The sequence below is a fragment of the Pediculus humanus genome, genomic scaffold, assembly GCF_000006295.1.
Source record: "Pediculus humanus corporis 1103172107737 genomic scaffold, whole genome shotgun sequence".
In the NCBI taxonomy this organism is placed as follows: Eukaryota; Metazoa; Arthropoda; class Insecta; order Psocodea; family Pediculidae; genus Pediculus; species Pediculus humanus.
The window spans coordinates 530,957-603,045 of NW_002987340.1; the positions used below are offsets into that span (position 1 = coordinate 530,957).

At 28.0% G+C, this 72,089-nt stretch overlaps 5 protein-coding genes across 5 annotated transcripts in view; 2 read left to right on the top strand and 3 right to left on the bottom strand.

The window, feature by feature from the left end:
• Positions 1–1,334, bottom strand: part of Phum_PHUM333300 (lozenge, putative) — a gene marked incomplete at both ends in the record, with an annotated part of 3,785 nt that extends 2,451 nt beyond the window's left edge. The window contains one exon of the mRNA XM_002427576.1: positions 989–1,334. Within this exon, the coding sequence (XP_002427621.1) occupies positions 989–1,334 (346 nt within the window). The remainder of the gene's footprint in view (positions 1–988) is intronic.
• Positions 1,335–13,156: 11,822 nt separating this feature from the next.
• Phum_PHUM333310 (runt, putative) lies at positions 13,157–19,626 on the bottom strand (the record flags this gene model as incomplete). Its single annotated transcript, XM_002427577.1, has 4 exons — positions 13,157–13,755; positions 14,653–14,826; positions 18,257–18,370; positions 19,290–19,626. 4 exons carry the CDS (start codon positions 19,624–19,626, stop codon positions 13,157–13,159), a joined length of 1,224 nt encoding a protein of 407 aa, XP_002427622.1.
• Positions 19,627–30,637: 11,011 nt separating this feature from the next.
• Phum_PHUM333320 (runx1, putative) lies at positions 30,638–33,234 on the top strand (the record flags this gene model as incomplete). The annotated part of the gene is made up of 3 exons (XM_002427578.1): positions 30,638–31,031; positions 32,866–32,979; positions 33,092–33,234. 3 exons carry the CDS (start codon positions 30,638–30,640, stop codon positions 33,232–33,234), a joined length of 651 nt encoding a protein of 216 aa, XP_002427623.1.
• Positions 33,235–35,201: 1,967 nt separating this feature from the next.
• Phum_PHUM333330 (uncharacterized protein) lies at positions 35,202–37,629 on the top strand (the record flags this gene model as incomplete). The annotated part of the gene is made up of 4 exons (XM_002427579.1): positions 35,202–35,232; positions 35,377–35,514; positions 36,733–36,933; positions 37,028–37,629. 4 exons carry the CDS (start codon positions 35,202–35,204, stop codon positions 37,627–37,629), a joined length of 972 nt encoding a protein of 323 aa, XP_002427624.1.
• A 28,786-nt stretch (positions 37,630–66,415) lies between these two features.
• On the bottom strand, positions 66,416–68,549 carry Phum_PHUM333340 (runx1, putative; the record flags this gene model as incomplete). Its single annotated transcript, XM_002427580.1, has 4 exons — positions 66,416–66,477; positions 66,645–66,761; positions 66,847–66,960; positions 68,192–68,549. 4 exons carry the CDS (start codon positions 68,547–68,549, stop codon positions 66,416–66,418), a joined length of 651 nt encoding a protein of 216 aa, XP_002427625.1.
• Positions 68,550–72,089: the final 3,540 nt, after the last annotated feature.

The window sequence follows — 72,089 nt, forward strand, 5'->3', positions numbered from 1 at the left end:
TTAATTGTTTAAATAAATTTACAAAATTTACTTGATAAAATATTTTAATAAATGTTCAGGGGGGAATTTTGGATAAAAAAAATTAATTTTTATTGTAAAAAAAACTTTAAAAAATTTCCTCTCTTATACGGCTTCATTAAAAAAAGAAAATCAACAACCGGAAATGAATGATATAATTTTTGGGAAATAGGTAAAAAAAAAAAAAAAATAACATAAAATGTGAATATTGATATTATCCATTTTTTTTCGTTAAACCCATCATAAAAGATTAAAAGTGATGATGATTTAAATTTTAATAGTTCCAGACGAAAGAAACAAAACGATTCTGGAAGGTATAAGAAGAAAACTGTTCAACCGTAAATTATCCAAAATTTAAAAGCTTTAAAATAGAACGATCACAATTATTATTATTATTTTTCAAATAATATTGGAACCCATTCTTTTTTTTTTTTAAATCAAATATTAAATAACATATTTTTTTTAAAAATATTATTATTATTATATTTAAACATAACGTGTGTGTGACATAGTGACGTGTGCATATTATTATTATTATTATTCCCCAGAAACTTATTCGTTACCGGAAATTGATTGGAAAACGTATCGATATTTAATTTTTAATTAACGAATAAATAAATAAATAAATTACGTCGGAATAATAATTAAATAGTATTATTATGATTTTGGTTGGGTTCGTGTCGTACCTTAAAAACAATCCACAAGATGCATTTTTATTATTATTTTTTTTTTTTTACTGAACAAAAATGGATGGAAGGAATTGATTTTTTTTTTTGTTCTGTACAAAAACTGCAATTTTCTAAAATGGCCTTGTGCATTAAATCGTGACTGCCACGTGATTAGGCTACTCATCGTTTACTTAGTTTTTTCTGGTACGTAATATTAAAAATTGATGTTTAGGAAATAAGTAGTAGCCAAAGAGAGAGAGAGAGAGAGAGAGAGGGGGTGCGTTAGTAAATAAAATATTTACCTCTTCCGCTTCTTCCAACAAATCTCAAATCGTTAAATTTTGCAATTTGATTTTTCATAACCGCCGTACAATTTCTCAGTTCCGCACAACAATTTTCGTCATTTCCGGCTCTCACAGTCACAATTGTACCATCCATAACGTCTCCCAAAGCGACGACTTTAAACGCGATGGGTAATGTCTTATTAGAACGCCAATGGGTGGGCAAAACAGAACACAAAAAATAAGGGCTTCCCGTTCTCACTAATTCTCCCGGATGTTCCGCTTGTATTTCGTGAAGAATTCTTTCTGTCCACCAAAGATCTCCATTTGCGGATGTATTATCACCGCCGGTCTGGTCGGCGGCCATTTTCCGGCGGCGTTTACCAGTGGATATTGACGTTGCTGGTGCCGGCAGATGCATCGAAGGTTTATGTACTTTTGTTTTTCTTATCTCACCCTGTTTTTCCTTTATTTATTTATTTATTTTTTACCTTAATAACTTTTTTTATTTTTATAGAATAATTTTAAATCATTAACATATTATTATTATTATTATTATTCACATTATTTTATAAACTTTTTCCAAGTAATCAATCAAAACCGGAAAACGCGAGTTTTTTTTCTCACACAATTATATTAATAATTATTTGAAAACATATTTTTATAAAATAAATAATAATAATGATTATAATTAAATTGTTTCGTAATCATTTAAATATTTTTGTTGAAATCCTCTTCTATCACACACATGGTTTTTGTTTTTTTGTTCAGTAAAAAAAAGTTACAAAACTTTTTTTTGTACCCGATGAGTAAGTTTGAAATTTGTTCTGAGAAATGAGGGAAATCACGGAAATTATAAAAAATGAGTCCGAAATATAAATTCCGATTTTTTTTTTTTTCCTTTTCCGGTAATTAAAATTTTTTAAAAAAAACGTCACGCGATATGGCGCCAAAACAGTTTCCGATACTCGCACTTTTTACACTCTTATTAATAATATATTTTTTTTCTAACGGTCGCACAAAATTTAAAAAAAAGAAAATGTCCGTCGGGTTAACAAAGTTTTTTTTTTTTTTTTTTTTTTTTACATTCGTATTTAAAATGTATTCAAAAAAATTCTATATAATCAATCACTTTTTTTTTTAATAATCCGATATTTTTATATACGAGACGTAACAAGTGACGATATAATGTTGATGATGATGATGATGATGATGATGACGCGCGCAATACGAAGAAAGATAGACGCGGTCGCCACCGATAACCTCGGAGGGCCACAACCCGCTCTGGCTTCCCACCCGACTCGCGATCAACTACTAATGTCTCAATGAGGAGGAGGCTGGCCTGGCCGTACGTCAGCCGCCGCCGTCGTCGTTCCTCGTCGCGCTGCTTTTTGGTTGTTTTTAAACTATTTCTCTGTGATCATCATCATCATCATCATCATTATTGTTATTTAGGTAAAAGTAAAGCTTTCCCCCTTCTCCCTCCCCTCCCCTTTAAACCATTAATTATTAATATTGTTGAATTTTTCTTTCTTTCTTTTCTCCCCATAATTTAGTAATAAAATTTTTTTTCACGGGAAATTGTTTATTAATAATAATAATTATTATTGTTGTTGTTTTATTTAAATATTATTATTATTATTATTAATTAAATAAATTTTTGTTCATTGAGTAAAAATTTAAAAATCATTTTAAGGTACGTAAAATTTTTTTTTTTGTTAAAAGATTTTGTTTTGTATATAGGTTTGCATTATCATCGTGTACCTGTTATGTTCATTCAGGCGGAGTCAAAGGCGGTACCAAAGGTACAAAACCATTTTCTCACCTGAAACTAGGTTGTTGTAAGAAATAGAAAAACAGACTAGATTTGCGGTTTTCCTACAAGTTGTTGTTTCTTTTTTTCAACCTCAAACGCTGAAATTTTCAATGTTTAAAAAAATGAAAAGAAAAGTGGGGAGAAAGATCAGACAATACTTACCTTACCGAAAAAAAAAATTTAATAATAAAATTTGCAACTGGTTTTTCTTTAATTGTTGTTATGTATTTCCCCTCCCCCCACTTCTATTCCTTGCAAATAAAATTAATAATTAAAATTTTTGTAAAATGTTTTTTTGTTTAAAGTTTAGTTAATAAAAAAAAACCATTTAATATCACATTAACAATTAGTCTTTAAATATTATTATTATTATTATTATTAAAAAAGTAATTATTCAAGTTTCAAACGGCTCATCTGAATTGCAAAATAACTTTTTTATTATCACGTGACCCCATTTTGTTGTTTAAATAAAAAAAAAAAAATTTTCCATTATAAAGCTTATTATAGAGGATTCACCGCAGATCTGCAAAAGCTCTGCAAAAAGGTAATTTCTATCCTGTCATTTTTTTTTTGGGGGGGGGGGAAAGGGGATAGAGGGAGAGGTAGGTTTTCCCTTTCCTGTGGGAACAAAATCGTCTCTCTTGGCGAGGTTTTTACGAGGAAGATTTATTCTCGCGTCAATGGTAAAAACTCATGATTGCAATTTTAACTGGTGCAGTTCGAACGAGCGAAAAAAAAAAAAAAAAAAAAAAATGAAAATGAAATTCATGGAAAGCTTATAAAGCTTTTAGTTTTTTTATTTGAAAAACACGAATTGTCAGGAAGTCAGAATATGACCGCAAAGTTAATGGTATCCGGAATATTAGAGCACAAAATCAAAAACAATAAATCGAAAATCTCTGAACCCATTACCATCGCCATTTTACCTTTTTTTTTTTTTTTTTTAGTTTTATCGCTTTCAATATTATTATTTGACGTTTGATTTTAAAATTTTGATTGGTTTTGTACTAAAATGTTAATTATCATAATTATAATTTAACTATTGATCAATATATTTAAACAATTTTATTTAAATAAAAGTTCAGAAGAAAATAAAATGTTCAGTAGTTAGTTTCAATCTCGACACGGACTTTGCACATAATCAAATCTTTTTTTTACAATTCCAGTTCAATTTTCATTAAAAAAAAAAAATTAGTTCAACGATTAGTCGATCCAATATATTTATTTTAATGTGAAACCTAAACGAGTCGTAAATAAAAAACCTGAAACCTAAAATTCGTATAAGGGATTTTGTCGCTTCTTAGAAATATAAGATCGTAAACCTGGAAAAAACCTTCAAGCACAACATTAATGATTCTCTTGTAAAAAAAAAACAACTTTTTTTTTTTTTTAATCCTTTGTTGTTTGTTGTTGTTGTTGTCTTGATAGACAAACAAAATATAATTGAACAAAAATTTTAACCAAAATAACATTATTATTATTATTATTATTATTATTATTATTATTATTAAAAGAGCACGAACGTTTTATAATTATTTTATTTATTAAAAGTTATCATCACGATTTTGAGATTTGTTTATAATCCTCGTGATAAGCAGTAAAAACAAAAACAAAATAAAAATAATAATAATAATTAAAAACAATTTTCTTTCTTTCTCTATTGGAAAATTTTTCCCCGTAATAATAATAATAATAATAATTTTTCTACTAAACATGAAAAAGTAAAAAACTTAATAATAATAAATGATAAAGGTTTTAAAATAAATCCTGTCAAAGGTTGAAGAAGGCAGAGACACTCAAAAGAAGGCTGGGCAAACTCAGAAGAGTAAATAAAGAACCTATGGGGGGATTACCTTTGATTTTTTACCTTTGTTTATTATATAAAATAAGAAAAACGCAAAACATTTTGTGGTTTTTTTTTTTTTAAATATAAAAGTACAAACGTTTTTTTTTTTTTTTTTTTATATTCAAGATGAATTTTCTTTTTTGTATTTTCCAATTGTGCTTATTATCCTTCTTTTTTCTCCCCCTCTCCTCTCCTTCCTCCCCCTTTTTTTATATACTTTTTACTTACCTGTTATACGTGTCCTATTAATTATTTTCCGGATATTAAAGTAATAAAGGAGTAAATGAATGGGGAGGGGGTAAAGGTTTATTATTTATCTATTAATAATAAAAAAATCAATTACATAAATATACATATATATTAATAAATTTTAAAAATTTACAATAAATAAATAAATAAAAAGCAGAAGAAACGTGAAAATTTCAGGTAAAACAAAATTTTTTTTTTTTAATAAGAAAATTTAGTTTTAATAAAATGTTAATACTTTTTTAATAAGACCGAGTTTTTCCTTTTTAAAAAAAAAAAAAAAATGATGATGATGATGATGATGATGGGAGAAAATGAAAAGGGCAAATTCCCAAGTTGGGACTTTTTAATGAACTTTTAAGCCGATTAACTCAAGTATGGACATGAGTTTGTCCTTTTAATGAAGCCCCTGAAGCCTCTTGTCTCGGGTTTTTTAAACCTTTTTTCGCTCCCGACTCTCTTGACTTTCCTTCCACTGGATTACCTTCCTTATCGTTTTTTCGTTTTTTTTTAAATATTAAATTAAAAAAATTTTTTTTTTCTAAGGTGATTTTTAATTCGTGAAATTTAAAAATTAACAAAAAAAAAATTAATTCCCATAAAAATATCGAACTATATTGATTGATTGATTGGAAAAAAAATTTTATGATCAGCTTATATGACCCGGATGAAAACTGTTTCCGTTACCCTTTTGGCGGGATAATATTTGAATTTTTTTCCATGAGTAAAAAAATTAAGAAAAAATTTATTATAAAATAACCATAAAATTATAAATAATTATTTAATTATCCTCGTGTATAACTTGCTTTTTACTCATTTTGCGGATTCACTCATTGCGGATTTTTCCTTTTGCGGGTTTCCATTCCGAACCCCGATTTCACATGCCCCATATAATTGATGGAGTGAAAAAAAAAAAAAATTATCCGTTCGTGAAATATGTCCAACCAACAATAACAACAACAACAACAACAAAAACGACAACAAAAACAACAACTTTAACCACGTTAAATATCATAGTTATTACTTTTTCCGATAGATGGCAGCACCTCTCTGCGCAGTGACGTGTTTTACTTTATCATTGTTTTCATTGTGTTAGTTTAGTTTGTGACTCAGAGGTGGGAGTGTCGTCACATTTGCACTGATTTGTTTTTTTTTTTTTTTCGTTTAAAATTTAAATGGAAAATAATCACGTGTGATAAGTAAGTACATTTAATCATTTTATTTTATTTTTTTTATTTTTAACTACAATTTATACGGATTTAAATTATTATTATTATTATTATTATTATTACATCCACGTCGATAAATTTTACATTTAAATAAATAATAATGGCCGTTATATAGAGTTTGCATTAAATTTTTTTTTTTTCGTTTCGTATTTAAAAACATATTATCGTATATATAAATAAAAATTTGAGATAAGTTGAATTTATGCAATACCTCCCCCTCCCCCCACTCCACCCTTTATAACTATGATTTATTTATTCGTATTAAAAAAAAAAAAAAAGTTAATTTCCTATTACTTAGAAAAAAAAAAAGAATATAATCGTCATTTTTTTTTTTTAGATGATTTAAAGTAAAAAAAAAAAAGGACGTGGAGGAAAATGTACGCCTTCGTTTTTTTTTTTTTTTTTTTTTTTTTTTTTTGAGTCTGACATTGATCTCGTAGCTTTTTAACCCTTTTAAGGTGTTTTTTTATATATTTCTAACACCTTTTTGATTACCACTTTTGACTTTTACGTTTTTTATATAACGGAAATAACAAAAAGGTTTTTCCTCCGAGTTTTTGTGATTGAAAAAAAATATATATATGCACGTGTTTATATATATATATATATGATGTCAAGTCTTGGAAATTAAAAAAAAAGGGGGGGGTTTAAAAAAAAGGATTATAATATTAAGCTGTTGATTTTATTAAAAAAAAAGAAAGAAATTTTTTTTTTTTTTTGATTTACGTCACGAAAATATTCTTTTTGCAAATATTTTGTTGTTGTTGTCGTTGTTGGTATTTTTTTCTTTTAGTGGAATCTCAAATTATTTTTTTTTATTGTCACACTTTTAAAAATATATATTACGAAAGCCGCAAAAAAAAAGGTTTTGTTATGAATAGAAGGTTTTCTAATATAATAATGGTGATGATGGAAAAGAAAACACAAAAACTTTTTTTTTTTAAATCAAGTCAGTGCCAGCCTTCATTTGTTAAGGGATGTATTTATGATCTATTTATTTCAGGGGGGTGATTTTTACAACATTTCAATCTTCTTTTTATTTAATTTTTTTTTTTGTTTGTTTGTTTGTTATGCGTACATAGTTTTATTTATTTATTTCATTTTTAGATGAGAGAGGTCAATGCCACGAAAATAATATCGTTACCTTGACAAACCTTTTTATACGCGGGTATTTATAAAAAATATAAACAATAAAAACTCATAAAACCTTTAAACAAATTAAAATCTATATCTTTCTTTCTTCCTTTTTTTTTAAATTGACAAAGGAAAAAAGGAAAAAAAAAATTTGGGGCATTAAAACTCGATAACTATGTTTAGGTAACTGGGTAAATTATTATTTTTTTATTTATTTTTAATGTTTAATTTAAATAACGGAATTGGGGGGTGGGGGTGGGGTGGGGCGGGAAAAGGTTTATAAATTCTTTAAATAACGTTAAAAAATTTTTTTTTTTTTGTTAAAAAAACCGTCAAATAATGACAATTATTAAAAATCAACCCACGTTATTCATTGACAAAAAAAAAAAAAAGTTTTGGAAAATTTATGATTTGTACGACCCACTTTCTTCTTGAAAAATCAAAACAAAAACTTAAAAAAATATTTTTTAACCTTTTGTTATTACAATCGAACCTTTCACGTTTCAAAAAAAAAATATTTGAAAATAAATTTTACAAAAAAAAATTTCGTTCGTTTGTTCGTTCGTTCGTCGGTCGGTCGGAAAATAAAAAAAATTTTTTTTTTTTTTTTATTCCCCTGAATAATCAAACGAAATTAATTTTCATTTATTTTCCTTTCGTTGTCCGGTGTGTCCAATTCGATATTTAATTTCCAGTGTAAATAATTATTATTATTATTATTATTGAGGAAAATAAAAAAAAAAAAGGAAGTGAATGGGCCCAAGGGCAGGAAAACGTTACAGAATTTATTTCCTAATTTTCATCTTATTCGATTTTTTTTTTTTTACATTTAATTTATTATCGAATAAAAAAAAAAATTTTTTTAACAAATGCGTCATGTGCGTGCGTTCATGTGTGTGTGTTGAGGGAGGGGTGGTCGATTTGCATTTTTCAAACCCCATAATTCGCCACTGTTTGGCAAAAAAAAAAACCTCTCTCAGCCAAAAAAAAAAAAATTAAAAAGGGGTAAAATATAAAGGGTGGTGGTCAAAGGGAGAAGACAAAAAAATGGTATGAGAGAAAGGCGTGATTCATTTAGGCCGCGAATGCATTACACACATTGTGTTCAACAAGGGGATGCGATGCATTTTCCCTAAATAAAAAAATAAGGGATGAATGTTGACAACGTACAAAATTATTCTCAATCTCGTTTCATATTTTTTTTTTCTGAATTCGGTACTTTTAAAAAAAAAAATTTTAAATTTATATTATTTAATAAAACTCTTGTTTTTACAATTTTTATTTCTGCTTTTGGCTTTTCCCATAAGAAATGATAATTAAAAAAAAAAATTATTTTGTTGTCGACCCTGCGTGTGTGTGTCAGTTTTAAAAAAAAATTTTTTTTTTATTATCCTTTTTTTAAATATTAGTTTCGTTACTGATGACAAAAAAGGGATTTGACAAAAAGGGATGATTGAATTTAGGGGTTGATAAAATCATTCGTATTTGGTTTTAACAAACAAAAGCATAAAATTGGGCATAAATTCCATTCCGTGTTTTTTTTTTTTTTTTTTACATTCGACAAAAAAAAAAAATGAAAATTCAATCGTGAAAACGTTTTATTAAATTTCCCGCCAATATTTAAATAGTTTTAAAAAAAATAAATAACGTGTCACGATAATAAATATTATTTATATATATATATATATATATATATATATATATATATATTATTTAAAAAAAAGAAAATGTTTCGGTTGTTAAATGTTTTCTCCTTCCACGATGCTTTCGGTTAACCGTATCGAGGCTTTGTGGTCCTTCCTTTCTACTAGTTTCTCCTCTTTAAAATGTTCATCACGTGATCGCGGCGTTTATTTTCGGGGGGAGGCGAGGGGAGATACCATGCGATAGGTTGTACCTGTTGTCGTCATACTTTTTTTTTTCTAATAAAAATTTGAATACGTAAAAAAAGAAAAGAAAAATTTATTAAATTAAAAGAAATGTGAGACGGGGGGTGGAGGGAAAACAATTTTATTTCCTTTGACAGGAAAAAAAGGAAAAAGGAAAAAACACGTCACAAATAGAAATTTGAAAATTAAAAGACACACAAACACTGATTTACCTCAATAATATCGATTTAAGGAACCAATTGAAAATCTATTACCCGAAAGAAGTAAAATTTTCCTTTGATTCCCCACCGGGAACAATTTGAGTGGAAGGAAATTTTTAACTTTTACCATTTTAACTTATTTTATTCTTTTTTTTCTTCCTTCTTATCTTTACTGCTTTTCCTTTTCAAAACCGGTCATTTTCCTTTTTTTTCCTTTTTTTTAAATGATATAATTCGAACGTTTAAATAAAAAAAAAATTTTTTTATAAGAAAACTTTTTTCAATTGTTTTTCCAATTTCCTCATTTTTTTTTTTTTTTTTAAGGAAAAAACTTTTTACCAAAAAAATATTTTCTTCGACGCGATTTTATTATTATTATTATTAATAATTTAAAAGAAAAAGAAGGATATGACGTCACGTTTTTCCTCTTCTCCTCGTTTTTATTTTATTTAAATTTTTATTCTTCAATTTTGAATTGAAAAAAAAAAAAAAAAATCTTTTTTTTTTTACTTCAACAAAACCATTTTCCTATTCTCTTTAAAATCATTTTGTTCATCTATCTATCTATCTATCTCTCTATCTATCTATTTCTTTTTTTATCTTGAAAAGGTTGTGATATTTTCCCAAGAGAACAAGATTCAATTTCATATCAATGGTTTTTGAAATGATATCAAGGCGACTGACTTTCTTTCTTTCTTCGGAATGCAAATTTCCATTATTGGGAAATCGTGGTTTGAGTCGTGGAAAAAAGAGACAAAAAAAAAAAAAACGTTAAAAGAGTAAGAGAGAGGGAGAGAGAGAAAGAGAGAGAAAAGTTAATAATTTTTTTTTTTAACGGGGAGCTCTTAAATGCCTGTTTCAGGGAATTTCTTTAAAAAAAAAAAAAAAAACTTTCACCATTTTTCTCCGCAAATAAGATATACCGTGTGACAATTCTATTAACATTAAATGATCTGAGAAAATTTTTCTCTCTCTCTCTTTCTTTTCTTTTCTTTTCTCCGCATAAGAAAAAATAAATTCAATTATCGTTTAAATATAGAAAAGAAAGGAAAGAGAAAGAAAATAAAAAGTTTTTTTTTTTTTTTAAAAATAAAGTTAAATAAAAATACGAGTACGTACTATTGATAACGATAAGAAAAAAATAAATAAATATAAATAAATAAATAATAATAATAATAATAATAATAATGTGAGTGTACAATAAGGGGTTTGCAATTGTAAAGCTGGATTACCCAAAATAAAGGTTTACCATAGTAGAGTTTTTAAGGGTTTCGTATTTTTGGCCAAATGGGGCAGCCGCAGCACGATGGCATTTTTAGAGGGGAATTCCCTGCCTCTTCCTTTTCAACCCTTTTATATGATTTTCTTTAGTGTTTCACCTTTTACTTTATATTTATACCTTTTGTATACCCCCTCCCCTCTCTCTCTTTGTTTAAATGTTTTGTGCGTGTAGAGAAGGACATGAAATTATGTACATAACAAAAAAAAATGTTTTTCTTTTTACTTTATTTACCTTTTTTTATTGTTTTTTTTTAAATTTATAATAATAATGATAATAATAATAGTAATTATTGTTATGAAAAAAACAAGTTTTCGGATTTTTTTTTATCGTTTTTCGGTTCTTTTTTATAGGATTTCTATTTTCTAATGACATAAATTATTATTTATTATAGAATCCGTAGAAAAAAAAAAAAAAAAAAAACAAGTGAAAAAGAGATTGAGGTCATCAAAACAAATCACTTGAAGAAATTAAAAACTATTATTCATTGTTTATGTGACATTTATTGGCAATTCCGATTTTTTTTTCTTTTTTTTTTTTTATTCCAAAGTCAAACCGATTATCGTCTCTCTTTTTCCTTTTTTTCCGACCCAATCGCTATACCACTCCCCCGCCCCCCACTTACTTCTTCACATTCTATATTACACACGCACACGGACACGAATACTACTCGCATTTAAATAATTTTTCGTTTTTTTTTTTTTTTTTTTTTTTATGGAGAAAATAATAATTAAAATAACTGAAAACGATATTTTTTTTTATGTATCCATAAATATTATTTATGTTTAGTATTATTTTCCTTTTTTTCCATGGAAAAAATAGGAAAAATCATTTCGAAAAGATTTTGTGATAAAATTTAATTGATTTAATAGCATTTATTTAAATATTTTATATGATGGTATTTTTTTTTTTTTTTAAATTATTTTCCTTTGTCGTGTTTTTTATTTTACCATTGAATTATACATTTCCCCCCCTCTCTTACCTCGTATTTGACGATGATGAAATATTAAATCATGAGAGAAGAAAAATAAAATAAAATGGTTTTAACTGATTCAAAAAAAAAAAAAAGGTTCCTCCATTAAATATTAATCGAATGAAAAAATTTTCCAGATATAAACCAGATATTATAAAAAAAAAAAAATTCATAAGGTTGTGTGTGTGTGCGTGCGCGGTGTAATTTGTGATGAATACGATGGATGAACATTTTTTTTTCATCCCTCTACCCCCCTTATACCATGTCATCACAAATTTAACCCCTTTAATCCTTTCCCTCCCTTTCTCTCTCTCCGCCATATCATCATTTATTTAAATTTTTTTTTTTGCTTTCTATTAATTTTTAAAAAAAAAATAATAATTTATTTATGGATTGTCGAGTGAATAAAAATACATAAAGTTTATTTATTTATTTATTTATTTTTGGGTTTCCAAAAAAAATTCCGAGTGATTGTTATCGAGCTGGAAAAATAGAAAAAAAAAAAACTGGAGAAAATTTACGTGCCAAAAAAGAAAAATGTTTTTTTTTTTCTCTGCTTCTGGAAATGGGGGGAAATTTTTTTTTTGTTAATTAGTCGACTTGAAAATTTATTTATAGTTTTTTTTTTTAGTTTCCAAAAAAAATATTTTTTGGAAAATAATAAAAAAGGTCATGGAGGGAAAAACAAAAATGACATTTTAAAGAAAACAACAAAAAAAATTTTTTTTGGAAGAAGTCTCCAGTGTCATAAAAATATTTATTTCAAATGACTTTTTGAATAAAAAATAATTTTAATTTGTTTAAATTATTATTATTATCGTAGTCGTAGCTATTGTTTTCTATTTTTGTTTATAAACTGGAAAAGGATCGAGTTCAAAAGGTCGTTTGTTGTTGTTGTCGTAAACATAATTTTTTTGTTTGTTTTCACCTTGAAATTTTTATTTTTTTTTTAAAGTTTAAACGTCCGACATTTTGTTTTTTTTGTTTTGTTTATAAACAATTTAAATATTTTAATCTTTATATAAATATTATATTTTTTTTTTTATTGTTTGTTTACATAAATTTTAAACCGTATGGATTCGATGTTTGATTTCATAATATTTTATTTACGAATACTCGTAATTTTTTTTTTTTTTATTCAAATAATAATAATAATGATGATGATAAATTTTGAAAATAATATTTATTACGTAAACTAAATAATATATATAAACTTTTAAAAACAAATAATATCTAATAAATAATAACTAATTATTTTATTATCATTAGTCTTTTTTCTAATCATAATAATAATAATAATAATAATCACATTTAAAACTACTTTTAGAAGACGTGGAAGAGGGAGGGGGAATTTTAGTTTTTTCTCGCACGTTAAATTTAAAACTAAAAAAAATTTTTTTTTTTTTAGAAAAACCGAAATTCACTGGCTAAAAAAAAAAAGAGTAAAAATCAATGTTTATACATATTTAAATATCACAGGTATTAAAAAAATCAAAGTTTTAAAACAATTTTTACGAGTTTGAAAACTTTTTTTTTTAGTTAAAAGTTTAAAAAAAAAAAAAACGATTTTTTTGTTTTTAATATGGCCGCCAAACCGTTTTTTGGGGTTGCGTTGAAGTTTGAGTCGTGGTGGTGGTGGTGATGGTCGAACAATCGGATATAACAACTGTTTCCTGTTTTTTTTTATTTTCACTCACACTTTTTATCGGCGATGATTTTCTGCAAGTCCGAATAATTCCCGAATCTTTACCACTACTACTATAAGGATGAGATCTAGAATTTGATTTAACTTGTCTGAACGCGGATTTAACAACGTCTATCGTTTCTTCGTTATCACTGTTATCGGAAATTTCACCCGTTGACGTATTGTTACTTTCCGTGGCGTTTTCTTCCGGACTCGGTATCCTTTGTTGATTCCCGGTTGTATTATTATTAGATTCCGGAGATGATGATGATGATGACGATGATATGACGCGAGCTGTTGAATTTCCGTTCGTTCCACTCAATATTGTTTCGTTTAATTTTGGTAATTGAGGGAGCAATAGTTTTTCCATAGATGTCGAATAACCTAAAAAATGAGGTCCTAAATAACTCGTAGGTGTTGGATTGGTTGAATGGGAAAATGTCGCCATTGAAGGTCCCAAATGTATATCCGGTGGAAAGGGAACGGATGATCCTAAAGAAGATGAACTTAACCCTGAAATTAATTTTTATTTATTTATTTAACTATTCATAAACGTTCGGACGAGGGAATTTAAATTTTTTACGTAGGCGTAACGCACAACGCAACGCAAGAGTTGAGAAAAGAAAAAAAAAGTATTTTTGGAAATAAGAGGATTTGCGGCCATCAGACAGAATTGATAAAAAAAAGGATGAACATGTGAATTTTCCGTTTAAAAGATTAAACAACCGAATTCTCAACTAGGGCTTTAACTTAAAAAAAAAAAAAAATTTAAATAATAATAATAATTATTATTTTTTGTATTATTGTCGCAAGTGTGTGTGTGTGTGTTTTAATTAAATGAAGCATAAATAAGGGCATCAAACGTGAGAGAGAAAGAGAGAGAGAGAGAGACTAGCCGACGGTGATGATCGGCAGATGCTAAGTAAAGATTTAAAATTTTGTGTGTGCAATTTTATGGTAGCAAAGACCCGACAATGCTTTCAACAGACCCACGATGAAGTTTTATGATAAAATAAGTCTCCTTTGTTCTTCTTCCCCTCTTTTATATAACAGTCATGGACAACTCAATTTCGTAGTAGTTCCATAATCTTGATTTTGTATTCCGTACGTTAGTTATATTCGAAGGGTGTTTAAAAAGAAACGAAAGAAGAAAAACTATTTTGCAATATTTTAACGTGATGGGGTATTCTTTTTTTGATTCATTTTTACGAATCTGCCAGCTTGCATTCATTCTTCACCGGCCCTCAGATTAGTTAGCTAAAAGGATATTGAATGCACACACGGAGGTCAATAATTGGTATTTTTATCCCTGCCACGTTTTCAATGAAAGAGTAACGAAAGAGACGAAAAGTGTGCGTAAATAGTTCAATAATATGAAAAATTATTTACCTTTTGAAAGTGTCGAACACGGAGGAACTGGAAGTTTACACAATTCTGTATTTGTTGGCCTTCTAAAATATTCTGGCCATGCGTAACTCATGTAAGCAGCATCTAACCATTGTGGTGGTACGACAGCAAAAGGTGCAAAACCTGGATAACCTCCTGCTAAACCGTAACCGAAACCTTTAAAAAAAAAAAAATTTATTTACAACATACGCTCTACTAAAATTCAAAACTACCTTAATAATAATAATAATAATAATAATAAGATTCATTTAATTTTATAAAAATGGTTTGGTAAAAAAAAAAAAAAATTTTATTTATTAACGTTCTCGGGGTTACAAACAGAAAAAATTTTTAACATTTTACCTGTAATTTTTTTTATTTTTTATGTTAGGTGAAGTATAAAAAGTTTTTTTTTTTTTGCCTAATAAAATGAATTTATATATATATAGGTTATGGATGGAAAAAGGGGGTAGCTAGAGGTTTTAAGGGTGAATTTAAAAAAAAAAAAATGAATTGACATCTCAATAACGGCTGTTGCTATTTGAGAAGGGCATTGAGAACAATAAACCAAACATTTTAAAAAGGAACAAAAAAAAAAATTTAATTGTTATATTTTTAAGTGAACGTTAAAGGCCGTTTAAAAATTATTATTATAATTATTATTATTATTATTATTATTATTATTATTATTATTACTATTACTTAAACGTAATTATAATTAATAAATCATTTATTTGTTTAATTAACTAACTAAATATTATTAACGCTCATTTTATTAAATTTTTTATGTAAGAATAAAACGATACAAAAAAAAAAAAAAATTTTCATAGAGTAAAAAAAAGGGGTTGAACGTAGAAAAAGAAAAAAAAAAGTGTCAGAAGAACCGCCCCCTGTGGCAAGTTTGACAACCTCAAAATCTTGTTTGTTACAAAAATAATCGGAAAATTAATAATAAAAAATTTTTTTTTCTTGTTTTGTGTCTTTTCGAAGGTAAACACCGTCGCCATTTTTTTTTTACCGTTAAAAAATAAAAATTAATAAATAATAATGGGTTTGAATAAGGTGAGGGTAATTTAATTTTATACTCAAAGTCTTGTTTTTATAAAATTCGCGCTCATTTGTTTCGAAATTAATAAACATGATGTGATCCGGAAATTGTTTATAAATGAACCGAAGAAGACATTTTTTTTTTTTTTTTTTTTTTATTAGAGATGCTCAAGCATCAGGAGCAGCAGCAGCAGCATCTGAGAAAGGAAAATTCGTTAATGGAACTTTTCATTTTTAGGCTTTTAAAAAAAAATAAAAAATTAAAAAAGCTTTTTACCCAAGCTCATCATCATCATCACCACCACCGCCACCGCCACCACCTTTCTTTTCGTTTTCTCTTTTGGCACAACCTTCGTTCACCTCCCTTCCCTTTTTCCCTACTCCCCTCCTCCGAAAGGGCGAATAAAACTTTTTTTTTTTAAAATAAAATTTAAAAAAAAATTTTTTTTCGTTCGCCATCGTTTCTTTTTTTTTAAAAAAAAAATAAAATTATTTATTTAAATCCCTTCGTGTCATTAGATAGATTCCCTTAGCTCATTCTATAAATTTGGCATTGACCGAAAAAAAAAAAAAACTTTTGAAATTTCCTTTACGCTCAAAAACTCAACGAAACCAGAAAAACCACGGTCGTAAAATGATTTTTAATTGTAGCGCTTTCCTTTGAAGTTTTTTTTTAAATAAGACTTGGTTGTAAAATGAACGCAGAATAAACAAAAATAAAAAAAAAAAAAAATCCAGATCTCAGTTCGCGTTGCTACCATTTTAATGAGTTTTCAAACAAGTAAAAAAAAAAAAAAAGTCTTCAACACAAACAAATGATGAAAAGGTCTCTCTCTCTCTCTCTCTCTTTCTCTCTCTCCTCTTTTACAAAGGAACTCATTCAATCATTCACTATGATGGTAATGATAATAATTATGGTATAAAAAAAAAAAAATGGCGTACGGATCACGAATCATGTTTTTTTTTAGTCTTCAATTACATCATATAATTTATTCCTTTTTATTTAAAAAAAAAAAGTTTAATTTAATAATATATATTTTTTACTGATACATTTATACTAAAAAAATATATTATTATTATTATTATATATTAAAAACGACAGAGAAAAAAATCCAAGATATATTTTTAAAAAAAAATTAACCAAAGTTTTTTACTTATTTATTTTATACATAATTTTATATTCCCTCTAGAATACATTTCTATTAAAAAAAAAAAAAGGATATTCTGGGGGATGAAAAAAAAAAAAAGAAAAATAAAGGGGTGGGTTTATTGAAGAAGGGTTATTTATTTTCCAAGCCAAATCTAAAAGAGTGACCGAAAAGGTTTTTTTTTTTTGCAACAACCTTCTCGCCATCCATCCTTCTTTTTCTTTCTGCCCTTTTGCCTTTTTCCCTTTCTCCTCCTCACCCCCCTTACACACACACACCGGAGCCCCGCCTTACTCCCCAAACATGTGTCGATAAGCGAAGTATCGGTCAAGTTTCAAGCTAAAAAGATTCCCGGGTCAAAATGCGTCAAAGGAATAATTCTCTTCGACAAAGTTCTATAGGCAAAGGGTTAAACGAAACCTCTTTTTTTTTCTCTCTCTCTTTGTGCTGCTGCTCTTCAAACCTTCTTTTTTTTTTTTCATTTTCCGTCGTTTTACTATCATTATCATCATCATCAACCTTTTCTTTCGCGGCGAGAAAAACCTTTTTTCATTTAAAAAAAAAAAATTTACTAAACGAAAGTTTTTTTTTTTTAAAAGATTAAAATTTCGTGAGTAGTTTTTTCTTCATTCTAAAAAAAAAATTTTTTTAATGACGTCACAATATTATTATTATTATTATTATTATTATTATTATTATTATTATTATTATTATTATTATTATTATTATTGTTTTTAATTTTTTATGTGATTAAATGAAATTTTTGCGTTCGTTAAAACAAAAGTTTTTTCTTCGCCGGATTTTTGTGTTCTAAAAGTTTTTTTGTTTTGTTTTCTCGGTGGCGACAGGATATGGCACAACAACAACAACAAACAAACAACAAACAACAAAAACTATATATATAGACATCTTTTACCGATAAACCCCCTTTGAAAGGTTTTTTTGTCTTTTGTGTGTGTGTGTGTGTGTGACTCTAAAAGTGAGGCTAATTACCGGTCATGTGTGAAGTTACCATGACGACAAGCAATTAAGGCAAAGCGGTTCGGCTACTTTACATATTCCTTTCCTTATCAAAGCACTTCTGATTACATCTTTCTCTACTTTACAAACTTTTAATCTTGTTTATCTTGATCCTTTTTTTTTTTTTTATTCTGACTCGGTTAATCCGGCCTTTGTTAAGACAAACAAAGGAAATCAACTAATTTTAATACCTTTGTTTTTCATATCCTCTCCTTTTTTCGCCACGACTTTAGGTTGGTAGGTAAGTTCGTACCCTTATTTAATTTTTTTGTCCGCATTTTCTTTTTCAAGTGGTTTTTTAATTATTATTATTATTATTAATAAATAATTTTTCACTTATGTGCATAACACGAAATATGATTAAAAAACGGATTAAACGTGTTTGTACTTACTCGTTTTCGTTCTTGGTTCCCTGGGTCCATCAACAGTAACTTTTATGGCTTTCGCATATGTTGCTATTTGAAAAGGCGTAGAACTTATTAGAATCGTCAAAGAAAAACTTTTTCCTGTTGAAAAAAAAAAAAAACAAAATCGTGATCGTGAATGATAATAAAATTTTAAATTATTATAAATGGAAAATAGCAAAAAAATTATAGAACTCGTGAGAAAATAAAAACTAAAAAAGAAAGAAGAAGGTGGAGGGATGGAAAAGAGCCGAAAGGGGTTTTTCCTATACTACTTATTGATGCACTTCATGGGGGAGGAAGTCTTTATTGTTTGCTGAGGGAGGGATGACTCATGGTAAAATTCAATCAATATCTGGCACATACACACTAACTATATATATATATATCAAATAAATAGGGAGAAAAAGAAAAACGGAATCGTAATATGAGACAATAGAAAGAAAAAAAAAATTCCAAAAACTAATCCTGGAGTGTATGTAGTGGTAGTAGAATGATTGAATTTTTATTAATAAATTTTTGTTAAACCGGATGTTGTTACAAAAAAATTTTACACGTTTAAGAGAAAAACATTTTTTTATTATATATATTATAACGAATTGAAATTTTCCATCAATTTTAAATTTTGAGTGAGAAAAACAACAAAAACCGCGCATAAACATATTTCAAACAACAACAAAAAAATTAAATTTTGTTTTTTATCCAAATTACCGCAGTTAACGTGTAACTAGAACACTTTAAACGACGTAATTAAATTTAATTTATGAAATGATTTAATTTATTTTGATTAACACGTTTTAATTTTAAAAAAAAGGAAAATTGTTGAGTAATTTACAAAGCAAGAAAGTTTTACCGTCAAAAGTTTTTTCTTTGTATAAAAACTTTCGTTTATTGCTCCTTCCGTTTCCGCGTAGTGAGGAAAATCAAATTTTTTAACAAATAAAAATGTCGAGAGTGAAACGATGTAACTTTTTTGTTATCGAGACGGTTTATAAAAAAAAAAAAGTTTGACTACTCTTACCTCTTCCGCTTCTTCCGACAAATCTCAAATCGTTGAATTTAGCAACTTGATTTTTCATAACGGCCGTACAATTTCTTAACTCCCCGCAAAAATTTTCATCGTTTCCGCACCTGATTGTTACCAAAGTGCCATCAACAACATCGTCCAAAGCGACAACTTTAAACGCGATCGGTAATGATTTATTTGATCTCCAATGATTGGGTAATGCCGAACATAATATCGCGGGACTTCCGGTTTGCACGAGTTCTCCGTGATATTCTTGTAAAATTTCGTGAACGTTTGAAAAAAGGTCGGTACCCGCCATCGCGGCACGATCCCTCGGCGACGGCAAATGCATCGGGGCACCAGAAAAACGGGAAAAAATAAAATTTTCTTTTTCTCACGTTTCTTTTATTCTTATCGCGATTATCGTATTACGAAACTTCATTCGATATTATTATGTACCGATATCGAATCCGACGTTTATATAAAAAAAAATAGTCAATCAAAAACGGTTACACGTCAAAAACAAACAAACAAACAAACAAACGAACGAGAAAAAAAAAAAACAAAAATAAAAGAAAAAAAAAAAAAAAACTTTTTCTTACAGATGGTGTTGCGATGACGCAAAACAGCGCTCAACTGTCTGTCAGTGAGAAGACCGAGAGTAACAATTTTTTTTTTTTTTTTTTTTCTTTCTTTCTCTCCGATATCCGTCGATTTTCTCCCCCCCACTCTCAACACCGCTTTTCTCTCTCTCCCTCGTGAAAAAATGGTGTTTTATATGCGGGTTTTTTTTTTTTTTTTTGTGAGAAAGAGAGAGATATAAAATACGCGTTACACATAAGCGAAACAAAGATACAAAAAAAAAAAAAATTCCCCCGCGACCATTCCCGCACGCTCTTTCCCTCTCTCTCTCTCTCTCTCTCTTCTCCAATCCGGCCCGGCGGTTTAAACGTGGCCACCGCCCGCGTTTTGTGGCCGACCGGCGAACTAAAACCCATACTCTCCCCCTCCCCTCTCTTTACTCCTCGCTCCTCCTCATTTCCCTCCTCTTCTACCCTTACTACATTCATCCCTTATCGGTTCCACCCTTAAGATTTTCGTCTTAGGAGTCAACTTGTTAATGGGGGTAACTTTTTATCCAATTTCCTTTAGTTTATCTTTTTCTCTTTTATTTTCGTATTTATATATAAATATATGCACATAAACATAAACATAAACATAAAATTTAACAATTTGTTTTCTGTTTTATTAAAATGTTTTTCTTTCTAAACATAATAATAATAATAATAATAATAATAATAATAATAATAATAATAATAATAATAATTATAAACATAAATTTAATTGTTTTGTTTATAATTATATATAAAATAAAATAAAATTTTTTTTTCGCGTTTACCTCTTCGCGTATTAAAACAATTTCGAGGGGGCGTTATTATTAATGGGGTAACTTTTATTAGGCTCAGGTACGAAGGTTTAAAAAGGAAAAATTTATCGTTTAATCCTTTAAATGAAAAAGTAATAATTTTAAATCATTATATTCATTATTATTTTTTTTTCTTTTTCTCCCCAAATTATAAAATCAAAATGAAATAATAATAATATGAATGGACATTCGTTTCATCCTTGTTCATCCCCCCCAAATGATCAATTTAAAATCAACGTTGATGATGATGATGATGATGATTCCTTGGGCTAGATGATTCCCATTTGGGAAATTTTTTTTTTTTTTTTTTTTTTTTTTTTAGCGCAGACGACGACGATCAATCTGTAATGAGCTCAATCGATCTTGTGACATCATATTCTTGTAAAAAAGGCAAAGTACATGGGTCCATCACGTTTTCCTTTCCCCTCTCTCTCTCTCTCTACATCCTCTTCCTATTTCCCTTTTTTTTTTTTTTTTCTTTCACCTCACTCTCCCATAAACACAGAAGAGAGAGAGAGAGAGATGGGGGGAGGGTCACGCACACACACACTCGTGTTTTTCCCTACCCTATACGTGTGTGTATATATCGGATCCATTAACACTTCATGATGAATAGCCCCTATTTTTTTAAATGTTTTGCCGGCGTAAACCTTTTTTTTTTTTTTTTTTTTTTGTTTCTTGTTTGTTTTAATTTGAAACTGAATATTTTTTCTTTTTTTTTTTTAAATATTACGAGAAAGAAAAAAAAAAGTGGATTCGTTAGTAAAATTTTAGGTAGCAAACTAAAAAACTTTTCGAGAAGAAAAGGGAGTTGATGATGATGATGATTTTCTTCGTAACCTCCCCTTTTTTATTTTTTTTCCCAATTTCATCCCCATTTTTGTTTGTATCTTTTGTTATCTCAGGGTTTCGACACGCCGCCAACACACGTAATAATTACATTTTTTTTTTTTTTTTTTTTACTGAAAATTTTGTTCTGACAGTCGCAATTTCAACAATTTTTTTTTTTATTATTTTATTTCTTCGTCTATATTATCTTTTTCTTTGTATTCGAACCCCCCCCTCTCCCCAAGCACGGAAAAAAAAGTTTTTATTTTAAAAAACTTTTCAACCGTTTTTTGTTTGAATTTTTAAAAAGAATTTTCTATTTTCTATTTAGAACGAGTTTAAAGAAATTGTATATAAAAATATTTGACTAAACTTTGAAAAAAAAAAAAAAAATTGAATGCATGGAAGTATTGGGTATATAAACTTTTCTTTTTTGAGGGGAACAAATGTAGAAAAAAAAATTTTCTCCCAAAAAAAAAAAAAAACTTTTTCCTGTAAGATTTATTGAAGCAAATTGGTTTGACAAACAAAAAAATAAAAAAAAGGGAATTTTTTTTTTTTTTTTGAATTGAAATAAAATTTTCCAGGGTTAAATTCAACCGAACCGTGTACAAAAATAAAAATTGAAGAGCGGCCCCCTCCTCCCCCAGCCCTTGGGTCGGTCCCCGTCAAAAACCTCCCCACGTGTGTGTGTGTGTGTGTGTGTGTGTTCATTCCCTTTCTCTTGTTATATATTTATATATATATATATATATATATCGCAAAAACCCAAAATAATCCAAACGTTTGAGATTTTTGCCCTCGATGTGCACCGAATTAATTCTGCAACGTTTCATGGATGAATGCAAACTGGAGATATGTGCAATATATATTATCCGGTTTATGATTGATTTGTTTCACTTTTTTTTTTTTTCTCCAGGATTTTTTGCGTTCCATGAATCGAACCTTACGCTTATATTTTCAAAAATTTTTTTTTTTCGTTTTTAATTTTCCGGCCGAATTTTTATTTAATAAATTTTTTTGTGTTTACTCCCTTGTCTTTTTCAATTTTTTCCTTTTTTTGCCCTCGTCTGGAATAATTTCTCGTCATTATAATCTACCACCACCATTTTTTTTTTTTGTTAATTTAAAATCCGGTAAATTTTACGTCGTGTAAAATTTTCCGTGTAATTTTTATTTGGTGTGTGTTGCAACAGGTGTAACGACTAAAAGTTATCATCATTATCATTCTTAAAAACAAAAATTTTCGGGTTAATTCGATTTTCCTCTAAAAAAAAAAGAAAATTTTTTTTGTTTTTGCTTTTGCTTTTTTGTTTTCGATTTTGAATTTTTGATTATTATTTAACAGATAAATTTTGTTCGAATTGTAAAAAATTTTTTTGATTTCCTCTCACAAATGATGATAATTAAAAAAAAAAAAAAAAAAAAGAAATTTTTTTTTTTTTTTTTTTAATAAATTTCAGTTGCAAAAATAAAGAAAATGATGGATATAAAAACCCTAAAGGAAACATATGGCATGAAAGAGGGTGTGAACCGTGACGAGGCCTGTCACAAATGACTCTAATTACACATTGGCGTTCCCTGGAGTGACATGGAAGTCGTTCCAAAGAAAGAAAAAAAAACCACATGAAAAATATAAAAAAAAATTTTAATTTTGTGATGACGTAAGAAGAAGAAAAAAAAAGGAAAAATTTTAATTTTTTTTGTCGACTTGTGAAAGTTATTGAAATTTTTTTATTATTATTATTATCAGTTAGTGTGCGTTATAGGGAGAAAAAAAAAAGTATAAACGTGTCCTGATAATAATGGGCGTTGCGTAAAGAACAAGTGGCAAAATATAGAACGCGGATTAACAAGTTCTAGGGAAACATTGGCAATGGTAAGCCTCCCCTGTCACTCACTCATCTTTATATAAAAAAAAAAAAGTTAATCTCTATCGATATATTCGAAAAAAAAATTCAAGGAAGGGGGGGGGTCGTCTATACTGTTTGAATATATATAAAAAAAAAAAAAGAATTTTCCAGAAGTAAAACATGATATGTTTTTTATAAAAACATTAGTTTTGCCACTGTTTCGAAAATAAAAAATGGAAAAAAAAATTTCGATCGACTAATCGTTGATTAAACCGAACGACAAAAAAAGAAAGTAAAAAAAAGTTGAAAGATTTTAATATTAAACCCTAAACGTCGACGCATTCCCACGCACACGCACACACGCACGTAGTACGCGCGTAGGCTCGCGTTTTATCGGTAAATTGTCAGGAAGGCTCAAAACCCTTCCTCCCTCATGATGCTGCTTAGAGAAAAGAGACAAAGTGAAAACTAATTGAGAATGAAGTCGGGAAAAGCTCAAATGGGTCGGTCGTGTACAGGAGGATTCCCGAGGACAACATTAGCTTATCCTTTCATCATCATCATCATCATTATTATTATTATTATTATTCTGTTCATCATTTAAAGAGATTAGTTAGCCATTATTTTTTAAGTAAATTATATTTCTCACCTTTTTTTTTTATATTTTTTCCCGCCCCCCTTCCCTCACCCTCTTCTTTCTTCTCTCGTATTTATAATCATCATCATCATCATCATCATCATCATTATTATTATTATTATTTATTTAAATTAAAAATTTTATGATTTTTTTTTTTCATTTGAAAAAATAAATTTATCGAATAAACAAATTCGTTAAAATTTTATTTTATTTAAATAATTTTTCTTATTACATATTATTATTATTATTATTATTATGGGTCAAACCCAAATTTAAGTAATTTAGGAAGTTTTTTGTAAATAATAATAATAATAATGGATTTAATTCTGCACTAATTTTTTTTTTTTTTATTCAAAAGTTTAAAATAATCTCTTTTTAATGTATTTATTATTATTATTATTTCTTCTTATTGTTGAAGATAGAGGATCGAAATCCTTAAAGATGTTAATAACATAAAAAGGAAATAATAATAATAATAATAATAATAATAAGATATTTGAAACTTTTTAGATAAAAGATAGAAAGAGAGAGAGAGAGAAAAGCAGATGTTGGTGTTCGATCAGGTAGAAAACCAAAGAAAATTTTTTTTGAAAATCTGATTTTGACCCGAGATTTTGTCGAAAATTTTTTTAATCTTTTTTTTTTCATTGTCAGACTTGTCAGTCATTATGTCAAAAAAAAACAAATTTTCGATCAGTGACGTCATTACTACGAATTTATTTAAAAGTTTAATTATTTTCCATAAATTAAAGAAAAAAACACCCCCACGTTATGTGATTAACCTCTAAATTCTCGTAATAAAAGGAAGATTTTTTAAATTGAAGGTATGGCGGAAGGAAGGAAGGTTTTATTATTATTATTATTATCAATTTCATCATCATCATCATCACCCCTCGAATTTTCATACAAACATTTTAAGTTTTTGAATTTCCATTGATCCGAAACAAAACAACAACAACAACAGGAGGAGGAAGAATAAGTTTGGTAAAGATGATACGAAATGAATGGAAAAAATAAAAAATAGGGGGAAGGGAAGGTTTTAAAAGTTTCTGGCTGGAGTGTCGGTTCACCAAAACGAATGCGGGAACCTCAATTGTGTCGAACCTTAAACGTGAAATCCCCCCCCCCCAAGAAAAAAATAATAATAATACATTCGTAAATGTGTATATATATTTCGTTCGTCGTAAGAATTTATGTGAAAAAAAAATTTATTATTATTATTATCATTATTATTATTTTAAAAATTTAAAAAGAATATTGTAAAAAAAAGGCACAAAATGAAAATGGGAAAAAATAAAATAATAATAATAATAAACGTGACTTTAGGTCAGCAAAGTCACGTATAAAAACATTACCGTGTAAAAATGATGGCAATTATTATTATTATATTTTTTTTTTTTGGGGGGGGAGGGGGGAGGGAAATTTTTTTTAAATTTTCAGGTTTTGGTCAAAACCAATTTTTGTAGTTTTTCTCATTTTTTTTTTTTTTAAATAAATGTGTGGGGGTGTGAGTTCGAAAGAAAATTTTTGTAAGAAAATTCTTTTTTAAAAAAAAACTAAAAATTTTATACATTCGTACGACGCACACGCACAAACGCACACAAACGCATTGTTAATTGTTAATGTGATGTAAAAAATATCAAAAAAACCATAACAAACAAAATAACAATAATGGTTGATAGTCAAGATGGTATTTTTTCGGGTATCATATCCTTTTGTCCGATTAACAAACGAAATCTCAAAGAAATACGTTAAATAAATAAATTAAAAAAGGAAAAAAAGGAAAAAACGGGAGCAAAAAAAAAAAAATGATTGTTGTTGATGTATATCATTGAAAGTTAATCAATCGTAAAGTTTTTAAAAAACATTTTCTCTTTTTTAAAAGAGGATAAATATGAGGATGGGTATCCATTCTAAAAAGGCTCTTTTACTGCTGCCTTTCGGAAATATTACAACGTTTAATGAAACGAAATGTTTAACGGTTTGGAATGGGACACGGGGAATTTTTTTTTTTTTTTCATTCGTTTCATTATAAAGAAAAATAAATCATTTTTACTTGTCAACAAAATCTTGTATGCCATTTTTTTTTTATTATTTATAAATAATAATCGGGTATTATTAACAAAAAAAAAAAAAGAAAATTTTCCAAAAAGAAAAGTTTTTAAAAACTCGATTCGAACGCCGCCTATCGGGATTTTTAATAACTTTTTTTTCAGTATCGGTCGATGAACGTTATTTTATTTAACAAAAAATAAATATAAATAACTTTTGAAAAATTTTTTTTTTCGAAAAAGAGTTTTAAATTGATGATGATGTGAGGCAGCAGTGTGGCGTTTTTTTTTTTACGCCCGCGTATTAATCGTTTATTTAAATACGCACGCACACGCACCCACGCACTCACGCACAAAAATAATTTTTTATTATATTTTTTTTGAAACCGTTGTTTACATTTAAAACTGTTTTTTTTTTTTTTTTTCGTTTTTATAATTAATTAAAAAAATAAATGTATAAAATTTTTATGAATGATAATAATAATAATAATGAAAAAGATTTAATTTTTGTATATTATGCAGTAAAAAAGGGGTTTAAAGTGAGGGGAATGGGGGGAGGAATGGGGAGAAAAAAGTAAAATAAATGAGGTTTTTTGATTCTTTAAGCAAACAATGCTGACTTGTTGCATAGAAATGAGCTTCTTTCTTAAGAAAAGAAATAACTGTTGGCGCTAATTAACAGAGCAATTAAATGTGAGCACCCAGTGATGAGGCGAAAGTTTACGGCTCCCCAAGGAGTCTTTGTGCTTATCTTTTCCTTCCTCCCTCCCTCCCCCCAACTTCCTCCATACTTTTCTAAATTTTCCAGAGGTTTTTGTACACTTCAATTTATATTCGTTTGTATGAGATAAAATTATTATTCTTTTCTTTTCTACTTTTAAAACTCTTTTATTTAGTTTTTCCTATTATTATTATTATTATTGGATTTATTTATATTTTGATAAACGAAAAAAAAAAGAAACTTTTTATTAATAATGTCACGTGGGGAATATAATTTTTTTTTTGTTCTCCTCGTAAAAGGTTTTTTATATCGAAAAAACATCTTTAAACATTGTTATTATTATTATTATTATTTAAAAACAAAATGTCAGTTAAAAAGGAATAGTTATTGATTAGTTTTTAAGAACTCAAGGCTACCATGCCTACCAAAACGGAAACAGGAAATGGTCTGTCATTTTATAATGCCCTATTTTGGATATGGTGTGCAACCATTTTAAGTTATAGTTATTCGTTTCCGACGTGGGTGGCTGGCAGACGTTTTTCAGTTGTCTTGTCAGGGCTGTAAACATTTAAAAAAAAAAAAAAAAAAATGTGAAACTCGAATGCCTGCATTTAAAAAAAAAATTTTTTTTATATGTTTATTTATTTATTTAGTTTTGATTTCCTTTAACAATTTAAAAAATCACCAAATGAATAATAATAATAATTTTATTTATTTATTTTTTTTGTAAAGAAGAAAAGAAAAGAAAAGGAACAAAGTATAAGTTTTAAAAATAATTAATATGTTTTCAAAATAAAATGATTTCAGTTTAAAATGGTTGTTTGGATGTTCCCGAATTCGACGGATGAAAGCACAAAATCAAAATTAAGGTCTTATTTCTTTTTAAGTTTTGTAAAATTAGAAAATATTTTACAAAAGTTTATCTTTTTTGATAACTTTAACTTATTTTCTTTCCAATTATTTTCATTCCTTTTATTTAATTTAAAATATATATACTACGCGCACGCACACACGTACACACACACACACATGTATATATTCAAATAAGAAATGAAAATTTAAATTATTCTTAACTTGATACATTTATAAAATGCATTTTGCTTAACTTTAAATTTCAAGGCGAGAATTTTAATTTCCTACATTCGAATATACATTAGGTTTTTCTTTTTTCTCTCCTCTTCCCCCCTCTCCCCCCCCCTCTCTCTCTCTCTCTCTCTCTCTTCTTCTTCCTCTTCTCCTTTTTCCACCGTATAATGATATAATTTAATTTTAAATATTTAATAAATCAGACAATGACGTTGAAAAAAAAAAAAAAATGCATTAAATGCATTTAAATAATTAAACTATGAATATGTGACAAAAGGTTTTCAAATGAAAGTTTAAAATGTGCAACGAAGGATTTAAAAAAGGATTCAATTTAAAATCTCGGCATTTGAAATGTCACGAAATGACAGGTGCCTTCATCCCTACCCCCCTCTCCCTCCTCCCTCCTTCCCAAATCCCTCCCCGCAAACACATTTCATTTTTTACATTGCCCCTCCTTTCGATTGATTTTATTTGAAAATATATATATATATATTATATATTTAAACTGCAGCAATCGGATTATATGCATCAACGAATATTTTTTTTTTTTTTTTTTTTGCATCATTTCAAAGGGGAATTCAAACAGCACAACAGCAAAAAAAAAAATTTTAATTTTATTGCAGTTATAATCCAAAACAAACAAACAAACATTTAAAAAAAAAAAAAAATTTTTTTTTTATTTATTATTTTGATAATAAAAAATAATTATTAGTTTTACTATTTAAAAAAAAAAAAACGAAAACAAACGTAAACATTTCTGGAAAAAAAAAAGTTGTGTTTAAAAATAAAAAAAATTTTTTTTTTTTGGAATAGAATATTCTAGAAATTATAACTTTGCCAAAAAAAAAAAAATGGATTACGATAATCCATTGTTGTGGAGAAAAAAAAACAAAATCTGGATTTTATAAGATTAGCCTTTTTTTGTTATTATTATTATTTATTAAAAATGTTATTATTATAATTATTCGATCGTTAAATTTATTTCCGATCATTATATTATAAATTAAAGGAATCGAAAAATGTGTCGTCACGTGACTTTAAAAAAAAAAAAAAAAGTTTATTTTTAAATTAAAATTTTTGTAATTTGATAATTGAATTATGAAATAATGACTATAAAATAAAGTTAAAAAAAAAAAAAAAAAACTTTAACGATGCGAAATCATTGAAAAGTGTAACATTCAATCATGAAGTCGTTAAATTCTCAAGAGAAAATAAAAAAAAAATCACAAAAAGGGGATGAAAAAAAAAAAAGAATGAAAAGGGGTTGAAATTGGGATAAAAAGTGCCGACCCGATTTTTTTTCTTAATAAATATTTCACAAACATCTTCTTGTTTGCTTTTACCGCTTTCTTTTAAACTTTTCTTCTTCTTCTTCTTCTTCCTCCTCTCCTCCTCCTCCTTCTTTTTTTTTACCAGCAATTTAAAAAAAAAAGACGAAAAAAAAAAATTTTTTTTGTTTTTATTTTTATTTTTATTATTCGAGTTTTTAATGATTTAAAAGCCACGCACGCATTTTGTTTACTTATACGTAACTTATAAGGTAGGACATAATAGTAGACATTGTCGGTTACCTTCGGCTTCATTCGTTTCCTTCGTGTAAGAGAGAGAAAGAGAGAGAGAAAGAGTGGGAGTGGGAGAGGGAAATAGAGAAAAGATAGGAGGAGGGAGAGCGAGAGAGAAATTAAAATAGTAAGAGAAAGAAAGAGAGAGAAAGAGTGAGAGAGAAAGAGAGGGAAATAGAAATGGAGGGACTTTCAACTTCCCGGTTCTAAGCGATTTAGAATATTGAGCTTTTCTCATTCGGAAGCTTTCTTAATTCACGTTTTCATTTTACATGTCGGTTGGTGGTTCCGGTGGCGTTTCGAGAATCCGAAATTTCTGTCAAAGCGAGTAGAAAAGCAATAAAAAGTGAGATAGATTAAAAGGGTTGCGGAGAATGAATTAGTGCTTCTGCTGCTGGTGCTGCTGCTCCTGCGAGGGAGCCCGATGTGCTGCTGCCGTCGGGGGGATGGTCATTCCATCTGTCCGAGGGTGAATGCGTCGTGGACGACTTTCAGACCTAAACCTTTGCCGCTAGATTACAACCGCATGCGATTGTGCGTGTGTATACTCATATCACACTCGAGTTGTTGTCTTCGGTTCCAACTTTACCCCGCGGGTCTAAGACGTTTAACTTGTTCTCTTTGTTAATTATTTTCAATTTTTAAAAAAAATCGCGAAAACTTTTTTTTTTTTTTTAAATAATAATACCAAGTGACTGTCAGTGGGTTCTGCAGTGCGGGAAATTAAAAAAAAAAACGTGAACGAAGAAAATTTCAAAAGAATTGTTTTGATTTTTACTAAACTCATTCGTCATTCATCTGCCAATCAACTCTACCATTTTTTCCTCCTTTTTTTTTTAATAAAAGAAAAAAGGAAATTTCATCATTCATTTTTTTTTGTAACATTTTTTGACCTTTCAACCTTCTTACATCCTTTTAAAAAAAAAAAATGCGTATAAAATATTTGAGTAGAAATATTACATTGTGGCAAAATTTTTTTTTAATTTTTTCCGTCGCAATAAAAAGTTATCAACGAGTGATTATGAAATGATACGTTCGCAAATACAAATACCCTTAATTATTATTATTATCGGTGAGGGCTCTTTCAACCCTCGCCTCATCGAATAATAGCCACGATTGCTTCGGACGTGACGATTTGGGGCTCAAAAGCCCCTTTAGATTGCAAAAGCAGTCTTGAGGTTTATCGCCGACAGCAAAATATGCATTTAACGGGTGCCACACCGACGCCGGGTACGGCTTCTTCTCCCGAAGGTACCGCATCGGTCCTTAACGAAACCTACACTAAAATGACGTCGGACATATTGGCCGAAAGAACTCTTGGAGATTTTTTATCCGAACATCCGGGAGAACTCGTACGAACGGGGAGTCCGCATTTTGTGTGCACGGTTTTACCTCCTCATTGGAGATCAAATAAAACTTTACCGGTCGCATTTAAAGTTGTAGCTTTAGGAGATGTTATTGATGGTACTTTGGTCACGGTGAGAGCCGGAAATGATGAAAATTATTGCGCCGAATTGCGAAACGGAACGGCGGTAATGAAAAATCAAGTCGCAAAATTTAACGATTTGAGATTCGTCGGCAGAAGTGGACGCGGTAAGTTTTTATTACTTTATTTAACATTAATAATAAAATTTTATTTATTTATTTATTACCGGGTAATAATAATAATAAACGATAAGAGATAAATTTTTAAATAATAATCTATTAATTAATAGATTAATTTTATTTAAATAAAAATTACAAAAAAAATTATTACTATCAAAACTTTTTTTTTAATCACAAAAACGATTAACAATGTTTAAAAAATTTCCACAAAATTTATTAAACTTTAAAAAATTAATAAACAATTAAATAAAAACTTTAATAACTTTAATAAATTTATTTAAGAAAAATTATTACTATTAATTCGACAAAAAAACTTATTAACACAAAAATATAAATTCACTATAAAAAAAAAAAATTTTTTTCATTGATGTCGAAGATTCCACGTGGCAAAAGACAAAAAAAAATTGTTCAGACGCCACGCGGTCTTTTGTTAGAATCGTTTTTCACGTCGGAAAAACTCCGTGACAAATATTTAAAAAAAAAGAAAAAAGAGGGAAAAAAAGAAAGAAAAAAAAAGGGAGGGAAAATAAAAAAAAGTTTTTCTTTTTAAGTTTGTTGCGCAAGACCAAAAAAAAAAAAAATGACTAAAAGTTTTTTTTTTTTTTTACAACCTCATTCACGTCATTTTCAACCCTCTCAACCCTTAAAAAAAAAAAATTTTTTTAAATCGAACTGCAGGGAAAATAAAGAAGTTTCTTTTGATTTTTTTTTTTTTTTTCGTCTTTGACCTAAAGAATTTTTTTTTTACTTTCTCCCTCCCTTTCCCCCCAAAAAATAAAAAAATTTCATGTAAAAAATTTTTTTCTTCACTTTTAGTGACTTCCCCACCTCCCTTTTTTTGTTGCATGGGGTGGTCGCTTATATCGACCCATTAATTTCACTCCCCCCGGCCTCCCCCGCCCCACCTCCCGTCTAACAGTGCAGTAGTACACATAATGCATTGTTTTTTATCTTCCCATTCCTTTATTCAGTTTTTTCCGTACCCTTTCGCACAGTTTTTCACATTTAAATTATATATATTCTAGAATTTTCGAGAACATAACATTTGCATGAAAACAATTTAAAAATTTTTCATTTTGAACCCCCTGTTTTTGATTTTGTTAACAAACAAACGCCCCCTCCCTCCCTCCCTCCCTCAATGATGATGCATTTTGCATTTGCTGCTGCTGCTGCACATCGACACAAAATAAAATTATATCCTTTTTTCCCCCAATTTTGATTCGGGAAAAAATCCCATTCGGGATTCATTTGGGGTAGTTTTACTGTTTTTTAAATAAAAAAAAAATTTCAATATTATTATTATTATTATCATGAGTTTTGTTTTAAAATTTCTTAGGAATTAAAATATGAGCCAAAGAATAAGGTGAGGAGGGGTTTTTTTTTCTAGAAAAAAAGGTAAAAAAAGGTAAAAAAAAAAAAAAGGTTTTATACGTATGCCAATAAATAAGGGGGAGTTTAAAGTAAAAAAAAAAAAAAAAAAGTTGAAATGGAGTGACGAAGGGGTTGAAATATATCATGTAAGGGTCAGGAGTACAGATATAATTAACGAGACCGTAAATCACTCTTGTGCAACAACAGCGTTTAAAATGAAGGTGAGAGCTGTTGTTTGAGAGAGAGAGAGAGAAACAACAGGAGGAATATAAAAAAAAAAACTCACTCACTCACTTTTACCTCTTTCAACCCTTATTTTGTTCTCTTTTTTTTTTTCTATCCCTCGGGAAAAAATTAAAAAATAGATAAAAAAAAAAAACTAGGCAAAAACCGGAAAACTTTTTTTTTTTATATATGTAAATAATTTTGTTGTTTGTTTGTTTGTTTTCAGGTAAAAGTTTTACATTAACTATAACGATAAGCAGTTCACCCCCACAAGTTGCAACATATACGAAAGCAATTAAAGTTACCGTCGATGGTCCAAGAGAACCCAGATCGAAAACAAGTAAGTTAATTATTTATTTATTTATTTATTTATTTATTAATAATGTCAATAAAAGAAGAAGAAGAAGATGAAAAAAATAAATAAATAAATTTTTATTGTCGTCTGCCGACAGTAAAGAAACAGTATCCCTTTTGTCAATGTAATACAACAACATCCACACCCTTCATAAAGTCGGTATATCTTTTATTTTTGTCGGCGGCATTTCTTTTTAAGTCTAGCGCCTCCTTCTATCTTTTTTTTTCTCCCCGGATTTAAAAAAAAAGAAACAGTTTCTTTTTTCTCCATCCCCCCCCAAAAAAAAAAAAAAAATTTTTGGTTTTTTTTTTATTTAATTTTTAATTTTTTCCAGACTAAAGTTTTTTTTAATATTTATTTATTAAAGGGTTAAATATTTTTTCATCTGCTTTTTCTTCCCCCCCTTTTTCCCCCTATCTTCTTTCCCCCTTTCTTCCTTCCCCACTCCCCAATCATCTTTTTCGTTCGTTAAAAGTTAAATAAAAACGATTTTTATTAAAAAAAAAAAAAAAGAAAATTTTGATTGATTGGCATAAAAATATAGGCGGGAAAGGGGAGGGGGCGGGAAAATTGAAGGAAATTCTCACGTTAAATTATATTTAAATCATAAATAAAACATAAAATTTTCTAATAATAATAATAATGATAATGTACGCAATCAATAATTTTTTTTTTTTGTAGTTTTTCGGATGCACGAAATCATAATTTAAAAAATTTTCTCATTTTTATTATTATTATTAAAATCGTTAAATTTAGTTTTTTTTTCTAGTTTGATTTGATATAAATAAAGTCAAAGGTTAAAATTTGGATAATACTAAAAACAATTATGATTCGCCGCCATTTTTCTATATTATTTTTATTCCGATTCATAATTTTTTCCTCGGAAAATTTTTTTTTTTGATTTAAATTTTATTGCGTGGAGGTTGATCAAACAACGAAATGGCGGCGGAGAAAAAGAGAGAGAGAAAAAATTTAAAAAAACAATTTTTTTTTTGAAACTAAAGAAAAAATTTTTGTTTAAAAACCGGGGAGGGGGGGGCTGGAAAAGAATTTTTGGAATACATACCTAAGTAAACGTCCGTGTGTGTTTGTGCGTGCGCGAATCCATATATGTGAGTGTATATACAAAGGTTTGTATGTAAAAAAAAAGAAAAGTTTTTTCAGGATTAAAAGGTTTTACGTCGTCTCTTCCAACAGCAAAAGAAGAGAAAAATAATTTTTAAGGGTAAAAAAGATAGTTTCAGGGGAGCCACGTTAAAGTTGCCGAGTGAGTCCAAACCGCAGAACCAGATGCTGTGTATCTCATGATTCCGTTAAAATTTTCACATAAATTGTTTATCATTATAATTATTATTATATAAGGATAGTAGGTCTTTTTATAATAAATTTGTGTGAACGTAAAAAGAATTTGAATATCAAACGTTTTCCCTATGACTATATATTTCTTTTTATATTTTTTTTTTGAAGAAAATATTTTGCTGGACAATTTCTTTCTCTCTTTCCATTTCTCTTTCTCTCTCTTTTCCTCTGCATGCTGGAAATCTTTTATTTTACAGCTATCTCAGCAAAATTCTGACAATGCTTTACTAATTTCCTGTAGGCACAAATTTCTTTTAATTAATCAATAATTTTTTAACTTGTATAAAAAAAAAAATTATTTTTCGTATATACATAAATGAAAAACATGGTTTTTTGTTTGTTTGTTTGCTTTTTTATTTTATTTTTTTTAAATTCAGGTGAAAGAGAAAAATAAAAGGAAAGAAATATATTATTATTATAGTTTTAGTGAAATGCGTAGATATTTATATAAATTTAAAGTTCTGTCACCGCCGCAACAATATTAAAAGTATTATTTTTACTTTTGTTTTAAATAAGAAACGAACGACTCCTGTCATGAGAAATATTTTCACGTTATTACAATAATTAATCATTATTCCCTTATACCCTTACGTTTTAAAGTCTTACAGAAAATTTTACAAAATTTTAGAAAATTTTTAAATAGCAGTTGTAGTTGTATTCTGGCATTTTAGGCAGAGAAAATGATAAAGGAGGCAAATAAAAGAAGTTTCTGGTAAAATTCATACAAAGAATAAATAAATATAGAAAAGAAATATTGTAATGAAGAAAATGGAAAATAGACAATAAATAATTACAAGTAGACAGGTTATGGGGGTTTTAATGGCGTATCCGAGACCCCAAGTTGACTTATGATATTTCAGTTGCCAAAATATAATGCAAGTTTTAATTTAAAAATTTTTTTTTTTTCTTTTCGTAACAATTATTTTCTCTCTCTCTCTCTCTCTCTTTTTCTGTCGGTCAATCAATCAAATTGTTATGGAACAGCCTGCATTCCCCTTTTCATTGAAGTGATTTCTCTTTTAGGGCAACAACAACAATTTCATGCCTTTGCTTTCGGTCAGCGACCATTCATAGGAGGACATTTTGGAAATCCTTTGGATCCCCTACAAAGAACTGCCGATCCTTTAGCCTTCAGAATGCCTGCAATGCCTAATTGCCAAAGTAAGCATTTATTATTATTATTATTATTTTTATTTTTATTTTATTTACGATGCATATCCGTTTCGCGTTGTTTTAATAAAAAAAAAAAAGGGAGAAAAAAAGGGGGAAAATTTTTTTTAATTATTATTTTTGAATAAACAATTAATATAAGGAAAAATAAATTTAAATATATATTTTTCAAACCGTGAAACAAAAATATTAAAATATATTAAAACAGATGAAAAATTCTTTTTTTCATTTTTTACAAAACAACAACGAACGCCGCCACGGAAAATTATTAAATATATATTTTTTTTTTAATTTGCCATTCAACCCTCTCTCGTTTTATTTTTTTTTTTTTGCATGTATGTATATCGGTGAAAGAGGAAAATTCGATAAAAAGCGAAAGCCGAAGGGCAGGTACCCCAAAAAAAAAAAAAAGCAATGCCGCATTCTCTTTATGATTGCACAAAAAAGAATTTTTTTTTTTAAAAAAACCATTTTTTATGGGATGAGTTTTAAAATTCCTCCTCATTTTCATTCATAAATTTTTTATTATTACATGTTTTTAAATTTGACTTCCCTTATCGAACCTTTATTATTATTATTATTATTAATAAATAAATTCGTGTTATGAGGGAAAATAATAATTTAAAAAAAAAAAAAGTTGAGTCGTGCTTGCACAGGTGAACATGGAGCAAATCAAACAATAAAATTTTGTTTTTCTTTTCATTTTAATAATTTTCTATTTGTTGATAATAATAAATTTTTATTAACGTGTCAATAGAATTTACAAAAAAAAAAAATTTGCGAGAATACGTTGAAAAAACAAAAAGAAAAAGTCATGATTGACACGATAGAAATAATATCATTGCATACTTATGAGGAAAAACCTTTGTCTTAAGAATTATAAAATGTCTAATATCATCAATATTTTAATTATGAATATGTCAATCATTTTACGTTTACTAAAATTATTGTTATTTGATTCAAAATATATAAAATTTAAATTTTTAACTTAATTATAAAACTAATATTTTATATTATTTTATTTTTTAGTTAATTTAATAATATTTCATGTTTCACATTTTTTATTATTATTATTATTATTAAAAATAACAATTCATTAGTTAAAAATTTTAAATGGGAAAACATTTCAGTAGTTTCTTCTTATTTTTTGTAGCGCCGTAGGATTTGTTTTATAAAATGTTATGAAAAATTTTTTTATATTTTTTCCAGACATGTCGCAATTTGGTCTCAGCACCGGAAATGCACATTGGGGATACAGTGCTGCCACACCTTACACTTCATATTTAGGCTCGGGGGCTTTGAGTAGCTGCGGAACCGGAAGTTTTAATCCTTCTTTAGGTTTTGCAACGTCGGGTGAACAAACTCCAGTCGGACACGAAGGTTTTGGTTCTTCAACGGCCGTTAGTTCACGTGAGTATAAATTATATTTATCTTTATGTCGGGTGAGAACAAGGGGAAAAATTCTTGGAGAGAGAGAGAGATAACGGTGAGTTCTGGTTTCCAGTATTGCCAGACACGACGACGGGATCAGGTGGGAGTCTCAATGTTGTAGGAGATTTAGAACAACAGTTGGGCGGTTTAGTTTCATCTCATCAACATCAGAATCAAATAAATCAACAGCAATCGGAAAGAACATCTTCCAATTCTTCTAATAGCGGGCTTTTAGTGCCTAGGTATCCGAATTCATCCGATTACGGATTAGGTACAAGATCGTTATCGGATTCTTCAGCAGGAGAAAGTCCCGTCGGAGATGATCTTCTCGGTGGGAATACGAATTCTTCAAATTCTTTTTCTTGCTCTGCCGCCGGTTCATTTTCACAATATTCAAGTTCGGGAAGTAACCTTTATCTCGGGACTCCCGTTTTACCGGCATCTTTGTTATATTCCCAACTGTACAATGCCGCTAATCAAAATCACGCTCAATTTCATCACCTTCATCACCATCATCATCACCATCATTCGTCTGCTACGGATCAAGATTTACAGAATGTTATGGATCATCTTAACCAGAGACAAAATTCTGACGATCAAACCCGTTTGGGTTCGGGGGTGCAAAGAACCGTGCATTCGGCCGCGGATTCTTCGGGGGTTTGGAGGCCATATTAAAAGGGTAATAGGGTGGTTATTTATGACGTTGGTGATGGTGTGTGGTGGTGGTGGTGGTGTTGGTGATGTGCCACATAACTCCTTCGATAACGACTTTCTTACCGTTGGAAAAATGTTTTGTTTTCTTTGTTTTTTCGTTTTGTTTTATTTTTCTCCGTTTTCTTTGATGTTACTTAGAAAATTTCGTAGTTACCAAACATAATTTTTTTCTTTTGTTTCATTTTTATAAGAGGGAAAAAATATTATTTGCTCGCATAAATATTAATAATAATAATAATAATAATTAAAGAAAAAGTTTTTAAACAAAAGATTTTTTTTTTTCTTACCAAATTTTATTTTATGAAAAAGAAATTTAATTTTAGAGTTTTTGTATTAAGAAAAAGAAATAAATAAAGAAGATCAGTCGACTGATATATTTATCTATCTATCTAATTATTATTATTATTATTATTATCGTGAATGGTAGTAGGTGAAAAAGACTTTTGATGATGAATATAATAAAATAGGGGATGCTCGTTAAAATATAGAATTTATAAAATCGATTTTTTATTTTCTTCTGCTTCTTTTCTTTTGTTTGTTCCCTCTCCCTTTTGTTGTATTATTATTTTCCTTATTATTATTATTATTATTATTATGTTTGATTTTTTATTTGCGAAAATATATTATATAAATCACACACGCGGAAAAAAATATTTAATAATAATAATAATAAAGAAAATTAAAGAGGCAGAAAGTATAATAGTAAATATTTATTTATTTATTTATTAATATTATTAACCGGTTTTTTTTTAATAAATAACGAGGAGTCAACATACGTCATTCATTTTATTTATTATTATTATTATTATTGTTTTTGTGAATATTTAATAATAATCATTATTTTCCACGAGTAAATTATAATTTTATTTTTTATTTTTATTTTTTATTTTTGGCGATAAATTTCCATTTACGAAAAGATGATAAAAATAAGAAATTATTATTATTATTTATATTATCGTTAATAATTTATTATGCGAGTAATAATAATAATAATAATAGTTTTAAAGGGTAAAATAAGTGTGGATAAAAAAAGAGAAATAATTTTTTAAAATTACCGACGCTTTCGAGAAAAATTCAAAACTATTATTATTATTATTATTATTATTATTTTTTGTTTATCAATAATTAATAAAAGTGGGGTGGAGGTATGTGGGAGAGGGGAGGGAGGAGAGAGAAAATTATTAAAATCGGTAGTGAGAGTAAAAGGGTAAAATAAAAAAAATATTTTGTTGTGTTTTTTTTCGGGATAAAATTTAATTAATTTCAAGAGGGAAAAAAAAAAATTTATTTTTATTTTTTTTATTTTTGGTTAATCAACGTTTTTCAGTTTCTTTGTTTTTAAAAAATAGGTCAACAAAAAAAAACAAAATGGATGCCAATTTGACTAAAATATTTTTTGGAAAAAAAATTTAAAAATGGAGAAAACGGAGAAAATGATGGAGAAGAAAAACTTAAAAATTCTTTGGATTCAAATGATTAACATTATTTGAAATTTAAACAAACACACAACCTTGGTAAGTTTTCATTTATTTATTTTTCTAAAAGAAAATAAAAGAAAACGTTTTGTAAATTTCTAAGAAAAGTTTTGTCGGTTTTCTTCGTGACGTCGTAGTTTTTTTAGCAAAAAAAAACTTTTAAAAAAAGTTTTTTCCTTATTTTTGTGCGCGCGCTTTTTTTTCTTTCTCGTTTCCGTTTTCTTTGAATTTTTCTTCTAGTTTTTTTTTCCTTTTCCTTTTCCTTTTTTTTGTTAAAAAGAAAAAAATCTTAAATGTTTCCCTGTCCGCCATCTGAAGGAAAGAAAAGAAAGTTAAAAATTATAAAAAAGAAAGTAAAACCGACTAGGAGCGCCGCACCCGAGGACTTTTATCACTTACAAAAAAGTATTAAAAAATAAGAAAAAGAATTCTCGAAAGAAAGCAGAAGAGGGAGAAAGAAATAAAAAAAAAAAAGTAAAGAAACTCGGGAAGTTTATAAGAAAAAAAAAGGAAAAAAAAACAAAAGGAAGAAAAAGTTAAAAAACTAAAGGGCTCCGAACATCCACCATTTTTCTTTTCTTTTCTTTTCTTTTTTTAAATTAATTTGTTATTTTAAATGAAAATATCACAAATTTAAATTGTAATAATTTATGCCTAAAATGAATCATTATTATTATTATTGTTATTATTATCGACATGGCGGTTTTTATCGATCTACCAAAATTTTCATCAATATGGAATCCCCCCAATTTGAGATTTTTTCCTCTTTTATTTTTTGAGTTTTTTATTTTTTTATTTTAATCCTTTGACGCAGTGAAATTATATAAAAAATTTAAATAGATATCATTAGGGAAAATAAGAGAGAGAGACTGCATACGGTCCTGAACCCGTATTTCCTCCCTCGTTAAAGGGTTGGATCGCATGCATACATAATCACTTTCCTACTCTGGTTAATGTTCTCACATTTTCATTATAATTCTAAGGATAAAATCTTGAGTGAATTATCTGACTAAACCTTTTCCACCTTCTTTATTCTTCTCTCTCACTCTTTCTCTCTCCCTCTCTCTCTCTCTCTCTCTCTCTTTTAGAATTCTTTCTTTTTAAATTCATCTCTTTTCTCCCATTTTCCATACCGAGACCTGTTTTCTCTTTTTCGGTTTTCAATTTCACCTTAATGCCCTATTCCTTCCTTCCTTTTCCTCCCTCACTGCCTTGCTCCCCTTCCCCTTTCCAATTCTTAAAATTCTGTCGTCATATGTTTGTTGTTTCTCGTTTCCATTTTGCGGAAGTAATTATTAAATACATATTTTAAATCGAACAAAGTTAAATTTTGTTTATTTATGTTCTCTCTCTTTCTTTCCCCCTCCATTATCTATTTCTTTCTCTTTTTTATTATTATTATTATTAAAAAAGAGTTGTTGTTTTTTTTTTCATGTCAAACAAGAATTGAAAATCATTTATTGGATATTATTATTCAAAACAAAAAAGAAATTTTTTGACACGAGGGTGTGGGTCGCGTCAATCAAAAAAAAAAAAAAAAAAAAAGTAAAAGAACGTATCGGCAAAGAACTTTATGTCACATGCCATCCCTTTTTTGCTTTTTTCTATTTTCTCCCCCCTCTTTTGCGGTTTTCACCTTTAACCGCAACCAATCAACTCTAAGCTAAAACTCAGTAACACTTTCTTTGGACAAACTCTTTAGGAAAAGGTGGGCACTGAGAAAAAACCGCAGATCTGCGCAAAAGTCGAGGGAATAAATGAAAAAAAATTCGCTTTTAACTAGACATTGAATTATGTGGGAAAAAAATGGAAGAAGGGAAGGAAGGAAGAGAGGGAGAGGAAAATTCTCTCACTCACATTTTTAATTTCTTTAATTTTTTTTTTTTTTTGCTACGATGAAAAAATTTTACTTTTATATATATTTGTATATTTACTAATAATTTTTCTTTTACAACCGTGACACGTCACACGCAGTAGGGTACGTTCAGAAATTTTCATTTTGCTCCCTCCCGTTTAAATACCCAGAAAAAAAAAAAACAAAAATTTTTTTACCGCGAAATTTAAATTTTATCGCTCGTTTTTCGTACACGATTATCATAATTTTTTAAAAATGATTTTCTTCCTCCTTCCTTCCCCTTCTCCCTCTACCTCGGATGGCTCATTTTATTTTGTTTTTTTTTTTTTAAATAAATAAAAGGAGAAGAAGAAAAAGATAAACGTGATGAAAATTGTTAATGAAGTTGAATTAAAGTAATTGAAAACTTGTTAATAATTAATATAAAATAGAATTAGTAAAAATTATAAAGTATATAGAATACGTTAATATAATGATGAGTGAAAGGCCTTAAAGGCACCGCAGGAAGCAAAAGGAGAGAGAGAGAGAGAGAGTCTAAAAAGGTGAAAAGGAAGTGAAAAAAGGTTTTTTTTTTTCTCCATAAGAATAGGGCGAGAAAGTCGGAAAATACGAAGGCAAAGGGCAAAGTAAACCACTTGAAATTAATTAAACCTTTCAAAATTTCAATTCCCTTCATTTTTTCCACCCTTAAATTTTCGAAAAATCTTTCAACCAACCCCTCTTACTCTCTTTTTAGTTTTCACTTTTTCTTCTTCATCTTCTGAAGCAACCATTTTTCCTCTCCTGACTTTTTAACTCTCTCTCTTTCAAAAAACATTTTCCCAATTTTTTTTTCTTTTGGTTTTAAATTTGCAATAAAAACACTTTTTTTTTTTGAAAAAATATGAAAAGAAAATTTTTACCGAAAGACATAAATTGGTAGAAAAAAAAAAGTTTTAAAAAGAACTCTCTGTACTCTGGGGATTTAAGAGAATTTAAAAAAAAAAAAAAAAAAGCGCGCGCGATAAAACCGGAAATTAGTTTTGCATTCTTTTCTATATACTCATACCATATAAAATAAAACAAAACATTTGTAATATTTTTTAAAAAAATCATGATATCTCTCTCTCTCTCTTTTCTCGTGTTTTTCTCGGTTTTTCTAATGGTCGTCGAACAATGTCAATAATTTCAAGAAGACAAAGCTAATTTGTTACTCTATTTTCCCATTTCCTTTCCTCTCCCTTCGTTTATTCTTCTTTCCTTTTTTTTTTTTTAACTTTTGCGCAGCATCCCTCCTCCTCTTTCCTTTCGCCGGATTTTTTTTTTCTCATTTCCTTTTTTTTTTTTTTTTTTTTTTTTTTTTTTTGAATACCCTTAGAGGCAGTTTTTTTTTTGTTTTTCCCTTGCGAACTCACTTTATGAATCGTATTTCATTTTTTGATGTTTGAAATTTTTTTTTTTTTCCCCGAATCATATTTTACCAATATAATAATAATAATAATAATAATAATAATAATATTTTTATATAAATTTTTTTTTTTTTTAATTAATAGGAAAATAAAAACAAATTTAATTAAAAGGTTAAAAGGTTTAAAAAAAATAAAAAAAAAATTTTGGAGCTGATAAAATTAAAAAATTCCTTTTTTATTTTGTTTAGAGGGAGGAGGAGGGGGAAATTATGGTCGGGAAGAGAGGGGGTAAGAGGGGGAAGGAGGAAAAAATTTTACTTATTTTTTTTTACATAAAAATTAGCCTCTTTTTTTGTTTTTAGGTAAAATGAAATAAATTAAAATTTCTTGATTACAGATATAAATTGTGAACTTGCGGAAAGGAAAAAAGGAAAAGGAAAAAAGGAAGAAAAAAGGCAAAGAAAAACCTTTTCATTAACTAAAAAGTTTATTTTATTCTCGACCATTTTTTTTTTTTAAATTTAATTTTTTTTTGTATTGATTTTAAGTTTAAAAAAAAAACATAAATAAATAAATAAATAAAAAGATGGGGCCCCAAAAAATAGTAAAGGAAAAAAAGGAAAAAAGGGATTTAAAATCATCTCTCTCTCTCTCTCTCATTTTTTTCCATTGAAAAAAAACTTGTATATACATGAAAGATTTACATATCAAACATTTATGACCGGGTTTTTTTTTCTCTCTTATATAGCAACGGACCGTAAAAGATTTAAGAAAAATTCTATATAAGGGGTGAAAACCACCCCCACGAATAACTCATAACGAATGTTTTTATTCACCCTTAACATCCTTTTTTTAAAAAACTTTCTCCTGATAACATTTTTTTTTTTTTTGTGAATTTCAAATATATATTTATTATTTAAACGTACCTTTAGATTGTTTTCTTACACGTTTAAATTTTGGCGGATTTTTTTAAAAATATAAAAAAATAATTTTATTACGTGATAATAATAATAATAATAATAATAATAATAATAATACTAATAATGACGTAGTTTAATCAATTAACAAGTTGATTTTAAAAATAATAATTATTATTATTAATTAATTAATTAAAACCAATTTTAAAACTATTATTATTATTATTAATGTACATAAAAAAAATTTTATGAGGAGAATTAAAAAAAAAATAAAAGGGATGAAAGTACATAAGGTTAATATTATTATTATTATTATTTTCCTTCTTTTTTTTTTTTTTTAAATATTTTATTTTAATTAAAAAAAAAGGAAAGGAAAGGAAAAGGAAAAGGAAAAAAAAAGAAAATTTTCAAATAAAATATTTTTTTTTTTTTTATTGCGAGAAACCAGAAAAACCTTTTTTTTTCTTTTTTTTTTATTCCTTTTTCTTTCTTTTTTTTTTACCAAATTTTATACGTAATTTTCAGTTTAAAAATGGCGGCGATGGAAGGTTTTTATTCTTTTATTTTAATTAAACCTCCTTTTTATTTTTACGATTCCGTACTAAATTTTCGTTAAGGAGTTTTTTTTTCTTTTTTTTTTTTTGTCACAGATGGAGACAATTATTTCCCCCCAAAACGGAGTCGGAGAATGAAAAGGTTAAAGGTTAAACGAGGATTGCCCTATGGGAGGAAGAAGAAGAAGAAAATTTTTGCTAAGAATTTTTTTCTTTTTTTTTTGCGGGGGGAAGGGGTTTTCATTTGGCCAAAGCGGTGAATTTTATCATCTGGAATTTTTTTTTTTTGTTAAGGGTGAGGAATAATAACAATAATAATAAAATTGATAATTTTTTTTTTTTAATTTAATTAAAATACCATTCGTTATCAATAATATTGTTTTATCATTATTATCGTTATCATTAATAAAAAAAAAAAAGAAAAAAAGGAAAAATAAAATCTCAAAAATTTCAAAGGTTGTATGGGGGGCAAAAAAAAATTTTTTTTTTTTTTTGCTCTCCTCCCTTTTCGTCCTCGTGTCCTACCTCTTCCTCCTCCTCACCTTCCCCCTAATCCCCGGCAAAAAAAAAGGAAAAGTGGCCGAACGAACCCTTTCGAAAAGAAAGAATTTTTCACCATAAATTAATTTTCCAAATTTTCATTTTAATTCTGAATCCTTTTTCTCTCCCCGTAATTTCTAAGATTCTTTTTAAAAATTCTCAAAATTTATTATCTCAACAGCTGACAGGCTGTTTAATTACTGCCCCTGACTAGGTAAAAAAAGAAAAACACGGAGGGGAGAATTAACTAAAAAAAAAAAAAGGGGGACGAATTTTTTTTATAATAATAATAATGTGCAACAACAAGAACAACAATAGCAGGAAAAATAAAACAAATGAAAATGTTTTGACCATTTTTTTAAAAATATATTTTCCATCCTTTTGTTTGTTGTTTGAAAATTTTCAAATTCTAATTTTCCGGTAATCTGGCAGAAACAATCTCGATTTGAAAATTTTTCCCTTTTTCCCCGTCTCCAGGCGATTCATCTTTGCCAGTGTCCAAACGGAGGGAGTCACATTTTCTCCTCTTTTTTCCATCCGCATCATCCTTATACATTTTTCCTTTTCTCTCTCGCTCTCTCTGCCTCTGTTTTCCTCTCTTTCTTTCTCTCTTCATCTTTACTTTGTTCGCTTCAAATGGCAACTTCAATGGAAGATTTAATTAAATCCCCGGTCTTGATTTATTGTCGCCGGTTCCTCTTTCACCCTTTTTTATAAATTTCTTCTTGTATTTTGCTTAGGTCACCTCTCAACCTTTTTCTCAACCATTTTCTCTTATTTTTTATTTCTTTCTTTCTCTCTCTTTCTCTCTCCCTTCCCCCTTTCTCTATCTATCTACACACACGCACATATATATTTCCTTTACCCTTTTATTCAGATAATTTTAAACTTTATTCTTATATAATAAATCAATAATAATAATAATAATAATTTTTTCTTTATAATATTTTATTATTTATAAAATTTAAATAAATATGGCGTCGGTTAATTTTTATAAAAGAGTAAAAGAAAAAATTAATAAAAATAATGAATATTTGTAGTTTTCCTCCCCTTCTCCCTTTTTCTTATAAAAAAAGCAAAAAAAGGTTTAAAAGTGAGAAAATGTACAAAAAAAAAACAAGATTAGCACTTTAAGAAGATTTTTTTTTGTGGATGCGCGATGGGGTGCATCAGCCCCTAAAAAAGTTCCCCGGGGCCTCATACTGGTAATTTTTAATTACTTTGTCTAACGAAAATTTTTATTAAAACTTTGTTTTTCCCCCCTCACCATCCCCCTCCTCTCTCCGTTTTTACTCTTCCCCCTCTCTTTCTCTCTCTCGAATTTTCTTAAAATCTTTTATATTATTTTATTTGAATTTGTTAAAATAAATAAATAAATAAAACGAGATACGCGTTGAAAATAATTTAAATTATTTATTTATTAAAAAAATTTTTTGTTCACCGTTGAAAATTTTTTTTTTTTTATTCATTTTAAAATGTGAAAAACATTTGAATAGAAAAATTCACCACCGCCTTCTCTGACATCAAATTGTCACTTAAAGAACAAAAGAAAAATATGAGAAAAAGACACAGATGTTGTTTCTGAGAAAATGGAGAAGGCGAAGGAAGGGAGAGGGGATGATGATTTCTCTCTGTGTGATGCTGTGTGTGTGTGTGTGTGTGTTTGTCGGGGGGAAAGGGGAGAGGTTGACGTGGTGAGGGAAAGAGGAGGGGGGAAAGAAAAAGAAAAAGAAAGGAGTTACTTTAAATCAAGATGTGGAATAAAAGAAAGAAAAAAAAAATTTTTTTTTATTTTTTTTTATTTTCTTCGTTTTTCACTTGGCGTTGCTGCCAACCTTCTGCGGCCTTTTCGAAGCGAGAATAAACCTTTTCCTTTTTTTTTCCTTTTTTTGGATTTAAAAAACAAAATGAACGTTTAATTTAAAAAATAACTTTTAAAAACTTTTTCATTTTCTTAACTGGAAAAAAAAACATTATTGCATCTTCCATTTTTATTATTTTCTCTCTCTCTCTCTCCCTCTCTCCCCCTTCTCCCTTCTTCTTTCTTGTTACATCCTTTCTTTCTTTTTATGTTGATTAAAACCGATGAGCCATAATAATTATAATTTAATTAGTTTTTTTTTTTTTTTTTTTAATTATTTATATATATGTATTTATAGATTTTATGTATAAAATCGGGGAGAAAAAAAAATTTTTTCTTGTTAAAAGATTAAAATTTAAAACAATGTAGACATTCCAAAGACTAACTAAGGGTGGGTGTGTGCGTGTGCAAGATCGAAAGGGAGAAATTGAGGAAGGTTCGTTCATTCGTTCCTTCCTTCGTTTTTATATTGGAAGCCAATCCATCAGGCGCCCGAAGGTTTAATTAAATCCCGACCAGCAGCCTCTTTTTCATTTCCACCTTCTCCCTCTCTCTCTTTCTCTCTCTTCCTTGTCTGACTTTTTAAATTTTTTTTTTCTGTGGTATTATTTTTTTTTTATTATTATTATTAATTTTTTTTTTTTACCCTACCCGAACGGATACGGTGTTTTTTTTTAATAAGATAAAGTTTTCATCCTCCTATTTTTATTTATTTATTTATTATTGAAATTTATTAAATAAAGAAAATGAAAGGAAAGAAAGGAAAAAGGAAAAAGAAAATTCTTAAATTATTTTCCAACTTTTGTAGCTTTCGATGATGGTTTCTCCAAAAAAAAAAAGAAAAAATTTTTTAAAGAAAGAAAAAAAGTTTTTATTCAAGTTTAGTTTTTCCTTTGTTTTTCCCCAAAGGAAAGTGAAAAATCTTTATGAATCGTAAAAGGTCGTTTCGTATAATCATCATTCAAAAGGAAAAAAAACCATTCAAGTAAAAGGTTCCTTTTATTCTTTACGATTCTAGAAATTATTAGGACAGTAAAAACGGACAAAGGTTTTTGACATTAGCCAAAATGGTCAGTCAAGACGTTGAATTCACGTCGTCAATTTTTTTTTAAAATGGTTTTATTTACCGTGAAATTTTAAACGTTTCCGCCATTTTCTTTGGTTACTTTTTTTAAAAAAAAAAAAATATGATTTTTTTTTCGTTTAGCTTTTTGTTAAAAAATTCTTTTCTTTTTTTTTTTCGGGAGGGGGGAGGGGGAAGGGAGTTTTATTCAAGTCGATTCCTCGAATGAATTATCCCCGAAGGTGTCGTAACAATGCGGCGTGTCAATAGTGTTGTTGTCGGGTCAGCAGAATGAGAGACTTTTTCTTTTCATTTTCTGAAAAAAAAATTTTCTTTTTTTTTGTCACGTTTATGTCAACTATAACAACATTGATTACGAACGAATATAAATAAATAAATAAAAATTATTTTAATTATTAATAAATTTCAATTAATAATAATAATAATTGCGAGAGTGGGTGCGTGTGTGCGTGTAAACGCTAAAGTATTTTTTAAAAAACTTTTTTTTTTTTTTTTTTATTTATTTTCCCTCATTCTTCACTTTTAAATTATATCCCACGACACAGGACTTAACGAGCCTTGTCCTAATCTCTTGTAATTGCCTTTACTTTTTTTTTTTTTCCTTTCTTCTTCTCCTTCTTTTTCTCCCTCCCCTCCCATCCCCTCCCTCCTCTCCATCCCCCTGCCTTTTTTATGAAAATTTAATTTTTAAAAGTGCTTAAAGGCGGAAAATCGAAAAAAAAAGAAAATTTTTTTTTTCTTTTTGTTTTATGTAAAAAAGGTCATATTTGATAACACTTGCACGCGTGTACCTTTGATAAGAGATTTTAAGGGGAGGGGGGAAGGGGGAACCCCTTATAAATTTAAATTTTTTTTTAAACGGGGAAAAGGGAATAAAAATAAAATTACAATAAATATTTTTAAAAAAAGGAGTAGGAAAAAGGAAAAGATTTCGAGGATGGAAAAAACAAAAAAAAAAAAAAGGAAAAAAAGGAAAAAAAAAAGGTTTAATTTATTTTTTAAGTGATTGAGAGTCACTAGAACGAATGTAAAAGCAATTTCCTTGTCGTATAAGGGTAGTTACAACCCTTAATGTCCGTTTAAATGAGGCCATTCTTTTCCGGCCTTAAGTTGATGCTTTCTAATTCATTCAGACAAAATAATGTTCTTTGGCCTTCCAACCTTTCTTTCTTCCTTCCTTCCTATTATTATCTCAATTTATTTTTCTCTTTTATAAACGAGGGCGGGTGGGTGCTTGGGTGCGTGCGGGTGCGTATTTCGCACCACCTTAAAATTTTCAAATCGATTCAAAAAAAAAAAAAAAAACTCCGAGTGATTGAAATGAATTAATTTTTTTTTTCCGCCCCTGATTTTCAAAAAAAAAAATTTTTTGCAAAAATGAAGGGACATTGCTATGAAAACCGCAAAAGGTGGGGAAAGAGAGAGACATGTGTGAGAGGTGAGAGAGAGAGAGAGGTGTATATGCAATCTGTTAAATGAAAGTTTGTTGCAATTTTCCAATGTGTTGTTGTTTGTTGCATTTACTCTAAAATTGCAGAGGACCAAGGGCGAAAATTTTAATTAGAGAAATTCGCTTGTGTAAATCCTTGTTACCCTTTAATTAAGTTCCTAAATATTCTATTATTAATTTTACCCAAAGGTATTATTATTATTATTATTATTATTATTATTATTATTATTATTATTATTATTATTATTATTATTATTATTATTTTATTTTTTTTATGTACATACTTAAATAAAAAAAAAAAAAAAAGTTTTATTGATTTTTTTTTTTCATAAAAATTTAAAAGTAAAAATAAAAAATCAAAGTTTTTTTTTTTTTGCGCGCGTCTGTTTTAAATCTCAAGGAAAATTTTAAAAAGGTCGAACCGTAGGCTGCCACCCCCCCTCCTCCTCCTTTTCCTTTTCCTTTTTTTACCACCACTTCCACCCACGCCCACACGTACACGCACGCACGCACGCAAGCACTTGTACTTCCTCTTTTTTCTTTCCTAACCTTTTCCTTTCACTCTTCCACCTCCTCCTCCTCCTCCGTCCTTCTTTGTTTCTCCTCTGATTCATCTTCCTGCTTGACCATTTCCCTGTAATTTTATCTAAACAGTTTTAAATAAAAGTAAAGTGTAAATAGAAAGTGTAGAAAGTTACCCTTTCCCCGGGTCAAAATCGATACCTTGAGCTTAGCTTTCTTCTCTTTTCTCCAGTTTTTTCCTCTCTCTTGCTTCGTATCCTGGAGCGACGCTGGACATTCGTTCAAAAAGAGAGACGGATGTTGAGACGCTGGACGAAGGATTTTTATTTTTTTCTTTCCCCTTTTTTTCCCTTTCTCTCTCTCTCTCTCTCTCTCTCTCTCTTTCTCTCTTTATTTTTTAATCATTATACAGTTTTTCATTTGAAAAAAAAAATTTTTTTTTTTTTATTTTCTCCTTTGGTTAATTTTAGACTTTTTTCTTTTTTTTTTAGGAGTGGGGGAAATTCTGGAAATTTTTTTTTTTTTTTGGGAGGGGAAGGGACGAAAAAAAAATTTTTTTTTTTTTCCGAAATAAGAAAAAGTTGAAACCCGTGGGTAACAAAACACATTTGGACACGTTTTTGTTTTGTTGTTTCTATTTGAATATCAATGGAAAATTTTTATAGTTTTTCAGAATTTTCCTGTTTTTTTTTTTTTTTTTTTTTAACAGGAGACGCTTCAAATCAAAATAAAAAAAAATTAAAAGTCAAAAAAAAAAAAACTTTTCTAGCTTTTTAGGGTTTTCGATTCCTCTTTTTTTTTCTCCAAAATAAAAACTTTTTATTCTGGAAAACCTTTTTTTTTTTTTTAAAAAAAGGTTCATGTGACTTCTCTTTTATTTAGTTTTCTAAAAGATCTTTTTTCTTTTATTTTTCATTTTCATTTTTTTTTTTTATTCATCTTCCCTTTTCGGTAAACGTTCTTTTAAATGTTACCTATCTCATTTTCCCTCTGGTCATTCGACCTGGTTTCCTTTGGTAATTTGAATACGGTTCCACAAAACCTTTTTTCCTTCCCTCCCCCCGGCTTCTGAACAACCCGATTTTACCGTCCATTGTAAGAGGAATGCGAAAATGAATTCTTTTCTTCCTAAAAAACAAAATAATAAAATATTTTCACCAACTCAAAAGCTTCTTTTTTCTAATTTATTTTCCTGGATTTTAAGTTTTTTTCCTTTTTTTTTCTTCCTCTCTTTTTTCCTCTTTTTTTGCCTCTTTTTTTCCCTCTTTTTGCCTCTTTTTTATTAATTAAAAGAGAATAAAAATTATTTTAACGCTTTTTTAAAAATCTCAAATAAGTTAAACATTAATTTTAAATATTTTCTTTTAAATTTCTTAAAATTTAAAAATGGCGGATTCATTATGAGATTTTTTTTTATCGTTAATTTCAGTTAAAAATTTTTCTTATTTTTTATAAGAAAAAAAGAAACATTTTATAAAAGTTTTAGGTTTAAGTCAGAAACGATTTTGAAAACCAAAAGTTTTCAAGACACGAACATCCCTCGGGAGGTAAAAGTTAAGTTGTCAATCTAATAATAATGCCCACCGTAAGGTGCAAACGAGTGATGCCAAATGGGTGAGAGGGAAGGCGACAAAAAGAAGAAAGAGAAACAATATGAGAGAGAAAAAGAAGATATGATAAGGGGGAATGTTAAAGAGAAAGAGAGAAAGTAAAATTTTGTCGAAACTTAAAACGCAACGTGACAAGACTCGCATCTGGGGCGAGAGAAACCTTTTGGGGTTGATATAACTTCGTTATATCTCCTCAAACGAAATTTCCTTCTCTGTTTCTGAAGAAGCTTTTCGTGCTTTTTTTTATTTCTTTTATTTAACGATTTCCTGATGGCGACAAAAAAAAAAAACCAATAAACGTGATTCCGTTTTTATTTAGCAAGTTTTCAATTAGTAAAAAAAAAAAAAAATTTATTTATGCGATTTAAAGGGAAAAATTTTGCCCCCCCTTTCCCCTCTTCCCCCTCTCCCGTTATTTAATTTTTTACTCGGAGTTTTATATATAAAATATTTTAAAAGGAGCAAAAGTAAAAAAGTGCACAGGAATCCAGGGAAAAGAAACAACACAATAAGACAAAAAGCGATGAGAAAAAAAAAAGATGAAAATGCAAGAGAGAGAGAGAGAGAATTAAGTTTAAAGTAAAACTTGTTACGAGTTGGTAACAGTTTTCAGTTTTGCGGTTTCATTTTCTCGGGGGGTTTCATCAAGAAATGAGAACGTCAGAAAATTCTATGTCAACCAAGAAAGAAGAACCATCGTGACATAGACAAATAAAACTTTATAATTATTTATTATTTGTTAGTTTTCTTTTTTAACTGTGTACCAACATAAAAAAAAAAAAAAAATTTTTCTTTTTTGTTTCATTTAATTAATAATAATAATGATGATGATGATGATGATAACAACAACATTGAAAAATGTTTAATAAAAAAAAAAAGAAAAAAATTTTTTTTTTATGTTTGAAGGGTGAAAATCAACATGGGGTGTCTTATCACAAGTCCTGATAAAACAATAAAAAAAAATAAAAGAAAAGAAAAGCAATAACCTCTGGTTTTAACTTCTTTTTCTCATCCCCATTTTCCGAACATAAAACATAACATATTGCAATTGTTTCAACAGCGGAAAAAAACAAAAAACAAAAAAAAAAAATTTATTTCATTTCTTTTAATTTATTTTTTTTTATTTTATTTTCCTTCAACACGATTTAAACTACAAAAAAAAAAAATTTTTTTTTTATTTCAGGTTTACCCCCTCTCTCCCTCTTCCTCTCTCCCTTCCTCCCACCCTTTCTCTTTCTATCATCTCGAATTCCTTAGGGAACACAAAATGTTTTATATGAATGATACTAAAAAAATGATTTCAAAAAAAATTTTAATCCGTTCCCGATAAATAAATAAATTTCCTTTTTTTTGTCAACCGGGAAGGGGGGCGAGAGGAGGAGGAGGGGGAGAGGGGAAATGTGTGTTTGAATGTGTATATGAAATTTCCAGAAGTTTCGGTAAACAATTGTCGTGCAATATAACGTTATTATAATTTTTTAACGTCCCCTCAAATTCCATAGAAATTGAAACTGTTTCGCTTTCAGGGAAAATTTCCGTTACAATTTTTTCCTTCCCCCCCTAATTATTATTATCATCATCATTTTTAAAAAAATTTTCGGATCGTGAAAACTATTTATTTTTTTTATTAAAAAAAAAAAAAAAAACGCTTTGATTAACATTTATTAAAAAAAAACAAGACAAAAAAATCTCTGTTTTTTTTTTACCCTAAAGAATGAAAAGCAGACGAAAAAAAAGCAAAGAAAAAAAAGGAAAGAAAGAAAAAAAAAAAGATGAAAAACGATGAAATGTGGAAAGAGAAAAATATTTTCACTGAGGGCATAAATTTTCATGGAAAATGGCTTAATTAATGAAGTGAAATTCCAGAGTTTGTAGATGGAGGATTGTGTGTGCGTGTGTGTATGTCTCTCTCTCTCTCTCTCCAGCGGATGCCTGGAACGGCGGCTAATTCAATATAATCAACTTGAATATTTTCCTTACTCAATAAAATTGAATTCTTATTAGATTTTACTTTGGACAAAGGAAAAGAAAGAGAAAATAATAAAAGGCGGTGGCTCCTCGTTTCTCCCTGGAACTAAAAAACTCCGGGGAAAATGCCAGAATTGATTGATTTTCCAGAAAAATCGATTTTTGTTACTTTTGATGGATCGATATTATTTTTCTTTTGTCCTCCATAATCAAATGTTATACATTTAACTTGTTTATCGAAAAACCCTTGAGAGGAAGAAACAAACGAACGAATGTGTTTATTATTATCAGTATAATGTTGTTCTTATATTGCCTTTAGGGAGATTATCTCTCTCTCTCTCTTTTTATAAATGTACAAAAAAAAATAAAATTTTAATCCTTTTATAAATTAGTTATGATAACATTAATTAACAATCCAACATACATCGATATGTTTTTGTTTTTGTTGTTGTAAGTATAAGAGAGTAAAACAAAATAAAAAAAAATTTTCTTTCTTTTTCCGTTCAAATAAAAAAACAATCTCGTACGAACAATTTTAATCTAGATAATGGAAAAATAGCAGAAGAAAATAACATTAAATAAAATCCGTATCAACAAGTTTTAACGTTAAATGTTTTTTTTTTTTTTTAGGGATTCGAAAACTTTTTTTTTTTATTATTAAATATATAACTAATTATTATTATTATTATTGATTATTTTATTTAAATTATATATGTATAGTATAAGTTTTAAAATTTATATATTATATATAAATGAGAAAGAAAGAAAAAAAAAAGAAAATTTAAAAAGAGGAAAATTTTCTATTTTGATTTCCAAAAGAAGAAGAGCCAAGACGCGTTCAATAATTAATTACTATTCACTTAATCTACATTTATGAGGGTTCTTCTTGGGAACTGCCAAGTGTGTGGACTCATCATCATCATCATCATCATCATCATCATCATTATCATCATCATTCTTTTTCTTATTCGATCGATATAAACTCAATATAAAATATTCACAAAATTACAAAACCCAAATTCACAATGATAAAAACCTTTTTTTTTCTTTTTTCCTTTTCTTTTGGATTATTATTATTATCGTCGTGATAAAACATTTTTCAATAAAATGTTTATAGAAAATAAAAAATAAACAAATAATAACGATAAAGCAAAAGAAAAAAAAACCGAGTAAATAAAAAATGGAGGAAGAAAGAGGAAAAAAAAAAGCCAAAAGGTTGTTCGAGTGTAAAAGCGCGACAACAAGTTTCGACAAATTGTCAGAATTTGTTTACTAAGGAATTCAAAATGAATGTTTGGTTAGGGAAATAAAAAAAAAAAAAAGGAGGAAGCAGAAGAAGAAGAAGAAGCAGAAGAAAAAAAAAACGATTTTTGATAATCGTGATTTTTTACATTTAAAAAAAAAAAAAAAAAAAATTTTCCTTTTTTTTTTTTACTCAGGTACGGTAATAGTAGGTATTTAAATCTGGATGATATTATAATCCCGAAAGAAGAAAAACAAAAAAAGGAAAAAGAAAGAATAATAATAATAAGGGTGAGGTAAGAAAAACGGAAGTTAAATCTCGCGCGCGAAAAAGAAAAAAAAAGCGGAAATGAAATTTATTAAATGTTTCTGATGTCATCAATAAAATCTAACACCCAAAAATGGGTTTTCTTTCTCGTAGGCGTCGTTGTCGTCGTCGCCGCCATTGTTGTTGTTGCTGTTGTTGTTTGTCGTTGTCGTCATTGTTGTCGTTGTCGTTTGTCTACGACGATAATTTCTAATTTTAACCCTTTCTACCATTAAATCTTTTTATACTTTTTTTTTTTAATATATAAATTTTTTTTTCCTTTTTCTTTAAAAAAAAAAAGAAAGAAGAAGAAGATTAGTTTAATCCTTTTTTTTAAACGTAAAAAGCAAATTAATTTAACGGAATTTTAAGATTAAAAAAGATTAGCACTGATTCAACAGAAAACAAACTCGACTAGAATGAAAATGAATTTTCTTTTTTTTTTTTTTTAATGTTGAATTTTAATAACTTTTTTTTTTTTTATATTCGAATTGTTATTGTTTACGTCAATGATAACGTTATTTTTAAAAACAATAAGAAATGTGGAAATATATGATAAATCATAAATAAAAAAAAAAAAAAATGGCGTCGTTTACCGAATCATATGTTTCAAGCTGACGCTGACGGTCACAAATGGAAACGATAAAACAATATATATATAAAAATTAAATTAAAAGGGGAAACCCATGATACTAAGCCCCCCCAAAAAAAATATTAAATTGATTTTCCGAAAGTAATCATCATCATTATTATTTTTATTATACCGACGGTTAAATAATAATAATAATAAGTTTAATTTATTTATTTAAAGTAAAAAAACAAGTGAATGATAATTAAAAATCTTTTTTTATTATTATTATCGATTTCGCATCAAGGTTTTTTTTATAAAGGTTACTTTATTTTAAATTCAAAGGAAAAAAGGAAAAAGATGGTCGAAGGGTGAGATGAACGGACATTGCTGATGGTGGTGGCGGTGGGACCATAGTGGAAAACTTTCAGTGAAAATAATTTTTATCATTAATTTCTTGTCAAGTAATTGTCTAAAAAGTCCCATCATCTCATTTATATTATTTTCTAGTTTTCCTTTTTATTTTTCAGCCATTTTGTAAAAACCATCTTTCATTTTCGAAATAATAAAATTAAAAGCGCACGCGCGTCTTTTTTTTTTTTAAAAAAAAAAAAAAAAAAAATTTAAATCAAGGAAAAAAAGTAAAATAAATTTTTTTTTTTTTTTTTTTCACGGAGTTAAAATAATTAATTGTCTTTTTTGATTTTCACCTTTTCATCACAATCTTCCCCTCTCACTCTCTCACTCTCGCTCTCTCACTCTTTCTCTCTCTTTTTTTTTCCAATTACGAAAGCAAAAGATTCTTCGACAAAAGCGAAGCAAAAAGAAAAAATGTCAAACAATCCAAAATCAAACATTTTCTGTTAAATGCTCATTAGTGTGAAAAAAAAAAAGAAGAAGAAGATGGGGAAGAAGATGGGGGAAGAAGAATATTGTGAAATGAAAAGAGATAGAAAATATAAAAATTGTAAAAAATGAACGTCGAGGGTGAAAAAAAAAAAAAAAGAATTAAATAAAGAGGAGAATTGCGACAGATCCGGAGACAAGTCGTCCACGGCGAATTAAATGAATTAAAAAATGAGAGGGTGACTCCATCAAGAAAAGCAAGGAGAAAGAGAGAGAGAGAAAGAGAAAAAAAAAGGAAAATGAAAAAGGAAAAATAAGAAAAGTGAGAAAGAAAAAAAAAAAAAAAGAAAAATTCAAACTCTTAGGGGGGTTTAAATGATTTCTGAAACGTGTTGTTTGGTCTTTGATATTTGAGACATTTTTTTTTTTTCTCATTTTCTTATTTAAGGGTGGCAAGCAAATTCTCCCTCAACTTAAAAAAAAAAATTTAATTTTTTCTTACTCCAAAATAAGAAGGAGAATGTATTTAAATATGTCGCGATGTACGCACTCACTCACGCACTCGCGCACGCACACGTACACGCAAACGGTGTCGAAAGAAAAATTTGGTAAAAAAAAAAATAATAGGAAAAAACGTAAAAATTATTTTCTTCTCAGTTAAGAAATTGCTCCATGAGCGGGTAATTCAATAAACTACCCTCGTTTCAGAAGGCAACACATGTGCGTCCGTAAGTGTGCGTGTGCGTGTACGTGTGCGTGCATGTGTGCATGTGTATGTGTGTGTGTTTGGAAAGAACTGCTATTGATCGTAAGAAAGTAATGAGACAACAACAAACCCCTCAACCCTTTTTTTTTCTCTTGCATCATTTTTTTTTTTATCATCCCTTATTGCTTTTTCTCCCAGATTTTTCATTTCCTTTTTTTTTCATTTCATTTCTTTTTTTTTCCCATTCTTATTTTAATTTACAAACGAAAATGAAAATAATAATAATAATAATAATACTATTGTAAAATATTAAATACGGGCATATAATTAATAATTATTTAAAATTTAAAATCCTGCCCTTATTTTTATTTTTGTAAGAATAAAAAAAAAAAATTTAGGCTCAGGTGATTGGGAAGGGGGTTGGGGGATGAAAAAAAAGGCTATCAATAGCACACGATATCTATTTATTTTCCCTCGTTTTCCAAGTGAAACCCTGTTGTAAGAATAGAATCTAATTTTGAAACCGGGCAAAGTCATTTGTTCAAATTACGCGTTTCTCTCTCTCTTAGGCAGCCGAGTTACCGGAAACCGGGATTCAGTTTCTTCCTCCTCCTCCTCCCCCTCGATCCCCTTCCTCATTCCTCGTCCTCTTCCTTCTCATTCTCATTATTCTTCTTCTTCTTTTTCCGCCACCATTCTTCCCACACACGCATTCACACACTTACACACACACACACACAAAAACCTCCTTATTTTCCCTTCTCCCTCTCTCTCTCTCTCACTTTCTTCATCACCATCTTTCCATCTTTTTCGTTCTTCTCTAAAACTTTTATTTTCTATCATTTTTTATCTCTCTCGTTTCTCACGACGTCGATTTTACGTCGTCGTCGTCGTCGTTCTTTCCTTCGTGTTTTCTATCTTGTTTCGATTAATAATAATAATAATAATATTTAACCTATTTTACAATAATTGTTTTCGTCGTCGCCATTTTTATATCATCGCTTTATCTTCACTGTAATACTCGGACAATGACAAACAATGTGGGGTCGACCAGATTATCAGGGTTCGGAAAAAAAAAATAAATGAGTGCTTTGAAATAAAAATAACGATAATAATAATAATAATAGTACTAATGAGATTGATTATATAAATTAATGGAAAAATTAATTCTTCGAAAATATATATATATTATCAATTAATCGGGTTAGAATTTTCCAGAAAATTATCAGGTCGTAACCGTTAAAAACCTGAAAATTTTAATATATATAACAATTAAACGGGTTTTAAAATTTGACCGCAATGACCGGCCACGTTGATTTTTTTTTAATCATATTATTGTATTTAAGTGTAATTATGTAAAATTACATGCACCCCCCGCACGCACCCCACACACCCCACGCTTTCCACGGACTCAACGCACGCATCCCAATTTTTTTTTTAGTTAAATATTTTATATATTTTCGTATTAATTTTTTTTCCCCCGATAATTTTACATGAAATTTAAAACGTTTTTCCCCCCCATCCCCCGGGATGAGGGTGGAACAAGGTGGAGAACAAGTAAACGCTTACTTGTTTTTTTAAAGGGAAATAACATATAAACGCGGTCGTATTTTTTAAATCTGTACAAATTTTAAAAAAATTAAATGCCAAAAGCTATTTTTTTTTTTTAATAATTTTATAGTAATAATAATAATAATAATATTTTTCCAAAGGAAAAAGGAAAAAAAAGGAAAAAATTCGCATATAAAACAGTGTTAAAAAAGTATCGAGTTGGGAAGAATGTTAGGAAGGCAGGCACATCCAGGCCAAGAAGCCGCCACCCTTAAACCCCTTTTCCCCCACACCCCCAATTCAAAGACTTGAGGGGGGAGATTCTTTTAACGGTTGTTTTTTTTTCCTCCTCTCTCTCTTTCTCTCCCTCTCTCTCTCTCCTTCTCTTTCCAGTATTCTCATTATCAGGAGTCTAATTCCTCCCTTCATTTCTCATTACCTTCTTCTTGTTCTTTTTTTTTTTTATTCCCTTTTTTTCCCTTTTTTTTTATTTCTTAAGAAAAAATAAACAATCTTGTTGAAAATATTTAAGAAGAGGAAAATAAGAAAAAAAGATTTTCTTTTGAAATTTGAACATCTCAAAGTAATTTTCAATTTTTTTTTTTTTTTTTTTAACATCCCCAAGTTAAATTTTTTTTTATTTAAAAAATAATGATTTTTTATTAAACTGGAGAAGAATTTTTTTTAAAGTTTTGATCGATATCGAAATTAAAAAAGAAAATTTCCAGGGATCGGTCCTATTCTTTATTTCCACGAGAACGGACGGACATAAAATTTATTATTATTATTATTGTTTTTCGGTTGTTTTTTTTTTTTTTTTAGTTGTCTGGTTCTGACAATCTAATCCTTCGGTGACAAAGTCATCAAAAAAAAAAAAAAGAGTGACACGTTAATAATAAGAAGGAAAAAAAATGAAAATTGTATTTTTTTCCTGTAGGTTTTTCTTTTTTTTTTCCATTTCGTTCCAGAATTTAAAAATGACTCGTTAGCGAATGCTTTCAAGTGAAAAATAAAATTTTATTATAATTCATTTACAAATAGTCCAAATTTTTTTTTTTTAAAAAAACTGAAGAGAGAGAGAGAGAAAATGATTTTTCTCATTTGTTTTCCATACGCATTTATTAGTTCGTTAGTTATTATTAGTTTAAATATTTGAATTCGAACAAAAAAAAAATCAATAAAATAACTCATGATAATGATGATGATGATGATGATGATGATGATGATAATATGTATTAAAATAAATGTCGAATGAGATAAAAAAAAGGAAAAAAAATTTATTATCAAGTAAGAAGAGAGAGAAAAATATTTTTTAGTTGGTTTCCTTTATAAAAGGAGTCGCCTTGGAGACATCGCAATTCCGTTTATTATTATTATTATTATTATTACTTTTCCTTGATATGCCTATGTTAAACTTAAGGTGAGCTTTTAGTTGTTTGCTTGTTTGTTTGTCACGGATCGATGTGTCGACAAAGGTTGTCTGAGAAGACTCGGTGAGGTAAACCGATTCACATTGAGTGAACGTTTCAATTGATTTTTTTTTATATATATAAATTATCATTATTATTATAGTTACAAATAATGATGATGATAATAGTAAGAAGAAAAAGAAGAAGAATAAAAAAAGTTTAGGGAGAGTAGTTGATGATTAATTATTAACAATGATTGAATAATTAAACACTCGAATGGATCATCATTTATTTTCTTCTTGTTTGTGTTTTGTATCTCTTCGAGCTTCCTGCTTAAAAATTTTCCTTTTTTTTGTTACCTCCTTCCTCTAACAAACAACCGACATCTTGTTAAACACACACACAGCAGAATAAAATCTTTAGTTTGCGTAGAACAAAACAAAAAGGTTTGTTGTTGTACATTCATTAAACCTGGGCGTGTTTTCATCTTTAAACCTTTTACCTTAAAATTTTCTCATGTTCTCTTTTTTCGTTTCTTTTCAAAACCTTCATAATACGAAAAAATACGTAATAATAATAATATTCGATTTTGTTTAAATAAATAATAATGATGATGATGATGAAAACAATTTAATAATGAAAAGTTTAAAATTTTAGTTTTTTAGTTTTTTTTTTTTTTTGTAACTTTTTAAAATTAAAAAAATTTTATTATTATTATTATTATTATTATTATTATTATTATTATTATTATTATTATTATTATTATTATTATTATTATTATTATTATTATTATTATTATTATTATTATTATTATTATTATTATTATTATGGAGAAAACGAAAAAGTTTTTCTTTCTATCTGGAGAAAAAAAAAAACAAGTCGTTAAAACTGGAGTCTTTTTTTTTAAAAAATTTCTTTGATCATTAAGCACTCTCTGATTAGGACTTTATTTCTCTCTCTCTCTCTCTCTCTCTCTGTATCTTTTCGTAGCCCTTTTTTTTTCTTTATTTTCGATCCTCGTTAACTCCATTTTTTTTTCTTCCTCTACTTATTTAATTGATTAAAAAAAAAAAATTAACATTTTTTACTTGTTTGTTTTTTGTTTAAAAAAATCGTTTTAATTAAAAACAAACGACAAAAATGAATTTTCCAAATTGAAATTCGAATTTTTTCTTTACTTAAAAAGGTCAATTATGAAACGATGAAAAATTTACACGTTTTAATAATGATTCCCGTAGTAAGAAAAGTCGGGGAAAAAAATTTGATTTGGGGGGGAGTAAAAAACAACCCCGAAAAACGGGAAAAAGGCCGGAAAATTTCATTAAATTGTAAAAAAAAAAAATTTTCATCACCTTTATATTTTGAATCTCGTGTTTTTTTACCTTTTCTTCTTTTTTTATCGGCAGGTAAAAAAGTAACGACGAACCATCATCATTAACAACCAACAAACAAAGAAAGAAGGGGAAAAAAAAATTTTTTTGTAATACATACATATTAAATTACATTTATTTAATAAATAAATAAATAAATAAATAATACTTTACATAAAATAAATTAAATATTTAAATTCTTAGGAAAAAAAAAACATTGCATTGTTTGTAAACAAAACAAACAAACAAAAAGAAAAAAGGTAACACGATACCAAAACTTTATACAATCATGATACACTCTTCCTTTATTATTATTATTATCATCACAATTATATTTAATAAAAAAAAAATTTTCTTCGTTGGATACTAATGAGGGGGGGAGTGTTTCGAGTTCCACCCAAAAAAAAAATTTTAAATCGAATCATTTCGAGAGAAATTCGATTGTCTCATTGTCCGAGTATTTGAGTGAAGATATAAAAATGGCGACGACGAAAACGATTATTGTAAAATAGGTTAAATATTATTATTATTATTATTAATCGAAACAAGATAGAAAACACGAAGGAAAGAACGACGACGACGACGACGTAAAATCGACGTCGTGAGAAACGAGAGAGATAAAAAATGATAGAAAATAAAAGTTTTAGAGAAGAACGAAAAAGATGGAAAGATGGTGATGAAGAAAGTGAGAGAGAGAGAGAGAGAGAGAGAGAGGGAGAAGGGAAAATAAGGAGGTTTTTGTGTGTGTGTGTAAGTGTGTGAATGCGAGTGTGGGAAGAATGGTGGCGGAAAAAGAAGAAGAAGAAGAATGAGAATGAGAAGGAAGAGGAATGAGGAGGGGGAGGAGGAAGAAACTGAATCCCGGTTTCCGGTAACTCTGCTGCCTAAGAGTGAGAGAGAGAGAAGAGAAACGCGTAATTTGAACAAATGACTTTGCCCGGTTTCAAAATTAGATTCTATTCTTACAACAGGGTTTCACTTGGAAAACGAGGGAAAATAAATAAAAACACGTTTTTAGTTTTTTTTTTTTTTTAGTATTAGTTTTTAAAGAGAATAATGTACTTTGTTTAATTTTCTTCCTTTTTTTTTTCCTAACTGAAATTAATAGTTATGATAATAATAATGATGATGATGATGATGATAATAAGAAAACTTTATTTCTAACAAACCCTTTTTTTATTCTTTATTTTATACCCATAATAATAATTTTCCTGTTTTTTTTTTTCAATATAAAATAATTTGTTATTATTATTATTATTATTATTTAAAATAATTAATTATTGTCTTTCATAACTACGAATAATAATAATAATAATAATAATAGCAAATCATTAATACTTTCACGTTTATTATTATTTTAAATTTAAAAAATTTTGTCGAATGTTTGTTTCTACAACATTAAAAAAAAAAATAAATAAATAAATAAAGATGAAAGTGAACAATAGGAATAATAATAATAATAATAATAATATTAATATTGTACAGTTGTGAGATTAGTATAAAAACTAAAAAAAAGGTTTAAAAAAAAGAGAATAAATGTAATCCGATTTTATAAGCTCATCTGTGATTATTTACCAGGGAACTCTATTAGTCGCATCCAAAGACTTTTTTTTTTTTTTTTTTTATAAATCATTAAATCAACTTTTTTTTTCTTTGTAATCCCACTAAATATCAAATGGAATATTCTGGAAACGAAAAAATGTTTTGGTATTATTATTATTATTATTCGTATTAATAACAAAATAATACTAAATATTTTAATCTTTTGTTGTTGTTGTTGTTGTTGTTTACTAAAAATAAATTGTTTAAAGCTTTTGACGTAAACAAAAAAAAATTTTTTTACACAATTTTTTATTTATTTATTTACAGAAATAAAGTTAATAAATAATTACGTAACGATCCGATTTTGTTTTCCGTTTTAATTTAGGTGTCATATTTAATATTAATAAGGTCTCCAAACATCTTTTAAAGTTTTACTCGGCGTTTCTCCAGTATTTGTTTTATGTTGTTTTATCGTGTTGAGAAGACGTTTTCCAGGTGATAGAGAAGGAGATTTTTTTTTCGGACTTTCCGGTCCGGAAGTATGTTTTTTAGGTGAAATATTACCGATAGGACTACTCGTTCTTTTACTAGATAATTTACCGTCTCCGGATTCTAGTATTCTTTTCGGTTCTGGAGCTGGAAGACCGTATTTCGGATTAAAAGATGAAACAAAGTCTTCGGATGAAAATGTCGAAGTTAACGGTTGACCGTGATTATATATTCGCGAATAAAGCCATTGAGAGGATGGAATTAGAGGAGAATTTAGAAATAAACTTGCTGCGGCACTGAAAAATGGCGTTTGAGTTTGAAATAATGCCGGATGAATACTTGTAAAATTCGGAGATTGTAGTTTTATTCCAGTCGATGATGGCGACGATGATGGATTCACTTCGGTAAAATTGTAATCCGAAGATCGCACGTTATCTTCTTCCGTTCGAGATCCTTTACGTCTCGCTGGAGAAATCGATCTCACGTCGCTCGATGGTAAAACTTCTTTTTTCGGACTTTCCGGTGATAAATTATTTGTTTGGACATTGTTGTTGTTATTTGAATTTCCGTTTGTCGTAACGTTAACGGAAATAGGTTCTAACGGTTCGCAAGATGTTCTCCTCAAAGAATCAGCTAAAAAGAAAATATTGCATTGCAAACAGCAACAACAAAGACGTCACACATCATTTAAAAAAAAAAAATAGAGAATATCTATAAGTTTACCGTTAGATAATTTTGATGATGCGGGTGGTGATAGTGAGGAGTCGGTAGACAACGACCCCAAAAGATGTGAAAAAGAGGGTTGATGGATATTTGGCGGACCGCAATGTGTTGGAAAATAATTTCCTGGATATCCACCAGGGACTCGAGATAACCATCCTATATCTCCATTTAAGCCCAAACCTAGTTTTTTTTTTATTAAAAATAATTACAAGTCATGTAATTATCCGTTAAGAAATGATAAAGATATAAGTGATGACGTATCACAATATGGCTGACTAATGACGTATTAAAAATTTCTTGTTTTTAAAGATAAATATATTATATACTTGGAAATGGAAAACTTTTATATAATTTTCCCCCCTTCTTGTTTATTTTATATCTCCTCCTTCATTTTAATAATCTATTTTACATTTTTAAAACATTTTATTTATCATTTTTTAGTAATCAAAAGTAAAAAAAAAAAATATGGCGGTATCGATCGTAAGAGTTTTTAGTCTTAGATAATTTTTTGAAAATTATTTCAAGTGACAAAAGTAAAACATCCACACACAATGTAAAATTGAAGGTCACGACATTTTAGAAAAGAAAAGAAATGTCGTTTTCTCGGCCTTTTGTAAAGGGTTGAATTTTTTTTTTAAAGGGGGTAAATTTTAAAAGGGATGCATGGAGAAAAAAAAAAGAAAATTTTTTTTTTCTAAAAATAAAAAGGATGGAAAAGGCAATGAAAAAATTACCTTTTCTAAAACTTATGAATTTTTTATTATATCCATTAGCTTTAAAATAAAAAAAAGAAAAGAAATAATTTTTTTTTTACATTTTCTTTGGAAAATACATTAAATAATTAATATTTTACTTTTTTTTAATAAGTTCTATGTACATGTATTTATAATAATGATTTCTTTAAAGAAAATCTATCAACTTTTTTTCTTCTATTTTTGTTAATTAACGGAGAGGGGGAAAAAGAAAAAGTTAATAAATAATGTATTACATTCTATATTACACATAAAATTTTAATTTCTTAAAAATCTCTATAATGAAATACTTATTAATTATAACTTTTTTTTTTTAAAAATGTTTAATAAAAATATTAAAAGAGAAGAAAATTTTCGTTTTTTTTTCCCTTTTTATCAAGCTCCCCGAGAAAAAAAAGAAAAGAAAGAAAGAAAGAAAAAAATCGAATTTATAATAAAAAAAAAAAAAAAGGAAAGAAAAAGAGAAAGAAAATAAAAAAAAGAAAGTAAGAGAGAGAGAGATGGAGGGAGGGAGGGAATTCTGAAGTAGAAGAAGAAGAAGAAAGGCGGGGAGGGGAGGGGAAGAAGTAGAGGAAATATTGCGGGGAAAGTGGGGGCACACGGCAGCGCCGCAGCGCCCAATAGCGTCACCGCTCCCCAACGACTTCGCGGTTGCTCCACCCTCAAAGCTTTAACCCTTTATCGCCCTCAAAACTTGTTCTTTATTCTTCTTTCCTTTAATGCCTCTCTAGCTTCAACTTCGGGTATTTTTCAGCCCCCCCGGGACAAAAAAAAAAAAACGACAAAAAAACCTTTTAGAATATAAAGAAACTCAAATGAAAATTTTAATAATAACGATAATGATAATAATCTTACGTTAATAATAATAATAATAATTATTATTATTATTATTTTTGTATTTTGCAAAAATTCGTTCCGGAAAAAATAATTTTCATCGAATAATAATAATAATGATAATAATATTTTAAAATCTTATATATTTTTACATAAATAAATATATATATTTGATGGCTTCGTTAAAAAACAACGTGACGTCATGAACGTGACGTCATTTTTTTTAAAAAATTTAATTAACACGTGATTAACAAGGTAATTATTTGTTTAAAAAAAAAAAACAAATCTTTCTCTTATACTAATTGTAATTACATTTTTAAAAAAAAGAAAGAAAAGAAAAGAAAAAGAAAAAAAAATGACATTTCATCCCCTGTTTTTTTTTCCTGGAAACCCCTATTGACCTAGTTTGTGCTTTTTTTCTTGATTTAACCCTCCCTCTCTATCGTTTTTCTTCTCCCCTTTTTGGTTTACGTGACAAGATTTTAAATAAAAAGAAAAGAAAAGAAAAAGAAAAAAGTTACACGTACAAAAAAATTATAATAATATCGGGGGAAGGGGAGAAGGGGAGGATTTTTTTCGATCAACGTATTGCATTAACTTGAATTATCAGAGTAACATCACAGGTTTTAAAAAGCAATAAAAATATTTAGGTTACGTGAAATTATTATTACCGAAAACTTATATTTGGGGGGCCGGATGTATAATTAATAATAATATATGTACAGCAGAGTACTCACGTGAGGAAAATTGTAACTAAACCACCAAAATATAAATTAATATATATGTAAAAATAGAAAACTCTGCCATCGGGTGAATATTTTCCGTACTAAAATTTACAGAAAATTAATTTTAATAATAATAATAATAATTTTTTTTGTTTGCATTTTTTATTAATTATGCTAAACAATAAAATTAAAAATTAATGTTAAAAAAAAAATCAATGAATCAATTAACGTTGGCTTAAAAAGGACTCGAGTACGAAAAAAAATACCCTCTCCAGCTAGAGAGGAAAAAGAGAAAAAAATGAAAATGAACCTTGGAAAATTATTATCCTATTTTGAAATATAGCTCTAAATATTCCCTTGGAGCCGCATTTATATCCCCAGAAAAGTTATGTTTCAAAATAATCCTCTCAAGTTCCAATGTAATCCTTTTTGATAACTTAAATACCTTTTCGATTATTTCTATTTTCCTTTTCTTATAACGAAAATTTTAATGGATGGAAGCTTAAAGGTAAAAACTTTTACTATAAAAGTAAAAAAAAAAATTATTTATGTAATTATATTATTTTTCTTTTTTCGTCCCTCCCCTACCCCACCCTTCCCCACACCAGATTTTCCACTTGATATTTTTTTTTTAAATTTTTAGTCAAGCACAAAGAGAGAGAGAGAGAAAAAGAGAAAAAAATTTTACCTGGTAATTTAAATGGTAATGAACCAACCATCGGATCGGTTATTCTTTGTGGATCCAGTGGATTTCCAAAATGAAAAGGTCTCGGACCAAAATGAAACGGATGAAATTGTTGATGTCCTAAAACAATAATAATAATAATGATTTTTTTAAAAATAAATTCTATGAGAAAAAAAAGGTTCGGATCTTTTAATGTTTAACTTACTTGTTTTCGATCTGGGTTCTCTTGGACCATCGACGGTAACTTTAATTGCTTTTGCATATGTAGCCACTTGAGGAGGAGAACTATTTATTATTATTGTAAGTGTGAAACTTTTACCTGGACGAGAGCAAAAAAAAAAAAATTATTATTATTTTTTTTGTTCCATTCGGCCACGAACAAACGATAAAATAAAAATTTACGAAAAAAAAGGAAAAATGAGGGCCGTAAAAAAAAAAAAAAAAAACTCGGTGTAAGAAATTTCCCTTGAGACAATTGAATATAAAAAAAAGAAAAAATAAAAAATTTATTTTCATGTCTTGTTTTAATTTCATATTTTGGTTAAAAAAATTTTTAAACAATATTTTATGCGTGGGTGTAAAAAAAAAAATAAAAATCGAATCGTAGGTAATAAAAAAAACAACAACAAATAAAATATTTGATTAAAATCTTGTTATGATAATTATGATAGTATTTTATAGACAATAAAAAAAAAATTAAATGTAATTAATTACGTGAAAAGTGATCATTATTATTATTAATAAAAATTTTCTCATTTTCCTCACACACACACACACTACAAACGAGAAGTCAATTACACGGATTTGTGTGTGTGCGTGAGTGCGTGTGAAACAAAATAAAGTGCGCCAAATTTTTGGGTTTCATTACTAATTACTCCATCTTTTTTTTTTTTGTTTACTTAATGTCAAAATTTCTGATGTTTGTCAATTAAAAGTTTAGGAAAAAATTTTATTCGTTAATCTGACATGGCACCTGTTGGAAAATTTTGTTTTTTTTCTTTTGAGTTTTCATCCAAAGTTTTTATGACTCGTTTTAATAAGAAAAATGTAAAAAACCTTTTTCTTGCTTTCTATATAAAAAAAACTATGTAATAATAAAAAAAGAAAGAAAAATGAAAATTTCTGCAGCAAATGCTACTGCTGCTGTTGCTGCCGCTGCTGCTACTAAATTTTTAATATTTTTTTCTTTTTTGATCATCAATAAAACAGTGGTGGTGGAAACGTTGTTGTTTTTTTTTTATTTTTTTCTTTTATTTGCCAAGCTTCCCCTTCATCGAATGAAACCCTAGCATTTATTTTTGATTTAGAATCAAGAAAAAAAAAACCCCCATCGAGAAATAAACTGCAATCAAAAGACACGTCGATGTTGGCTTCCCTTAGTCATTTACCAGCTTCCCTTAACTAAAGTCAACCTAAACTGATTAAATTCTCTTAAAACTTACACCATTTTTTTCAAAAAAAAAAATCACTTATTTTTACTGTAATTTTGTTTTCATTTATGAAAAATTACGGTGGAAAATGTAAAAGAAGATAAAAAGATGTCGTCTTACCTCTTCCGCTCCTTCCCACGAATCTTAAATCGTTAAATTTGGCCACTTGATTCTTCATGACCGCCGTACAATTTCTTAACTCCCCGCAAAAATTTTCGTCATTTCCGGCCCTGACCGTAACCAACGTACCGTCGAGTACTTCACCCAATGCTACCACTTTAAACGCTACCGGTAATGTTTTATTCGAACGCCAGTGGGGCGGAAGCATAGTGCACACCAAGTGCGGACTCCCGGTCCTGACCAATTCTCCGGGGTGCTCCGCCAGCAGACCATCCAGAGTTCTTTCGGCAAGAGCTTCCGCCGTCAGCACGTGGTAGTCCGCGGGACTCGACCCATCTACATCCGTCCCGGGGTGCATCCGCATCCGCCTTCGCTTCGGACTATATGGAACCGTTCAAAGTATCGACGGCATCACACGTTTTTTTTTTTTTAATCGACCAGTAAGTGAAAGCAATAAAACCGCCAATCTTGTTCGCACCGCGACCGTTTCGGCTCTGATGTGGGCACGGCTTCGCCACACCGCAACCGAAATAAGGGGTGCGAGAGGCTGTCGAAAACGAAAAGCCCACCGCGAGGAAGGGGGGGGGAGGGTTCGAGAGTTCTTTTTCTTTCTTTTTTTTTTTCTTTTATTTTTCGCGACATAAAAATGAAAAAAAAGCTCATGCGAAGTGAGTTGCATGCGCGTCGAGCACCTCGCACTGTCAATCTGTGTAGCCCTCGCCCCTCCGTAGCCCCGACCGAAAAGAAACTAAAAAACTTTTTCCGGAGAAAACATCTTGGAAAAATAACGGTTGAGGCAGTTTTTTGGGGTTTTTTTAAGGGATGGGGGGCGTTTCTTATGGAGGTTTGTGGGCGGGGTTATGTGGGTCGCCCAAGACGTCGGGCGTCGCGGCACCCCCGCAGTACCCACCAAGAAAAAAAGAGAAGGGATTTTTCTTAAATAAAAATTCGAAAGGCGCATGACTTTCTTAAAAAAGAAACTGAAAAGAAAAACCATTTTTTACAGTCTTTCTTCGATTCTTTAAGATTCTTTTCAAAATTTCTTTTTTTTTTCTCCATCTCCCCCTCCTCCTCCCCCACCACTCCTCATCCCTCGTCTTCCCCCTCCGCCGTTCTACCCTTTACCATCCATCCATTATTCTTTCATTTCTTTCGAAAAGAAATGTCGCCTTCTTAAGCTTTCTCGAAAAAAAGAAAAAAAAACAAGTAAAAGAAGAAAAAAGAAGAAAAAAGAAAAAAATTTTTTTTTTCAAAGTTTTCATTTAATTATTATTATTATTATTATCTATCGTTTCAAATCACGACTGACTGGTTGGGTAAAAGTTATGAAACAATAATAAAATGTGTGCGTGAAAAGCACAAAAATTGATAAAGTATAATTAATTAATTAATTAATTTGATTTATGAATTTAATAAAAATATGAACCGGAAGTAAACAAATCCGTAATAACACCGGATGTCATCACATTTATCATCCGAAAGATAACAAAAAAACAAATCCTAGAAGGTAATTTATTTATTAATTAATTAATTAAAATCAAACGTATAAAAAAAATGTATTATTGGCTCGTTCATTTTTCAATTTCCCACCGATTACGTCATCGTGATACAAAAAAAGATTTAAAATGAATCCAGTTGGTAAACATAAGGAAAACAATAATAATGATAATGATAATAATAATAACAATAACAATAATAATAATAATCGAATTAAATATATATGTGTGTTAACGACGTAGTCCGAACGGTATCGATTGGTTCTCCAGTAAACAGAGACTGGAGTACATTAATTTTCTTTTTTTTGTCTTCTTTTATTCTATGTAATAATTCATCTGGAATATTCTAGAATGTTCCATTAATTATATATTCTATTCCTACTAAAATAAAACAAAAAAAAATTTTTATTCTTATACACGTTAAATCCGTATGGATTGAATAAAATTCATGGGAGGCTTAAAAAAATTAATGGGAGGGGGACAAAAAAAATTATTTATTATTATTATTATTATTATTATTATTATTATTATTATTGCATAAATGAAGGTTAAATTAATTAATTAATTAGTTATGTTAATAATTTTCTAATTAAATTAAATTTTTTATTTTTACTATTTATTTATATATATATATATAATTAATTATTCGACAATATTTTCCCGATACAAAAAAACTTTCAAATTTTTTTTTTACGTATATATATATTTATATATATGTGTATTATTTAACAATGTAATTTTAATATAAACATTCAATCATTTTATTTATTTATTTATATCAAAGGCTGCCAACAAAACAAAACAAAAACAAAAACAAATTTTTCCTGCACCTTGAAATAATTATAATAGTACTTAAAAAAAAAATTTTAAGTTTTATTTTTTATTTTTTTTAAATACTGTCGTTCACTTTCTCCCCCCCTCTCTCTCTCTCGTAGCCATTAGTTATTATTATTAATATTTATTAATTGTTACGCTGTAAAAAAAACAATAAGTTTTCGATTCAAATTAAATAGTAATATTAATACTAACACATATAACATTTTGTAAATTTTTATAATTAATAATAACAAAAAAAATTATCGATAATAATAATAATAATGATAATAATAATGATAATCATAATGATAATAATTGTTAAATATCAGCAGGTACTCGTTAAATTTGTTTATGTGCTTAGTAATTAACACGTGTGTGTGTGTGAGTGTGAAATTAACGACAGTATTTAAATATCGAATATACCGTTTTAAAAAAAATTTTTATTATTATTATTGGCACATAAATTATAATAATAATAATAATTAATAAACATTTATGTAAAATTAAAAAAAAAATGATTTTTTATTTATCACTAGATTTATGCATTTATTAATTAATTGGCTTTTTTTTTTTTAAATATTCAAATCATACAAGCATACAAATAATATATACTTTGACCTAATAATAATAATAATAATAATAATAATAATAATAAATCCACTATTGACTTTTTCTATTTTAATTATTTTATATTATCATTATTATTATTACTTTACGGTTACGTCACATTAATTAAACGTATGTAGAAATTCTCTTATTAAAAATTTAATTATCTAATTAAAAAAAAAAAAATTAAAAAATCTACTCCTCGAATCGCAAACCACAAATTTATTTATTTAATTATTTATTTATTTAAACAATGAAAACAAAATGAAATTAATAACTTATTTAAATTATCGATCGAAAAAAAAATGGGGGGGTGGGGTCGGGGGGGAAAATATTATTCTTAATTGCACTTTTGTTTAGAATTCTATTTTATTTTATACATTTAAAAATTAAATAATAATAATAATAATAATACTATTTCAAATATAAAATTTTTATTTCCAACAAATAAAAAAGCCATCGTGTTTTCCATTTCCTTTTTAATTATATAATAATAATAATAATAATAATAATATAAAATAGAAAATTATTTATATGCGAGAAGAGGAGCAGATATAAAAACCCTAATTTTTTTTTGTTACACTTTTACAATTAAACGACGACGACAACGAAATTATAATAATTTTATTTATGTAAATAAATTAAAAAAACTATAAAATTTTCTCTAAAAAATTCATTTACACGTAATTTAAAAAAAAATTTATATATATATTAATATATAGTATAAATGATTGATTGCTCAATTTAATGTCGTAACGTTTATCATAAAAAAAAAAAACACAAAAAATTTTTATGAGCTTTTTTTCTTTTTTTTTGTTTAACATCATCCTGATATTTATATTAATATTTAAAGTCAATATTGTCTTTTATTTATTTATTTATTATTATTATTATTATTATTATTAATAACAACAGCAAATATCTACAGTAGATTTTTTTTTTTCGTTTGAATTTATCAACTTTTATAACCTCTTTTTATT